Consider the following 72089-nt stretch of genomic DNA (forward strand, 5'->3'; position numbering starts at 1 on the left):
CGAATCTGCAGAATTTCCAAAATTAAAAATTACGTTGATCACTTTCTAACGTTAAAAAAGGGAAGATTAAAAAGATTAAGTTTATTAATAGATAAAGATAGATACATAAATAAAGAAAAATAATAGAAAGATAAATAAAGTTAATTAACCCAACATTAAGGATCAACAAATTTATGGCAATTTGTTGAACTTTCGTGAAATTGTAGAAGTGCAAGAAAATAGCAGTGAAAGGAAAAAGAATGTTAAACGATTCGAGCGAAATTTAATGATAAAATCGTCCTTGATGGACGATCCTTAATAAAATAATACACGATGTCCTGATTTGACACGTCTTCGTTCGGCTGAACGTCTTTCGAGCTTCAATATTTTTTACACTCTTGCTTTTAGAGGAATGAAAGTCCACCAGGAGCGACGAGCGGATTAAACAAAATTAACATGTTTGTTTGCAAACGGAAGGTACGTGCACGGATTTGTTCAGATTTGCAGAAAGTTCTTCCGAAAAAGAAATTTTTTTTCTTTTTCCCCGACGTTACGATGCTTCTTTGATTTTCGGTGTTTAACTCTCTGAAACACTGATTCACATCAGCATGATTTATTCAACAAAATCAGTTCTACCAACGGGACAACGAAAACTAAAGCTGTCGGTAGCTGTTGGTATCCAGCGTACGCTGGAAACTACTAATCGCCTATCTAGCTTGACGAATCCGTTCGTTGTGTACGATCAGCATGAAAATGTCGATAAAACTCGCTTACTTCAGTGTCGTCTAACCGTTGTGATACGTGAATCGATGTGTTATGACAGGTCAACTGTGCAGTTTTGTTACGTTAATTCCTCCACAGAACGACGAAACCGTTCGTCCCAAATACGATGCAATCGTTTGTCTCGATATACATATACACAGCTCTCGATTCGAGAAGGTTTTGGCTACTAGATATGTTCTCTCTCTCTCTCTCTCTCTCTGTCTCTGTCTCTGTCTATGTCTATGTCTATAGCCTCAGACTCTCGTAGCCTGTCTTGTCCACCATCGTAATGGAATTTCTGTAGAGGAATTAACGTCAACTGCAACAGCACACAGGCGATATCGAAGTGTCACTCCGTAATCGAGTGTCTTGCCGTTTTCAGAGGAAGAGAGGAGGGTGGAACGAGTGGCGGTCACCGTGAACCCCGATCGACGCCCGACTGGGGCCCCGGCGCGATTAATGGAGAACATCTTTGGGTGCCGACGTCAGCTTCCGGTGACTTTTGCTACGTCAACGACTGCTCGGTAAGTGTCACGTACGAACGACTCACCGAGAACATTCTTTTCGGCGAAGAGAAAGAGGATTTTCGATTTCTGGTTAGGCAGTGGTTAGGTCGTCTGACAATTTTTTTTTCTTTTTTTTTTTTTTTTCGATCGAAAACTCGCTGGTTTGACTTTGAATATAACGAGTGTAAATTGAAATATTTCGAATTCGTTAGGAATTCGTTAGGAATATAAATGTTCAATGATTCAGCGATTGTTAATAATTTACTATGCAAGTAAATAATGTATTCATTGTTGGAAGTGATTTGGCTATGAATATTGTTAATTCTTTACTGTCGACGAGGTATCGTTTCTGGGATGCAATGGTTTACCAGAGTCTGCGAGACTCCTGAAATTTTAGTTAATTTTCAGAACTTTTGCTTCTATTATTTTTGATAATTCTTTATTATTAATTACGATTTACTTATTGTTATTGATTATAATTGGCGAATACCTTCATTATTTCTGATAATTCTTCATTGCCCTTTGTAATTTTACTTATTTGAACTCCTCTCTGTTACACGTTTTCTTAATAAACATATGATTAAAATAATAGTATAAAATAAGCAATTAAAATAATAGTATAAATAATAGTAATAATAATATAAATAATAAACAACAAAATAGACCATTAAAATAATAGTAATAATAATATAAATAATAAACAATAATAGGGGTATTCATAAGTAAGTGTCGATTTTTTTCAATTTTTCAACTTAATAAACATCATAGATTAAAACTGTATTAATTCTCAACTAAAATAACATTTTGTACAATATCAAAAAAGGGTACCCATAATAGAACATTGGTTATATTAATTCCATTTCAAATTACACGAACAAATCCCGTGTGCCTTTACGTGTATGTGATAAATCAGAGGAGTCCCTGAGATTTCTCCTTGGCAGTAGAGGATTAAGTTTGACAATGAGAGGGCGAGAGTTTCCTTGCAGAATAATTTACTTGGTGTAATATTAGTGAATTCGTGAGTCCAGTGCAAAGGAGCAACCAGCCTATATATAATAGCAGTGTCACAAGATATATTCTTCAGCCTGTATGAAAAGTAGAATTACAATTTTCATAAAATTGCTATCTTCTTATTTTGACATAAATTTCTATTTAAAAATTATGAAGATAATTTATCAAGAAATGCCAGAATTGATACAAAGAAAAAGAAATATTCAAAATTTTCTGGCACAGCTTCTTCTTGCATGAGAAACAATACGGAAGATCATCTATAGGATTTGTTCGTTGATAAATTTATTACATAAGCTACTACGTAAGAGGATTCATTGATATTAATTGCTTACTAATTGAACTGACGTTCGTTACTGAAATTTTGCTAGTTACAAGTCGTACGGTTGTAAAGCTCCTTTTTACAAATATTTCTTCGAAATTGGAATGTTACGAGTTCTACGTTTGTTATGTTTTATATAGTATTCGTTAGCCATCAATGGCGAGGATCTTCGATACCCATTACGAGGGAATGGATCTGTTGTAGCTCAATTTTGTCGATCAATTATCCGGAAAATTGAATCGCCGGCAATTCGAAATATTATATTTCCCTGCACACGTGTACGTTGTTCCCGAACTGGAATACGCGGAGTCGTTTTCATTTGGAAACGTCGATATCGTAATACGACGATAAAACTATTTAATTGAAACGATGCATAACAGACAATTCGTAAAAGTACTGTCAACCGAACTGTATGTCGGCATTTTGTATCGCCGATTGTTTCGACGAATGAAGGTTGGAAGTCGATTCATTTCTTAGGTAAAATTTTTACCTATAATACAGCACGATTTTATGCAATGTAATACGATTAAGTGCTGGAACGTTTGCAACGTTCGTAGCACAAACGTCCGCGAATAAAGTAGAGACGTCTCAATTATCCTTCGTGACAAATTGTTTTCTTTACGGGCGAACAAGCGTCCGTGAATTTAGTTGTAACAGCACGCCGGGGAAGATCGTGGCGCACGAGGGTACTTGTTTTTGACGTGCGACATTTTTAAAAAAAAGCATTTCTCGAGTGTTTGCTGGAAACTTTCTCGGAATGCCGCAAAAACCCGGGATTGTTATATTTCGCACCGGACGCGTCGGGGAAGTTTCACGCGAATCGTCTTATCTCGTTAAAGTAGATACTTGCCTCGGGGTATTCAGAATTTTTTAGAATTTTTCTTGTACTGAGAAATGTAATGAACGTCATGATAAATCAGAGGACAAATACGTTGGAGAAAAATTTCATTTGAAGGTAATTATTGAAATTTCTTAGTTAGCAGTTTTAGGAACATTGCAAGTTATTGGTGACGTAGAGATAATTGATGAAACAACGAGTGACATGAAACTTCTCTTTCAGATTAGGAATATATAGAGTAGTTAGTGTTCGAAAGGAATCTCTGTTTTAAGAAAAGACGAATTTCTACTAAAAATAAAATCTTTAAAAAGACAAATTTCCATTAAGAATTAAGGCGTTTAAAAATATTAAAAATCAGTAGAAATTCGTTTTTGAAATTCGTAAAAATTAATTTCTAGAACGGCGAGTTTCTACTAACAATAACAAAAGGCTCTCAAAAAGGCTACTAAAAAATTAGATCCCAACAAACGGTATTCTACTATATAATAATATATAGCTGATACATTATAAAATTATATATACTATGCAATAACAATACAATTCTACTGTACAATACAAAATAACATTTTCTGCTAATATAAAATATTTAGTTAAAATTGAAATATTTAAAATATAAAATATTAAAAAATAGTGTTCTCCGTCAAAATTAACTTTTGTAAAATACCAATAAATAACCCTTTCTCTCTCTTTCTCTCTCTCTCTCTCTCTCCGTCTTTCTTTTCGTTTTGAAAGCCAATAATTGAAAAAGAAGAAAACAGAAAGGAAATTGTATTTATTAATTCAAGTGAAAGAATCATAACAGCGAGGGATATTGTGGGTGTAGGCGAATGGAGAAATACATGGGCGTGTAACGTGATATATTTCCGTCAAATTAACGAAACCATGAATAGTTGGAAACTTTTCAGAAGCCACGGTAGAATCGTTTCAATGGCAACCATAGGAAAATGCAGCTTTTCAGTTGTGCTACCATCTTTTCGTTTTGTGTTAATTGAAGCATCTTTCGAAACCTCTGTCATTGTTAACAATCACGTGAAATATTTATTGTTCTTCCTTTTCGACTGGGCGAAGAGGGGACATGTATCTTGTTGAGAAGAATTCTAATTCATTAAATTACAGTTGTCAGGGTTTGACAATCTTTATTTTGGCAGTAGACGTCGTATAATTTCTATTCTACGTTGTCTCGGCCGATTGTCGAACTGATTTCTAATTTCTCATTGAAGAAATCCATCTCTCGATTTCAATTTTCGTTTGCTTAATTGCAAGCTGATTTGTTTGATCTCGATTGGAATTAAGTGACGGAATGGAGAAGGGAAACGAAATAGGAAAAATGGGAGAGAGAGAAAAAAAGAAAAGGAGAGAGAATAGGAAAAGAAAAGAGACAGCTGGATTTAAAGAATTAAAGAGTAAAAAAGAAGAGAAAGATTGGAAAAGGAATAAAATATGTATAATACAAGATACTAAGTTAGGAAGGTACAAGGTGGAAAGGAAAGAATGGAAGAATAAAAGGAATGAAATGGATCTCTGTACATTTAATATGTTAGTGGCATTTTTTATAAATATGTTATGCACGTTGTATAATTTCAAAGATTAAGCGCTACGTCATGTATTAAGGTCTTCAGAGATGAATTTAAAGTCAGAAATTATTTTTCTGAAATGCATGATTTATTCGTCTGTGGTTATTAATGAAATATTTGAGGAACGATTATAGTTACTCTTGCAAGTACTTCGACGTAATTTGTCAAATTATTTATTTATAACAATTGGATATTCACGTTAGCTATTCCTGAAAGATTTTTACACGATCAAAATTATTTATTCATATTCATCGTCATCATTTTGGATATATATGTAACTTCGTAAGGAAAAGATCATATAACCTGATCTTTCTATTTGTAAGCATTTGAAGCTTTTATTTTGACTTATACTTTTCTCATCGGAAATTATAAAAATTTAAATATTAAAAAATGTTTTTCATGACTAAATTTGTTATATTCTTGAAGGTTATATGTCATCATTTTATTGAACGTGGAACGTTAGAGTTAAATATTAGGATTTCTTGAATTTTAAACCCTGATATTCAACGTTCAATAAAATGGTGAAAAATGATCGCACACAAATCCGGCTTGAACATTCGAAACGATAGTGGATCTAGTTACGAAACAGATTTTTCAGTGTTTCAAACACGCATGAATGAATTTTTACAATTTTCGAGGGAAATGTATCCTCACTTTTTCACTCCGTTACGTGATGTAAAGTCTTCTTCGACAAAAAAAGAAAAAAAAAAAAAAAAAAGAAGGAACTCACGACAGTAAAAGTAAAAGCTTTAAAACGAGATTTAAATGGGTCATTGTACGATTTTCGTCTTCTTCTTTTTTTCACGAATTTTTCATTTTTCATACCTTGTTCGAACTGAAAAAGGAAAATCGAATACCGACGTGCCTCGCAAGTTAAATTTCACCAAGCTAATATTAGAATCTCATAACGTCCCGCAACCTGACAGGTGAAATGTCAAATCGTAAATAGCTTATCCATAAGAAAATTGCCGGAACGAAATATCGCGAGTAACGATCCCCGAGGCACGTGAGAGATTCGATCGTTTCAATTTTCAACGTGTTCCTGGGAATTCTGTATCGCCTGTGCGGCGCGAACACGCCTGCACGACGACGTCGACGAATCGATAGAAGTCGGCCACCGTGACGAAACGATCGACATGTCCACTTGAAACGGCGGCAACTTGAAAAAAAGAAGAAAAAAAAAAAGAAGAAGAAAAAGAAGAAACTAAAAACTAAACGAATCGTGACGAGACGTTGTACTTTTCCTATATTCTTCCGTAGGTCACGCGCGTGCCTCGCGAAGAACGTAAACTTCGACCTGTTTCAATACGCGTTTCACGCGTTTGCTTCATTTCGCTTCGTACGATCCACCCGAGGCAGCCATAAATTTCATCTGGCGCGACGAACGTCGCACCGCTGGACCTCGATTTAACCGTCGATGATTTACGTTCTTTTCGCGTGAAGGGAACAACGTGTACGAGGTTTCAACAGCGCCGGTATTCGGTGAAATCGAATCGGCGTGTCGCCGAAACGGGAAATTAAGTGGCGATGGTAAACGCGCTTTCGCGCAATTTTGCTTCGCCTGTTCGCTCGCCACTCGGCCCGCATTTCCGAAATTGTAAAAGTGAAACAACCGTGGACGTTCACACGTTCTTTTTTTCTTTTTTTTTCGTGTCGGTGCGCTCGCGCTTAGCGAAAGGCTCGTGTAATCACGTTATTTAATTAGGTTATGGAATCACTCGCTGATGCGTGCGCGTAAATTGCGTTGCCGAAATTGGTTTTTCGTTTCTCTCTTTTTCTGTTGGCTGCGATTATACGAGCCTTCACGCTTCGACGCGATGTCTTTGAATAATTTGGATAATTTCACACTTTTTTTTCTGTTTCTCTTTCTCGTTTCACTTTGATTTTTCGTCGCTTATTTTTTTTTGTTTTTGTTTTTTTTTTTTATTGAATTTTTTCGTGATTTAATATCTGGGTCATTGAAGCAACGTGTTTTGAGCGAAGTATAATCGTGAATTTACATAAAAATCTGCAGACTATTGGAATACAGTAAATTCATGTTTTTGAAAATACAGTTAAATAAACAGAATGGCAACAGAAATATTACAGAAAACGCTGTACTTTCGGTATTTTATATATTTTTTCATATGTATGACCGTCATGTGCTGTGTAAATGCCCTTGTATTTATTTGAACTAATTGTAAGAATGACGCGTAAAAACAAAAATTCATAACGATAATCGTAAAAGAAAGAAAATCAATCAGAATAATTAGTTCTTTCTAAATTAAGGTATAATTATGTAGACTGTATAATTGTTGCAATAATTACAATCATGTTACGTAGACTGTATAATTATGGCCGATTATCAATAATTAAGACAAGAAGAAACGAATAACACAGATACGATATTTCAAATTCGTCTCCTCATTTTAATTGCAAAGAACTCGTAATCGTCCACTTTACTGTGTTATAAAATATTCAATTTCATTATATTCTTTTTTTTTTCAACTAACGTCACGCGTATTTTGCATATTTGGAGCGTAAACAGAGTCATAACAATATTTCTAATGACACAAGTGTAATTTCTGTAATATAATGCAGCCATAAATGACGACAGGAAAAAGATGAGATCAATTCTAAATGAACTTTTTCTTTTTTTCTTTTATTGAAGTAAACAAAGAAATAAGAGTACACGTAACAGTTTCTAATTGGCAGGGTGTTAATAGGCGATTGAAAACGAAATGGGATAAAGTCGAAAAACATGGTGCATGGCATGGTAGAGAACGATCCATCATATCGGTCCATACTGCATCTATACACACGTATTATATATAATCACTGCAAGAGGTACAATAATCTCGCGCGATTGTTATCGAAAATACGCGATTTCACGCGTTAAATCACAACGCGAATCGATCAAACGTTCCTGTAATCGTTTTCTCGTTTTCTCGCGCGTTAAATAATCATTGGCTGAATAACGAGTAAATAATTATCGCTTAGCAGCTGCCCGATAATATATACGCTTATCGTTCTCACGTCATTTTCTCGTTTTACATTGCGTTGCCAGGTCCTCGTTACAAAGGGTGTGTTATAAAACGTTCAACACCGGATTTAATATTGAATCATGTGATAGGAGAAAAGTCAAAAATTCTTGACGCATGTCGTTTGGATATTCACAGTGTTCCATGTTGTATATTAATAATATCCTAGAATCATATTCTAATATTATTCTAGAATTATATTCTAATATTATTCTCGAATTATTTTCTAATATTTTTCTGGAATTGTATTCTAATATTGTTCTAGAATTGTAGTCTAATATTATTCTAGAATTGTATTCTAATATTATTCTAGAATTCTATTCTAATATTATTCTAGAATTGTATTCTAACATTATCTTAGAATTCTATTCTAATATTATTCTAGAATTATATTTTAATATTATTCTAGAATTGTATTCTAACATTATCCTAGAATTCTATTCTAATATTATTCTAGAATTATATTTTAATATTATTCTAGAATTGTATTCTAATATTATTCTAGAATTGTATTCTCACATTATTCTAGAATTGTATTTTAACATTATTCTAGAATTATATTCTAACATTATTCTAGAATTGTATTCTAACATTATTCTAGAATTATATTCTAACATTATTCTAAACTTGTGAATTGACAAAAATTTTTTAATCCTTAAACGTTTTCGCGATTCGTTATTTCGTGTTATTTCGAACATGCTACGTAAATGGAATAAAAAGGGAAAAGAAAGAATAAAATTCTAATTGTAAGTGTTATTCCAAATTATAATTTAATTCTAAATTCTTGACTTTTAGCTCTTATTTTAATTACATGAATATTCCTGGAAATTTGCAACGTTCTAATTCTACATTATTAATCCCAAATTTATGAGTTGAGTAGAATTCTTAATTTTCTTAACTTTTCACTTTTATTCCATCATATTAATTACTTGCACATCGTCAGAAATTTACGACGTTTCAAGCTACTAATTCTAAATGTGAGAAATATAAAAAAAAATTCTCCATACATTTCACGGTTCATGATTTCACATTGTACTTTTAGATAAGGTCTATTTATGCTAGACGAAACACGTGTTGATAATGTTTTATTATTGTTTTGTTCGTTAGTATATGTAATATCGTTCATCATAGCGAAAGGATACAAGCGTTCAGCATGTCGAATTTTTCCTTTTTTTAAATTTAACTCCGATAGTTATTGCATTAGAGGAAGAGGATCGTACGAAGAAGATGGAATGTCCATCCAATATGGACCAGTCACGAAACCTTTTATACCACCAATTATTGGATCACGATACAAACTTTTTGTCCTTTTAATTCTCACTTTTTCAGTTGTGTGAACGTCGGACGACTTTTTTTTTTTTTTGAAACTTCGTTGCCAATAAACCAAACATGAATCTCGTGCAAGCCTGGTTGACATGGCTGCGGAGTTCATTTTTCTCTTTTCAAACGATCCGCGTTCGCTCATTGGACTTTGCCCCGTGTAAATGAATGATTAGAAATAACGACAAACTACTATCGACACGCGACATGCGATTTCGACGATTCTGTTCGCGGCTCGTCGATAGCGCGAATGGTTCATCGAATGGTGCCATGAAAACGATACAGAGAAAGAACGAAAAGAAAAATCTAACAGACGAAATAAGAAAAATGAAACGAAGAAGTAAAGGTGACGAAATTCATCACTTTTAAACATCAGTTTAAGCACATCCATTCTGCGGCAATTCGTTCGCAGCTTGGAAATTCGGCCGTAAGAGAGAGAGAGAGAGAGAGAGAGAGAGAGAGAGAGAGAGAGACAGAGAGAGATAGAGAGAGAGAAAAAAGAAAAGTAAGGCGTTAAAACGGTTTTTAATTACTTTTCCGACACTCTATTTTTAGCGGACCGAGTCGCGCTCGCTTTGTCTCTACGTGGACGACGAGCAAAACTGTTTTATCAGGCTTTCTCTCCCCTTTCACCCCGTTTACCGCCGCGATTCCTTCATATTTGTTGAACTTTTAATTACTGTTTAATTCAGAAGCGCAGGAGACCCAGTCGAGTGAAACTCCCATTGCTAATTGCTTCCTGCTGCATCCTCCGTTCTGTTCGTTCGTCTTTCATCTCAGCCTTCTCCGTTGCGCGGGCTTCCTCCGTTTTATGGCTGTTCGCGTTTCCCACTTTGACTGCGCGAAATTCCTCTAATATCGCGCTCCTTCACCTGTGCTTCTCCTGTGTTTCATTGTTCCATTTCGTTGAATAACTTTGGATGGTGTCTGAGAGGAGATCCTCGAGAAGTTGATATTTTTCCACACTCAAACACACAATCCCCGATATACGTGGATTGAGTGTACATTGAAAATACACGTGCACACTTGGTTGAAAACATACAGATGAAAATTGTATTACGGGGACTTAAGGACTCGTATTCTGAATATACGCGTTTCGATGTAGGAGAACCCGAAATATCGGGTCGGGTCGGGAACACGAAATTTTTTCGGGATCGAAACGGGTACCACAAAATTTCGAGATTCTCGAAAGATTCGGGATTCTCGAAAGTGCCGGAATTTTTGAAAGAATCGGGATTTCCGAAAGAGCTGGGATTTGGAAAAGGATTGGCAACAAGCTTAAATAATTCGTTAAAGCCTACGCCTTCAACGAATTATCGAAAGATCGCAGATCTAGAACCATCATTCGAGCAATTCCTACTGTTACATCTTTTGGTTTAACAATCTTCCACGTATCATTTTGTACATGCGACAAATTTTATATCGATTCAGTTTCTTCTCTAGTACATCTACTAATGTTTGAATGCATATGCTTCAAATGGCGTAATAAACCAGTAGTATTTGCATACCTAGTTTTAAATTCATGGTGACGATGCGTGCATTCCGCCTTTGTATCATCTTTTTCTTGAAAATGTTTCCAAACAGAGTTCCTCTTTACCTTCTTCCTTTGCACGATATCTTCTGCACTATTTCCTGCTACCACAACTTTAGTCTCACTATCACTCGACATTTTTTTTAAAGATTTTTAATATTAAATTCACACAGGTTTTGAAATATACGTCTGATCTTCTCGAATGTCTCAGCGATACAGCGTACATAATGTCCAAGTACTAAGCGCGTAGTCACAGGTTCGTTTACATCAGGTCACACGATTCTTAGAATCCGTGTTTCCAATAATTTCACTGGCAGAAGAAATTGAACTGTGTATTTACATATTTTGTAGGCAGCTACAGCATTATAGAGCAGTTCGAGAAATGGTAGTCGGGTTCTCGAAATTTTCGGGAATCTCGACTTTTTCGGGAAACTCGATCCCTTCGGGAATCTCGAAATTTTCAGGAACCCGACTCGACCCGACTCGATCTCTTCCCGATTCGTCCCGACTATCGGGTTCTGATATTTTCGGGTTCTCGCACACCCTCTAATGTTGAACAACGAATGAAAGACGAGCGGAGAGAAAATCCCTAATTTTATTTCAAGTTAAATAAACGTGTCTTTGTACAGAATGCGAAGTGAATTTACAAATACTAACTACTTTACAATTAACTAAAACTAAATGCACGCAACTTAAAACTAAACGCACGCAACTTAAAATTAACACGCACGCATCCCACGATGTCCCTGCGAGATGTCCCTCGTCGTCCATCGGTGACCCGCTGGGGACCCAATAGTTTACTTATCAACTAATTGTACCTACAGTTCAGTTTACATCGTAAAATAAAGAATGAACAGAAATTTTCATGATCTAAACTGAACTGTAGATTGCGTAGTTCTTAGCTTGATATCGTTTCACAAATATTAAAGTTTATCGTTTTACAATTTAGCTTGATAACGTTTTACAAACTTTAATTTTGTAAAACGATATCAATTACCAAGACCCACCACGTGGAAGTGACTACGCACGGGTCTCATTATAATGTATTATATATCAGTACTGTTTCATGTATTTCTCACACAGGTTTCAACTTGTATTGAATTTAAGTAATTTGGTAGGAATGATATTCATAAAATAAGGCATAATTGTTTGATTGATCTGATGACTAATTTGAGATATTGAAGAAATATTCTTGTTTGACTAATTAATAGTAAAGGACTAAATTATTTTCAAGTTATAGATTCAAAGAGAAATTCTGAATTGCAGTATTATTGTTAGACTAATATTATTTATGTATATGCAAAAATATAACGTAATTTTTTTTCAAACTTTCTAAATTTGGTCGATGTGTCCACGACAAAAATTCAATTCGTAATGAGTTCATGTCTCCGTATCGATTGATATTAATCTGATCTTTCGTCGTTAATGATGCGATGCAGATAATCAAAAATTTTTTAGAAATGTATCAGTGACTCAATTACTACAAATGATTAATTAAAAATTTTAAATAGTACTTAGAAATGTTATAGAAGAGAATTTATTGTTCAATTGTTACAAATAAATTATTAGAAATATTAGATAATGTTTAAACAAGTAGAATATTCAGAAATATTATTTAAAAACTCACTCCTAAATTTTGGTCGATGTGCACACAACGGAAGTTTAATTGATAATAAGCTTCCGTACCGCTTAAGGTTAATATATACAAATTTTGGTCGTCAGCAATCCAGAACTGTTGATAATTTTTTCTCAAACTTTCTAAAATTTGATCGACGTGCACACGATGGTTTTTCAATTGGTAATGAGCCTTCATACCGTTCAAGGTTAATATATATCTCGGTGGTCAGTGATCCAGAACAGTTGATAATCTTTTTCAAACTTCTAAAATTTGATCGATGTACACACGATGAAAGTTAAATTCGTAATGAGCTCTTGTCTCCGTTTGATCGATTGACATTAATCTGATCTTTCGGTCGTTAATAATGCGATACAGATAATAAAAATTTTTTAGAAATGTATTAGTGACGCGATTATTACAAAAAATGGATTAAAAATTTTAAATAGTATTTAGAAATGTTATAGAAGTGAATTTATTGTTTATTTGTTACAAATAAATTATTATAAATATTGGATAATATTTAAATAATCAGAATATTCAGAAATATTTAAAAACTCACTCGTAAATTTTGGTCGATCTGCACACGACGGAAGTTCAATTGGAAATGAGTCTCCGTACCGCTGAAGGTTAATTTAATATTCCGATTGTCAGCGACCCGGAAGTATTGACAATTTTTTTCAAACTTCTAAAATTTGGTCGATGTGCGCACGACAGAAATTTAATTGTTAATGATTCTCCGCTCAAGGTTAATATATATTTCGGTCGTCGGTGATTCAGGACAGTTGATAATTTTTTTCAAACATCTAAAATTTGGTCGATGTGTCCACGACAAAAATTCAATTCGTAATGAGCTTTTGTCTGCGTATCGATTGACATTAATCTGATCTTTCGGTCGTTAATAATGCGATACAGATAATAAAAATTTCTTGAAAATGTATTAGTGACGCGATTATTACAAAAAATGGATTAAAAATTTTAAATAGTATTTAGAAATGTTATAGAAGTGAATTTATTGTTTATTTGTTACAAATAAATTATTATAAATATTGGATAATATTTAAATAATCAGAATATTCAGAAATATTTAAAAACTCACTCGTAAATTTTGGTCGATCTGCACACGACGGAAGTTCAATTGGAAATGAGTCTCCGTACCGCTGAAGGTTAATTTAATATTCCGATTGTCAGCGACCCGGAACTGTTGATAATTTTTTTTTAATTTTTCGAAAGTATTTGTCTATTACACTAATCAATTGTTTTTAGATTTCTATCGCAAGGTTACACTTTCATAAATATGTTATAATGTCAAATGTATAAATTTTTTTATCTATGGCTAAAAGTGAATTTACACTTTCATGATATTAATTTAACTAAGTTATAACTGCATTGATGTATACTGAATAGAAATTTATGTAGAGAAAATGTAGTCAAAAATCGCGTTGAACAGTGGTCGTCGCTTCAGAATAACATATAAGCGCAACATATAAAAATTTTCGCTCTTTTATTGTCAAAGAGCAAGAAATATATGTATTATGTAACTATCTTTTCCGTTATTGTAAATAAAATAATTCAATTATTATAAATGAATTATTGAAACTATGAAATAATGCTTGGGAATTCAATCACTGATTCAATTGTTATAAATAATTCGTTAAAATTGTTAATATACAAAAATATCATCGAGATGCATTATTTTACAGTTTGAATAATTCATTTGAAACAATTAAATTACTTCCACAATATTTCTAGTCATTATTTAATAATTTTTACAACTTTTATATTACGATTAAACAATTAAATTAAATTAATCATTTCAATAAGTCAGAGTCATTTCTCTTAAGTACATTTTGTTCAAGATTCTTATAAATTATTAGTTAAAAATTTTAAATAGCAACGTTAGAAACATTACAGATGAGAATTTATTGTTTAATTGTTACAAATAAATCATTAGAAATATTAGATAATATTTAAACAATTAGAATATTCAGAAATATTATTTAAAACTCACTCCTAAATTTTGGTCGATGTGTACACATCGGAAGTTCAATTGGTAATGAACCTCCGTACCGCTTAAGGTTAATGTTTCGATCGTCAATGTCCCGGAACTGTTGATAATTTTTTTTTAGTACTTCAGAACAATTTTTCTATTATACTAATCAATGTGGTTTTTAGATTTCTATCGCAAGGTTATACTTTCTTAAATATGTTACAATATCAAATGTAATAATTTATTAATTTTTTTATCTATAACTGGCTAGAACTAAATTTACACTTTCATGATATTAATTTCTAAGTTATAATTGCATTCATGTATATTAAATAGAAATTTATCTAAAGAAAAGTTATGTAGTCAAAAATCGAGTTAAGCAGTGATCGTTGCTTGAGAGTAATCGTGCAACGTATAAAAATTTTCACTAGTTTATTGTTTCAAATTGCAAGAAATGTATGTATTATGTAACTATCTTTTCCGTTATTGTAAATAATATAATTTAATTATTATAAAAGAATTGTTCAAACTATGAAATAATGTTTGGAAGTTCAATCACTGATTGAATTGCTATAAATAAATAGTTAAATTTGTTAAATAATATACAAAAGTATCATCGAAATGCATTATTTTACAATTTGAATAATTCATTTGAAACAATTAAATTTTTAATGATTAAATTATTTTATTTCTACAATATTTCTAGACACTATTTTATAATTTTCACAATTTTTATATTACGATTAAACAATTAAATTAATTATTTCATTCAGTAAGTCGGCGTCATTTCTCTCAAGTACACTGTTCAAGATTCTTATAAATGATTAATTAAATATTTTAAATAACACTTAGAAATATTACAGAAGAGAATTTATTGTTTAATTCTTGCAAATAAATTATTGGAAATATTAGATAATGCCTAAACAATTAGAATATTCAGAAATATTATTTAAAAATTCACTTCGAAATGTTTAATCGATGTACACACGATGAAGGTTCAACTTATAATGACCTTTTTCGTTGCTCAACCGTCAGATAAAGGTGAAGTCAGCGATGCACAACAGGTGGTAATTTTTGTCAATACTTCCAAAAACACTATTTCTGTTACAGTAATCAATAGTTTTACAGTTTTTATGTTTTATTTAGTTAAAATTTTTCAATTTTACAGTTTTATTGTTTTATAGCCACTATTGATCTTAGGCAACAATACTGTAATTTTAAGGGTGTGCGAGAACGCAAAAATATCGGGAACCTGACGGTCGGGAAGAGGTCAAGTCGGGTTGGGTGGGGTTCTCGAGAATTTCGAGATTCCCGAGGGAATCGGGTTTTCCAAAAAAGTCGAGATTCCCGAAAATTTCGAGGACCCGGCTACTGTATCTCGAACTACTCTACAATGCTATATAGCAGCCTATAAAATATGTAAATACACAGTTCAATTTCTTCTGCCAGTGAAATTATTGGAAACACGGATTCTAAGAATCGTGTGACCTGATGTAAACGAACGTGTGACTGCGCGCTTAGTACTTGGATATTATATACGCATATTATGTACGCTGTTGAGCAGTATCGCTCGTACAGACATTCGAGAAGATCAGACGTATATTTCAAAACCTGTGTGAATTTAATAAATATTAAAAATCTTTGAAAAAAATGTCGAGTGATAGTGAGAGTAAAGTTGTGGTAGCAGGAAGTAGTGGAGAAGATATCGTGCAAAGGAAGAAGGTAAAGAGAAGCTCTGTTTGGCAACATTTTCAAGAAAATGATGATACAAAGGCGGAATGCACGCATCGTCACCATGAATTTAAAACTAGGTATGCAAATACTACTGGTTTATTACGCCATTTGAAGCATATGCATTCAAACATTAGTAGATGTACTAGAAAAGAAACTGAATCGGTATAAAATTTGTCGTATGTACAAAATGATACGCGGAAGATTGTTAAACCAAAAGATTTAACAGTAGGAATTGCTTGAATGATGGTTCTAGATCTGCTACCTTTCGATATAGTTGAAGTCGTGGGCTTTAACGAATTATTTATTCTTATCAATCCTTTCCCGAATCTCGATTCTTTCGAGCATCCCCTTAAATTCGAGACTCTCGAAATTTTCGGAGTCCCGACCCGATATTTCGGGTTTTTGCACACTTCTAAAAAACATGTCGTCTTGTAGTAGTATAGTCTTGTAGTTCAAGGAATTAATCCTAAACGATATTCAATTCTTGTTATGCATCAGAGATTTCTGAAGTAAGGAATTAAAGATTTATGTTTTGAATACACGTCTTTAATATTAGACCTCTTTCTGTGTATATTACACGCGTCCTTAAATATTATGCATTTTTACATTATACACTTTTTTATTATTATACGTGTCCTGTAGTCTGTAGTATATTCTTTTAGTTCAGGGAATTTCCGACTGTTACGATTTTCAATGTGCATCCGAGATTTCTGCAGTTTTTTTAATTTGAATTCGAGTTCGCGACATTCTACTTGAATTCCAAATTTTGGAAAAGAAAGGCGAAATTTCTAAATTCGCAAATTTGCGACAGCCTGTGTTAATTTTAACTCTGAAACTATCGAGGACTAAAGTATAAAAATTGAGTCAAAAAAAAAAAAAAAAAAATTAGAATGCAAGGAATATGAAAATATTTATAATACAACAATAAACACGAACTTTTATTCATACATTTTACAAAAACCGCTCGAATTTCTAAAAAATTATACTCTAAAAAATTATAAATTGATCATTTTTACCGCTTCGGTAGTTCTAGTGTTAAATTTATAGAATGAAAAGATTCGCGAATTTGAGATTCAAGCTGCGTTCATATTTGCGCTTAGTACGTGTATTCTGTCAATTCGAAATTTACGAAATGGAAAAACGAAATTGCGAATTTAAGGATTGAGCGTGTTTGGCGCCAGTTAAACGCCTACAAATTGGAAAATACGATTTCAGTAGGAATTTAACAACGTCGAAGAAGTTCCCAACGTTTCAATAAAACATGAAGCAATTGTTACGATCTTCTATCTACTGCATTTGGTGCAAGTTCCAGCGACAGAAAAAGAGAGAGAGAGAGAAAGAGAGAGAAAGAGGGACGATTTCCAGTCTCGTTCATAGCTCTTGCGCGAGTAAAACAATTAATGGATAAAAGAACAATATTTAAGTTTAATTAATCGTTCTTTTTCACCTCCCCATTCCAATTCTCTGTTTGAATCTTCTTCAGGACACAACAAAATAACACACAGCATTTCGTTTGCGAAATTACGTTTCCCTTTGTTAATTAATCCCAGCGATTATCGTTCTTTATTCGCATTGAATTAATTTTACGAAACTAATTCGGGGGAGATAAAATTTCCATTAATTCGAGTCATATAAATTCAATCTCATTGTTGAATTGGAATTAACGGGAATTTTATTTCTGTCGGATTTAGTTTTGTGTTAATTAACTTAATAACAATATTATACAAATTATATTACATTAATATAATATTAATAATAATGTTATTAATTATATTATATTATAAATGTATATTATATTATACAATATTTGTACAAATTTATAAATATTGTATATTATATTATAAATATTGTATAAATATTATACAATAAATTTATTTATGATTTGCAATTGACAAATAACGATCGTACGGAGAGCTGAGAGTCATGGTTGTCTGTGCCAACTCTCATGCTCTTCGTAAAATTGTGTTTTGCTATCATTATCACTGCTACTCTTCGTCAGTTGTTAAAACGAAGTAAATTGTCATTTTTCATTAATAAATGGAGTTTCATAGCAACAGTTGGCCATGAATCTATAACACACACAAGTCTTCAACACTTAGAGAAAGGTGTCATCGACTCAAATTATTGAAAAGAAATGTCGGTTTATGTTACTGTGAATAATCTCGGCCCTTCGTTTAACTAACTTGACTTCATTAAAATAAACACGATACGAAAACTAATTGTCCGTATAAATCGTCGTCGTCGAGACGAAGACAAGGCGTGAAGCTTCAAGACGGTTGCAGCGAGCAAGATCAAAGAAAATGGTTTACGGTGGTAAATCACGTCGTTCTTCTCCTGGTTCTTCACTCTCGCCTTGGACAATGATTAGTTACAGCTAGTAATCTTCCGAAGCCGCGTTCGTTAAAGGCGGATGAAATTCGTTGCCCACGTTATTCCCCTTTTTGTCGTAAAAGCCTGGCGCTGCTTCTAACGTGTATCGGTGTGTATAACGCCGCAGGCGAATGATCGTAAAAACGAGAGCGTAAAAGCGCGAGGATGTTCGGTAAGTACGGAGCTCGTAAAGCTCGCGTTTTTCCGAAGCGTACGACTGTTTGGAGCGCGGAATAAAAAGTGCGACGTAGCTCGACGTGAGAAATAGCGTCTGCGATACCGATGATGAACAGCGGTAGTAGCTGCAAGAAAGAGAGAAACAGAGTGAAGGAATAAGGATACCGTAAGGAATAAGGATTGCCTAACTGATTCTTATTGGACTGAATTTCTGGACGCGGTTAAGCGGAAAGTATATTCCAACGATTATTTACAGATCATCATCGGCGAGAGTTATAAATTATTACCACATATTGCCATCTAGATTTAGGTCATTATTATTACGCATAGTTGTTTCAAAAATATTTCAAATGAAGTTGAATGGTTTCGAGAGGGGGAAGTATATCACATTTATCAGATTTGAATGAAATTATCACATTTTGATGATACTAGTTTTCTTGTAGGTGGACACGTAAAAGACGTATGAAGGTCATTAACGTTTTCTAAAATGGAATCGTATATTTTTTAATTGCATCAGTCTTTACAAAAAAGTATGAACCTATTTATGTTGAAAAATCATTGGTTTAGCAGATATTTCAATTTTAATTTTAATTTTATTTAAATTATCGTATGAAAGACACGGAAGAAGAAGGATAGTATTCTTATATTCATACTGTCTTTGTCTTTCACGCATTGATATGCATTACACGTGTGTAGATTAATTCTATACGAGTATTCGTTCATTTATCGCACTTGAATTTTATTGTCATATTGTAGAATAATTGTACAAAGTGTGTCTGGACGTGAAAAGAAAGAAAAAGAAAATTTTTTTCACCAAGGTCATCTCCGTTTTGAGAAGTTTGAAAATTTACCAATGATACTTGATTTTAGCTAATTCCGTATTGAACAGACGCGAATCATAGACACGATGATTCTACGTGCAATGATAAGAGTGAGAAAAACAAAATCTTTTTCGTTCAAAGTTCTCGTTTTCAAGAAGATAGACTTTGAATATATTTCGTTGAAAATTGCCTTAACACGCGTGTACTTGATAAATTTTCAAACTAGATTTTTCTCGAAAACGAAGGTTTTAATGAAAAAATTTCATTCTTCCCTTCCGAGATTTTATTAACACTGTTACGAAACTCGACTGCCGTGATTACAAACTTTGTGTTAAAGTTTCGAAACAAATACGAAAATATAAAATATTTAATATTAGTTAAAATATTTAATATTTAATATTTAAAAATTTAAATATTATAAATTACAAATTTAAATATTTAATATTTAAATATTATGAATTACAAATTTAAATATTATAAATTACAAATTTGTAATATTTAAATATAAATTACAAATTTAAATATTTAATATATTTAAATATTATAAATTACAAATTTAAATATTTAATATATTTAAATATTATAAATTACAAATTTAAATATTTAATATTTAATATTAGTTAAAATATTTAACTTAGATTAGTTTATATTAATCATACAGAAACCAGTCAATTGTTCTTTGTACCAACAGTGTAAGAACTGGTGACTGGTTATTGTCGTGTGATTCCCCTCCATTGCAACATGATAAAAAACTATGTTCAAAAGAACGTACGTTCGTAGAGACGTGCCGATAATTTTTCTGCTACTCGTTTGTCTTCGTGTCGGCGAAATTATGATTGATCGATGCAGCGCCAAATAACGAGCACCCATAGCGGTCGCCAGTGTCTGGAAATACATATGTGCCCGCGGCACACCGATTTCGATTGCTTGCATTTTTTATCGCTGGCATTATTTCTAGACGTTTATTACAAGGAGCAATCGTCACTCGCGTTCTAAAGCTGATTCGCCTCCGATCCGTGCGGTTATTTCAGAAGTTTAGAACGCGATTCGACGAAAGCGAAACGTATGAAACATTAATAGGGACGATTTTTCGTCAGGAGCAGAAGAAAAAAGAATTATATTTATGAGAAAGAAAGAAAGTTTATTTCGCGTGTTTCTTTTCAGCTTTTATGAGCGACGCTGCTCTTAGAGGCCCGATCGTGCGTCATTTTATCACACACACATATATACAGAGTGTCCCGGGTTTATCCCGCCAAACTGCGAGAGTTTATTCTAGGGGCTAAAAGAGGGAAAAAATGATTATGTGAAGTTTGCGAATTAACGCTTTGTTACAGAGACATAATCAAAAATAGATACCTATTGTCAGTATTTGTAACTTTTCTTTGCACGAGCCTGTTTCATAATTGGAAATGAGCGTTGATGAAACACAGATCTATCCGATATCCTTGTAACTACGTAAACCAATGGGATATTTTGAAACAAAAGTTCACTCGACCGAAGTGGCTTCGTATGAAGATCCTATGCAACGTATTAAAAATACAACAAGATACTGAGACACTGCACAGAGCAATAAATTCAGTTTTCCATCGATGTTAAGCTTGTATCCGAGCAGAAGGACATCATTTTGAAATGAGACTTTTAAAAACAGTGAGTAACTATTTATCACTGTTTGTTTATATTTCGTTAACAAAGCGTTAATTCGCAAACTTCGTGTAACATTTTAGAATGAGCTCTCGCAGTTTGGCGAGAAAAACTCGGACATTTTGTATATATGTACATATATCGTACTCTAGAATATTTTCTTCCTTCTCTCTCCTGATCTGAATCTGCAAGTTCAGCAAGAGAAATGAATTTTTTCTTTCTTTTTTAACCCGGCTGACATTTGATGCTGCTCTACGCTTGATATTTTCAGAAATTTTTGTAGGTCAAAGGTATAAAAAAAAAAAAAGGACGACGCGGTGCGTTTATCCAGTCGCGAGCCGTCATCTCTCGACGATGACGCCCCTCTCGACTAATTTGATCGACGTAACACATACACACACACATACACGAGGAAACATCGTAATTACGGATTTTTAATTAAATCCGAACTGAGAGCCGAAAACTGAGAGCGTGAACGGCTGCTTGAATTACGGTGCTAATTGCGTTGATTAACTAATTAATTCGGTTCTACGATTCGGAGTCGAATGTTTCTCGAGTGTGCCTAATTGCAAGTATCGCGATAATGTTGTAACGATTCACGTATAATTATAGAGACACTACGTGTCTGATCAATCCTTTTCGTATAATTGCTTCATTGTTATTCCTATTCCTAGTTATTGTACACTCTCACGATCGGTAAGGCGAAATTTCTCGCGACGATGAACGGATGCACGCGTGCACGTGCTTACTCTCGTCGAAAGTAATCAGAGATCGTTGTACAGTTATCGTTGCGTAATAATGCCACGATAAATGTTTGATGCGATTTAAAGTTTAATAAATTGTGTCCAATTGAGTCCTTTGACTCGCCCGTTCCATCGGAACCCCGCTATTTCATTAACGTAATCCGGTTCATTGATTTTACGCCTCTATCGAATCAATTATAGCGTACTAATTGATTTCTCGGAGTGTATATAACACGCGCGCGTAGTAGTGTCTATTTTAACGCATGTGCGGCCAACGAGAATAAACCGTTTGATGGTTAAGCAATCGTTTAACGATACGGAATTATATCGTTTGTTCTCGAGCGTTTTCATCTCGAACGTGATCAGTGATCTCGAAAAGTTTGCAACGGCTAAAACTTTAGGGATGAAAGTATTCTTTTCTAGAGTCAAATTTGCCCTCGAACAAACATTTTTTTCGTATTCACGAGGTATGACAATTTATTTACGAAACACTATCTTGTATCTTCAAATGGTATTTATTTTTCGGATCGTTTAAATTTGAAGCAATCGTCAATGTGCATGGTCTCCTAGAACAGGTATAATAAAAGACTATAATATATAAAAGAGTATAATTTCTGGAGAAATAACATCGTTCGTTGTTTTTCAAACTTTCGTAAGAAGCATTGAGAAGTCTCTAGTTTATGTGAATTATTGAGTATCAATCGACTCAGGAAACTTACCTTGAGAAATTTCTCCGTCTGAAATTCTTTTGTTCTTCTTACGTTGTCGTTATAGCTTTCGCTCTAGGCGTTCCGATATTATACTACACATCGTATCATACAATACCAAGTGTACACGTTCGTTATGTCAACACTAGAACTACCAAAATGATCAAAATGACCATTTGAATATTTTTGTTAAATATTTTATAGGTATGAAACAATATATTTTTGGAGACTTGAACGATCCTTCATAAAATACATAAATAAAAGTTTGTGTGTCCTGTTGTACTATAAAGATTTTCTCTTTCATTTATTTTAACGTCTCTGGTGGAAATTTTATGCTTTGATCGTCGGTAATTCTAGTGTTAATGTCACGTTTATATTTTCCATGCGAGAAATATTTTGGTTACGTTTTTTTGGCGAAAATACATCAATGAACATTTTTATAGGTAAAGTGGAAAAGTCACGATACTGATAAACACGTTAGTTTAGAAGTGAGAGAAGTTGAGAAAAATCAAGCGAGACTGTATGCGTGTTATTAATTAAATTGGTAAATTTACGAAAACGCTTTGTCGCGGTAAAAAAAAGAAAATGATCGCACGAGCCTCGATTATAAGTGAGATTGGCAGAGGGATGGCAAAGGGGGGTTGTAATTTTCCGCGCGGCACGGTGACTAGTATGGTAAATATTTTTGTAGCTAGTTTGCACGATACGGCGGCTGAAAATTTTTGCGTGTCACCTCGTGCGTGAATTTACGAAGAGCGTTCCAACATTTAGTCAGCTCGTCCCGTTCTAATTAAATTTCTGTCCAGAGATATGGATCAAAGCTAATTAGTTCAAGTCATTTTCTTAGTCATTTTCACTCTTAATAACTAATAACTATGAATTTCTACATTTCTGATGTCAGTTCGTTATATAACAGAATTGAAAGCTGTAATCTAGAAATATAATATACAAAATTGATGGAAATAACACGGCACGACAACGTCTATCCTGAAAGGGAAGTTTCCTTGAGAAAAAAATTCGCTTAAATCATTCCTTCGCTTGGAGCTGCTTGGATTGAAAGATTCGCAACGTGAAACCAACGTGGTGATAAATTAAACGAGAAGATTTGCAAGTTAGCAGCGTTCGCGCAATGGCGTTTGAAGCACTGGCTGGCGAACGATAATTTTCTCTGATCGTGTTTGACGGGATTGAGTTTCGCGATGGAAAGAAGATCCACGTCTTGCGTCATCTTTTAAAGAAAAAGGAAATAGCGCGTTACGTAAGAGAATTTGTAGAATGGGGGGAACGACGAGAAATGACGTTTCGTTCGTTTTTTCTTTTTGTCTTTTTTTTTTTTCTCGAGGCGAGCGCGACGACGAACAAAAGTTGTTGGAAAGTTGTGATCCATATTGGAAAGATGGAGACCCGTGCACTCTTGACCCAAGCGTCGTTTAAGCGTCAAGTTTGCACGAGGCACGAGAGTAATTTTCGACGCAACCCCGCAGAAAATAAACGCGTATCGATCTTCGAACGGCGAAAGAAAAAAGGAGAAAAAGGAGAAGATAAAGCTTTCGTCGAAGCTCGCGGCGACAACTTTCAACTGATGTATTTTACAGACATAACGCTTTAACCTTCGCGCTGTTAACAGCGAAGTTACTGACAGTCCAAGTGTAAAACTTTGGCCATAGATCGAGTAAGTTTGGTTTATCTGTCAACACTTGCAATTGAGTTACAGAATTTCGAGAGAAATGATCTGTGCGGGAGAGTTGAGAAGATTTAGGGGAAGATTGTAACTGAAAATTGTGACGGGTGAAGTGTTATTTGTACTAAAATTGTCTTCTCTCGAATCTGCTATAATAGTTTTAGCACATACTCTTATCTAGAATAGATCAAAGATACTAATCGAACTAGAAACCACCGATAGCTAAAATATTAAATTAATTTAAAATGTATCATATGTATTGATGTATTATAAATTATAAATAATATACGTATAATACTGTAAATAATAAATAATAATAAATACTATATATAATACTATAATTAATAATTAATAATATATATATAAGTCTATAAATAATAATAACAAATACTATAAATTATAAATAATATACGTATATTACAGTTATAACATTATAATTTATAATATAAACGAACAGTACAAAATAGAATAGTACATGCTTATAACAAATACAAACTTTTATTGATTCATTTTAGAAAAAAAAAAGTCATTCCGACAGTAAGCCATTGTTAGTTCTTATGGAAAATGATGTCAGTTATTTTCTACTATTCTGGTGGTGTTTCAACGTAAAAATATTTTTCGGAATATGAATTGCTAATATTTCGTGGCCGTTTTTTTATATTTGGAAAATCAATGCAGCCAAGAAGATACATTTATTTATCAATTTCAATAAAAATGCAGGCAACTCTCGCCGCACACAACTCGTTCTAACGGTGAAAAATGTTCGTACGTAAAGAGTTCGACCTGAAAACGCTTTTATTTTGAAATACTGTCAATATTTTTTCATCGACGATGGAAATTTTCAAGTTCTACAACGTAAGTGGAAGTTATATGGGCATAGACTACGATGGTTTACGCAGAATCATACTTTTTTACGAGAAAAAATTGAAATCAACGTGATGGCGATTTATTTGAATAAATTGATAAATATTATAAATAACAACGAATTGTTCATAAAACGATTGTAATGATACTCGTGCATTTCCTTTTCTTCAAAAACTTTCAACGAAGCTTACATCTCGTTCAAATATTTCGTCAATTTTTTTTCATAAAATTTATAACAATTATTTTTATGTTTGTATTAAATTTGAAAAATATTTTCCAATGGCATTGCAGAATGCAGGTCGCATTGTTGCATAGAATAATTAATTATATACAATATATATTTTAAAACATAAAAAAACGCTCTTTTTTAAAGAGCTACACTCCTTTTCGAGTGACTTCATAGTGAAGTCAAATTTAAATTCAACAATCTCCAGTAGTAGCTACAGTTAATCGTAGATTAATACAAAGACGTAGAAAACTTACAGAGACATTGGGAATTTTATATTTCGGAAAGGAAAGCATTGTCGCGATGGTACATACATACATATGTGATGAGTCGAAAAGTGTCAGGAACGCTTTGATAAATTTTAAAATACAACCTTGCGAAATTTGGGGTGCGCGTTTCTGTCTCGCGAGAGTTGGATTTCTCTGATTTGCGTCGGCGCGGTCTTTTGTGCCGTTCCCCCGCGCATTTCTCAAGCGTTTATGAAATATGTAACTTTCTGATTTTGCCCGCTATTCTTATTTCCTTGCTGTTTATACCTTCCTCGCGTCTTCTCTTCTCACCGTTTCCTCGACTACCGTCCGCGCTTTCACAAAGCGAATTTCATTGTCTCTTGTTTTCTCCCGCTTGCCACTTCAACAACAACACCGGGCTGAATATAACATCCGTCGAAATTCTATCATCCACTTTATCATTATTTCCATAACAGCCGCCCGGATAAGATTAAAGCTTCGGCTCCTCGAATACAACTCGGATGTGATTTATTACTTTCTAGTTTACCTCTCATTATTATCGACGTGTTGAATTTTTAACAACAGGCTTGACAAAATCGCGGTCGACGATTTGGCGATGATGATAGGTGAAGAATTCACCGTGAAAATTTAGGAGAAATGGTAGCTATTAATTTTTTTTTATTTATTTTTTGTGTACTTTTATGGAGACAGGAAGATGATCGTACTTAATTATCTCGTTAATTAATTATATCATGGGAGTTGAGTCTCTGACGAAAGTGGTAATTTAACACAGCCACTAGAAATTAGAAAATATTCGAGATAGTTTAGATGCTTCCGCTTCTAACGATTACATTCTGCATCACATTCTACGTCCTCCTTATAATTTGTTATTCGATATAATTGTAATTCATTCACTAAAACCTGTTGATTGGATTTTCATCATCCATATTAGTTACATACTGTTAGATAATATTTACGAAAAATTTATTTATATTTTTATTATATATATTTATTTATATTTCTATTTATTTTACAATTCATTTGTTATTACTATATTTGTATTATAATTTGTAATTTACTTTTAAAATAACTATAAAATCCAGATAGGTGTGAATTGCACTTTATGAATGATGACTTTTTTCGAAATTTTGTGATAACCACTTAAGATTAACCGACCGACACGGATTTGAAAATAATACTAAAATGGTGTTCGATATGTGATAAGTTAGATTGTGATTAATTTCAAAGAAATCAGTTTACTTCGATTCACTGTAATATCCAAATGATTAATTAATTACACATTTGTGTTATATCTTTCTCGACACAATTTTTGAGAAAATTAATTTCTATGATTTCTCTTCTCTTTCAAACGACTCCCGTAAAAGCAACTGGAACTCTTTCTTTTCAAAGAGAAAGCTAAACGGAAAATATCTAATAAATTTCGTTATCATCCTCCCTATTTATCATCTGTAAGTGAAAATGAAATCAAGTTTCATAGAGCACCGGTGTTCGTCACTTTTCAACAAGAATTTCAAAATCAATTTCTGGTCGTAAAGGCATGCGAACGAGGCGCATGGTGTTCTGTTAGGGGGCTAAATGGACGCATCCCCCTTAACTACACAAACAAACGCTATTTGTGTTAAATTAGATCCAACGTGGCTCAAAATGCATTTAAACTTGTCGCGTGGCATGATATTTATCGGTGCTGAGATTGCAGCGATCGATACGCGTTACGCGCGAGCATACTTCCGGCGGGTAACGAGCCACTTCCTTCTTCATCCCTTGAAATCAATCATTCAATTCTTCAAAGCTCCCTCTTCTTTTATTCATCGCGGCGGAATCGCGTCTCTGTTTTCACTTATTTACCATCGGATTTCATTTTCGTATCGTATCTACAGAGAGAAGAATAAAAATTTCTTAATTTGTCCATTCGACGCGAAATCATCATTTATTTACTTTTTGAAACATTTTGTTTCTTGAATCGTACGATTCGAATTTAACGAGTGACGATGCTTTTATTTCTCACAGTAATTCTAAATCTATTCTGCAGCTATTGCTGAATTATCATTGGTACATTAAAGCGTACAAAATTCATTCGTATTATTATTATTAGAAATTTTAAAATACAAAATTTCAGGCAATGCATATTGAAATATATTAAAGGGTACAATATATCAAACGTCCAAAGAAGTGTACAGATTTCAACAATGGAAATGTTTCATTTCTATTTTCTAAATTACGTTTCCGTTTAAATTTGCCCAAAAATCCGTAATTTAATCATTACGACAAATAAGATGTTTTTGATTCGTTCATACGTTTATTCGTTGTTAGATCAAAAACAAAGAAAAATTTACTACGTCGGTGACATGAAACATCTCGCGAATTTAATCGCGGTAACGAGAGTAGCTTATGTGCAATTCGCGAGCATCATTTATTTAAAACGTCTGGAACAGCGTGCTAAAATAAAATCGGCGAGAAGTTCCCTCGTGATATATTTAATTCACGTAGTTCGATTGGAAGCGGGGACGATTGTTACGAGCAATTATTTCATTTTCGTTTTAATCGATTCCAAAGGGGACGCGTTATTTCGAATGTACCGGCCGAACGTTTGCTTTCCGCAATTGAAATTTCGTATAGAAGGAAAGAAGAAAATGAAGAGAAAGAAAAGAAAATATTCGTCGAAATGTATTCGCTATATCGGTATCAAGGTAATCAAAACTTGTCCCATTTCGTCGTGTTCGTTGAACCAAAAAAATTATTCTTCATCGCCGAAGAAACATAGTATTCAAAGGAAACATGTTATTCCGTGTCGCGAATGATTTTTTCTTCATTTCCGAACGAGAGGAGAGCCGTTCCGATAACGGAAATATCATAACATGCTATTTTAATTAACATAGAAATTTGAAGAGATAAATTAATAACAGACCTGTTGAATATTGAGAATTTTTAATACGTGCAGCACGGAATTTATAATAATTTTAAATTATTTTAGGGAAACGTAATGTCATTCAATTATTATGTATTCGAAAATTCTTTTCGTAGAAAGAGATGAAATACGAAATAAATAGAAATATTTAAGAAATAAAATATTTAAGATATTTAAATATTTAGAATATAAATATTTAAAATATTTAAATATTTAGAATAGAAATGTTTAAAATATTTAAATATTTTTTATAGAATAGAAATATTTAGAATAGAAATATTTAAAATATTGAAATTTAAAACATTGAATATTTAGAATAGAAATATTTAAAATATTGAAATATTTAGAAACTACTTTGAAAAACTCGTTGCTGAAAAAGACGGGAAATTTTTGGTAGGACAAATCAAATATATAGGTATATCGATTTAATGGCATCGGATCTTACTTACAAAACCATTAAGCGACTCAGTGGCTGTTGTCAGAGCCAGGTGCTCGAATATCATGTCCAATGCAGAGAATTGCATGGCATTAAAGGATAATGGTAATCTGAAAATTTATAACTCAATAATTATCTCTTGTCGAAGTGTCCCTTAGTAAATCATCTTTGAATCTCTAGAAGCTCGCTAATTGCAATATCTAGTGTCTGATAAACACGAAGCGAACAATAATCCTCTGGCATAAACCAAATATTCACATCCGCCAAATACAGTCGAATTTTATCGATCGTTGCTCGATCGTGGAATCGTTCACTTGCAGCTGTTCTCTCGTCTGCAGTATCAATTTGTTCCGCAAATTCTAAGTTCAATCGCGTAAAATCTCTCCCTCTCCCCATCCTGTGTCTATTAAACGTATGAAATGTACGGGAATTAAAAGGAAGGAGAAAATGGATGAATAAATCAAGTGCAAAGCTATATGTCGATTACAGCGTCGAGTCTCAACTTTTCTCGCGAATGCGCGCTGTCAAAGCCAAACATTAAAAATTTCACTACGTGGCATGAAAATAAAAAGAAAGTATATACACACATATACTATATATACGAGCTTGTTCGTTACAGTTTGAGACGATACATTTATAGTGAAAATTATTTTTTATAGAAGAGTAATTGGGCTTCGACATTTTGAAATTGAATTTTGTACTTGTAGAATAATCAAGCTTAGATAACATATTTTTTATAGTTCTTAATATAACAACTAATGACCAAATACTTGCTTGGTACTTTAATATAACAATTAATATGAGTAATGAATCGTGTGTTGTAGGTTTCAATAAGAAGGAAGAATATTAAAAATTAGAATATACACATATATGATATATTTATGTTGTGACAAGTTTATTTTAAAGTTCCACGTTAACTAGTACTATCTGAGAGCTAATGAAGTTTATTTTAAAGGTCCACGTTAACTAGTACTATCTAAGAGCTAATGAAATTTTCAGTTGAACAAACTGAATATATACATATATGATATATTTATGTTGTGACAAGTTTATTTTAGAATTTCATGTTAACTGGTACTATCTGAGAGCTAATGAAATTTTCAGTTGAACAAACTGAATATATACATATATGATATATTTATGTTGTGACAAGTTTATTTTAAAATTTCATGTTAACTGGTACTATCTGAGAGCTAATGAAATTTTCAGTTGAACAAATTGAATATATACATATATGATATATTTATGTTGTGACAAGTTTATTTCAAGGTTTCATGTTAACTAGTATTGTCTGAAAGCTAATGAAATTTTCAGTTTCTATTACTTGATTTCATCAGAAAAAAATATGTATGTTTTAAAAAAATATGTTTTATTACATAATTCCGATTTGCAAATTCAGCTACATTCCTCGACTATCGTTATTTGATCTATTAAATTGCAATTTTATTTCCAAGATGAATATTTCTCATTTCACATGCACATGGAGTAATTGTTTGATCTCATTTATCGTTTCACGTGAAACGATCACTTTATCTTATCTGTTATTTCACGCTTGAATACAATACGTTCCATTTTCTCTGAAACAACAAATATACATATATTTTATACATATCTTACAAATGACAAATTTATACATATTTCACTTCACTTCACACATATTACAGTACATTTTATAAATTAGAAATTTATACACATTTCAGTTAAAATTCGATCCTTTCTTTTGCTCAAAACTCGGTCCACTGTTCTCGCGACAGTGACCAACATTCACCTGGGTTGAGAACCGCCGATCCACCACCAATTTCCGCTCGTCACGGAAAATCGAGTATGAGATCTCGTTTAACTGCGATTTTCTGCAGTTGGATCGCGGCAGCCGGCAACTTCGACGCGATAAATAAATCTCGCGGGCCGTCAGCGTTCTCCAAGAGGAATCCGGAGCATCAGCCACCGCGTATATAGTATACCGGTAACGAAGATTGATTCTGTCGGTGGTCCCAGACTTTGATGAATCGGCCTTCGTTCATCCGCCGGAGTTTTCCATTTAAGTTTCACTTTACTCGTCTCCTCGTTCGGCCTACTCCTTTCGTTGCTTTTTCTGCGCGTCGCGAGGACTCTCGAGCCGATAACGTGCGCGATCTTTCACACGCTGTTAAGATGATCGATCGCCAACGATGTCGACGTTCTCGTCCACTCTGCTGAGTAATACTCGTTTAGCGTAGACTGCTCGTGCTCCTACTTGTTTTACGGGCCGCGATCCGGACGAGGGGGCGAGGAAAGGGTTGAAACGAGAGAAAGAGGGTGAAAGAAAATTCGTGAAATTTCAAGTTGTCAACAGATTGCAGATTTTGTAATTTTATTAAAATTATTATTATTTCTTTTTTTCGTCGCGTCTGTGGAAATTGGAAGGTACGAGAGTGCAATTCGTAATTGACGAAGTAAATTTTTTATTTAGGTTTCTCCTTTTAATCACGTTCGTGAAGATTTCTTTTCTTAAATTGGAAGGTATAGATATGCAAATTTCATGAAAATCAGAAATATAAAAGTCAATTGATTATGCTACCTTTGTACAGTCAGTTGTACTGACTTGAAATTATTTTCAATAAGACATGCTTTTGATAAACAGGTGAATATATTTATTTTGCCTAATTCTTTATATATATACACACATACGTATTTAATTATTAATATATTATACATAATTGACGAAGTAAATTTTTATTTAGGTTTCTCCTTTTAATTACGTTCGTGAAGATTTTAACATGCATGAAAATTCATGTTTGTTTCTTTACTAACACTATGATGTTCCACAGATTACTGCTTTGTCATGAAATTGATTATTTTTTAATAGAACTTCCACGTTCATTCAAGTTAACAGAAACGTAAATTATAGTGTACTTGGATTTCTTAAGATCTTTTTAGAAGTCGTGTGATTAGGGGGATGAGATAAAAAAGGGGTTGAAACGCGGATTCGTGAAATTTGAAAAGCATCTCAGTTCACAGCCGAGTCCATCGACTCTTATTAATAAAATGCAGATCTAATTTATGCAAATTCAAACGTCCGCGAAGATAAAAAAAGATATGAAAAAAAGACAAGAATAAGAAATTCTTTTGCATACTAAATATTATAACGAGTATCACACTTTGGATATTAAGCACTCTGTGCACTGTTTCTGAATTTCATCCCCTCGGGCATGTCACTATTATTTGATACTATCGTGGCTCTATATGTTATTTTACATTTATATTTAACATTGTTAAATTAATTGTTTCTTAATACATCAGAACGCTCATTATTTTTCATAGAAATACAAATTTTATCCACATCGCGCACAGGATTGATCAAAGGGTGCAAACGCGCACGTTGATTGATTAAAATCTTGATGAAAAGCAACAATTGATATAAAGAAGCTGTTCTAAAACCACCGCTATCAAGTGTCTGTACGTGCTCCCGCAATTAACGCTATTGATTTAGCGATTAGATCAACAACGCTGTATTTAGCAGCGCGCAGAACGAATCCTTTCTGCGAAACGCAACGTTTCAATTTGACTTTTCATCTTTGCTTCTTTCTCTCTCTCTCTTTTTTTTTATTGTTATTGTCAAAGCAGCCCTTTGCTTTTCTTTTTATCGCAGCCTTTCAGTTTTTTACGCTCGTGACAATAAAGCGAGCGGGAGCCGGGTTGAAAAAACTTCCTCTGAAGAGAGAGATGCGGATGGATTCCTTTTTTTTTTCTCGCGAGACACAACGCACAAGTCCCGAAGAAATTGAATTTGTTATTTGCTTTGTAACTCTATCGATTTGCATCACGCGTTTGAAAAGTAGCCAGCAGGTTGATCTGTTTCACTCCGCTCTGTTGAAAATCCAGTTGCCTGAAACTTCGTTTGTTATTTACGTTTGCGTGTCCGTAAAATTGGATCGGGGCAAGCATTTTAAAACGTAACGTTCCATTTCACCTGCCTCGCTGAGCTTTTATCTTGCGCGAGACCCGTCGTATTAATATCCGTTTGAGCGATTTTTTCGCTGGAAAAAAAAAAAAAAAAAAGAAACGATTCGTAACAATTCGATTTTGCAGTTCCTTGCACGTCAACGTTGAACGTTGATGTATTCTTCGCGGATGAATGAAAGATAGATTCTGGAGTTGAAAACGGAATTTCGGTCGTTGAACAGATTTCGTTCTTGACAGGGTACGATCCTCGATTTTTGCAAAATTATCGGAAAAATGAAAACCACGTCTATAGTAAAAATGAAAACCACGATGACGTTAACGGGGTATTCTGGTAATCCGGCTTATAAGAATCGACTTTTTTGGAATTTTTTTCTAAGGAAACCATGATACGTTTTGGTTTTGCAAATTTCGCGCACAGATTTATTCATACTTAAAGAGCAATTGCAATTTTTTCTTTTTAACGAAATTAATGAAAGTTTGTGGAAATTATATGGCCTTAGGTAAAGCATGTTTTTAAAAACGGATTCGAAGACGTGATTCCGGTCCACCTGTTTATTTGAATCTAAAAAACCAAAATGCATTTTAATTAGTATAAATATGGCTATAGCATGAACCACAGAAACAGTGAAATTTCGAAAATTAAAAAAAATGGCAGCATTTTGAAGTTTAAATATCGATTTTCCTTGTACTTTTAGTCTTTTGGGTTGTAAAAAAAAATAGGAAAAAAATCAGATTTTTAAATCCGTGGTTCATGCGATGAAGGTACATCCGGCGAAGATCTCCTCCAAATTTCAAGTCAATCGGTCAACTAAAACGTGAGATATCCCGTCAGCCAGTTTAAAAAATATGGATTTGAGAAAAACACATTTGAAGTTCTTGTTATCCGTTGTACAAAGATATTCATACTTACAATCAATCGAGCAGTACAAAAAATAAAGTATTATAAAATAATAATAATACAAAGATAAATAATAATATTATAAAATATTTTTTGAGAAAAACACACTTGAAGTTTTTGTTACCCGTTGTTGTACAAAAATATTCGTACTTACGTTGCGAGCAGTACACCGTTTTCCTTTAAACATCTATAACTTTGCTAATTTTACGAATTCAAACAAATTCTTTTACATAGATATTTTCGAAAGCATGTAAAAAAAAAAAAATTAATTTTTTTCAAGCCGAATTACCAGAATACTCCCTTAAATCTGCGCTTTGTAGGTGCAATCGATAGAGATGAGTCGCGGCACAGGGAGGCGATCTGGTGAGATTTATCCTACCGTGAATGGTCTCGATCGATCAATCCAATTTGACCGAAGAATAGTCTTCGAAAGGTGTCTGTGCCATCCGAGTAATCTGAACCTGAAAATCTCTCTCTCTCTCTCTCTTCTTTTGATAAAATTACGTTTCTGAAGAAGCAATTAACCAATACTATATAAAAAAGGAAGAAAAAGAAGAAGAAAATATCGTGTTCTCCGATCGTACAGAAAGGAACGCATGGACTCATCCTCTCCTACGTCTCTCTCTCTCTCTCTCTCTTTCTCTACGTTTCTGGACAAATTGCTCGATTCACAGAGTGGATCGAGGCACGTTTCGGGTGACTCATGTAGGTCAGTATAAACCGCGACGGCTGAGCAATATCGGTAGGGAAAAAAAGCTTTTCTTTGAGAGGAACAGAAACGACGGAGAAGAGGTTCGAGAGTCTGTCGACCAGCCTTGACCCTCTACAACCCTCTACCCGGCGTTCCTCTACTCGACCGCGTTTCACATTCCTCTCAAGAATCGTCGCAATTTTAGACCGTTGCTCGTCGTACAGCCAGAGTACGTACACAATTTATCCACGTCTATTCCCTAACGCTGAAATCCATCAGTTTTCTTTCTCTCTTCCTCTCTCTCTATCTTTTTTCTTTTTTTTTCTGGCCTCGATGATCATCGTTTTATTGCTTTGATCATAGTTGGTAGACAATGGCAACCGACGGAGCTTTGAAATCGTTTGAAAACGTGGCGAACAGGATGACGACGGTTTACACGTGTACCATCAATTTCACGAATCCACCTTTTGCTTTTTCACACACGTTCTACAAATTTTTCCCCTTCGTACCCCTCACTTAGTTTCTCTTTATATTTTCCATGTTTCTGCCGTTTCGTTCAGTCTCATTTTCTTTTCGTCTTCGGCAGTTTTCTTTTTTTTTTTAATTGTCGTGTAATGACGTGCGAATTCTGTTAGTTTCTTCAATTGATAGAGAGAGAATTTTCGTACAAAAAGCTTCCGATTCTTAGGACGTTCTCGTTGCATTCATTACATCGTTCTCGTGTTTTTGTAATCAGCGAACGTGTTTTTGTTACGGTGCAGCGTGCATGCGCATTTCCGCAAGAGCGACCAAAAAACTATGCGAGATTCAAATGTTACAAATTGTAACTTTTCATGGACGTTTTTGAACATATTTCCACGAGTAATTATCGTAAGTGAGGATACTTCTGTTCACAGAAATTGTTAAACTTTTTTCAATGATCTTAAAAGTTGAAATTCTTCTTTATTATTATCTGAACGTTGATCATTAGGGGTTAAACGAGAAAAATTCCAGAGACTTGGTAAATCTAAAATTCATTTAACCCTGTTCATAGTTCGATAAAATGGCGAAAGAAGATCGTGCAGCAAATTTTAAAATGTCGTTCTGAAGATCGCGGTGAATCCAGCCATGGAAAAGAATGTTCCCACGTTTTCAGAAACGTTTCAGTTCGTTCAATCTTCGAGAATAAAAGCATCCTTATTTTGACATCCGCTATACGATATAGAAATATCTTTGAGAGAAATAAACTCAGGACTGTCAAAGTGGAAGCTTTACGCTTTAAAATGCAACTAAGCGGATTATTGTACGATTCTTTTTTTTTTTTTTTTGCACAAAGTTATAACAGTTCCAAGTTATTCCGCGTGGTTAGACAGTTTGTGATTAGCATTCATTAATTTATGAACTTTTGTTGGCCAGTGCTTTGGAATTTATGATCGTGCATGTTGAATTCTAATTTAACGTCGCGTGTTTTTAAACCGTCGTTGTGAAAGTTTTCCTTTTTTAGGAGATAGAAGCAAAATACACTGCTGCAGAGAGCAACAAAATTTTCAGGACCGATCCTGGATGCTGTGGGTTATATATTCAGGGAATGGATGTTTTTCCTAGCTATCCTATCTTCTTTTTTAACGCTAGAAATATCGACGACTAGAAGAATAAAAAATTGTACCAGAGACATCGGAGTGCAAGGAATAGGAAAAAATTTATCATATAATTTATAATACAATAAACTTTGTAATATTATAAAAATTTATAATATAATTTATAATACAATAAACTTTATAATATTATAAAAATTTATAATATAATTTATAATACAATAAACTTTATAATATTAAAAAAATTTATAATATAATTTATAATACAATAAACTTTATAATATTATAAAAATTTATAATATAATTTATAATACAATAAACTTTATAATATTAAAAAAATTTATAATATAATTTATAATACAATAAACTTTATAATATTATAAAAATTTATAATATAATTTATAATACAATAAACTTTCGTATATTTTAAAAATAATAATAGTAATAGTCCATATTTGATATATAATAAATAATCATATACATACGTACACACACATATATATATAAGAATTCAAAAGTCTTGTATTTTAAAAAGAATTTAAATCTCTAAAAATATAACGCTGTAACTCTGTAAAACTACAGATTGGTTGTTTAAGCCGATTTGGTAGTTCCAGCGTGAATTTCGTACTTGTTTCTTTCCTACCCTAGGAAGGAAATTTCTGAAGATATTGAATAAAAATGAGAGCAAAGCGAAGAGAAACGATTAGCTCACGGTATTCTTGGCCGTATTTTTTTTTATCGATTGTGCCATTAAAGCACCGTTAACGAGGTTCCGCCAGTTTTCGAAAGCCATTAAACCGATTTCGCGAGCGTTGCGGTTTCTTTCGAGCAGCCGCCGCGGACTAAGAGGATTTTACAACTCTTGTTTTTTTTTCTTGCATGCTATTTTCTTCCTAATTTCAACAGTTTCCTTTTCCCCTTCTCTGTCGTGACGTTCAGATCGATATTCCCTGTGAATAATGCAAATGGGTTCATATTTTTGATGGGAATTATTTATTTGTAAGTTTGGTAGAAATCCTTCTATATTAACTTAATTATTTATTAATTATTGTTAATTATTGTTAATACTTGTCTTGAAATTCATGCTTCACGATTAAGAGCAGTGACAATTTCAAATTTCACAAATGAAACATTTCTTTAAAGGGATATTATTATTATTATAGATATGATTAATTCTATTTTCGAATTGGAAAACGAACGATGTTACACAAATCTGACATTAATGATATATAATATAATTATTTAATTAATAATTATATAATTTATAAATAATGTAATTCTTCGATGAGTATAAATTGATTGAAAAGATTCTCAATGAAACGTTCCTATTTCCCTTATTTGCCATTACTTTTTTTCAATCTTCCTAGGTAAACATTGGTTACTGTGATTCGCTAAATCAATACTGTATGTGTAATTCACTACATCGTGTTGGATGTAAAATATTGAAGTTGTATATAATTTCAATATAATATATTTATATTCAGTATTAATATAATATTATTATTAATATTGTTAATATAATATAATATTATTCGCAATATTAATATAATATTTATAATATATATATTAATATATATATAAAATATAATATAATAATTTCTCAATATAAAACATTTATAATATAATTATCTGTATTTATCAGTCTCCAGTTTAAAGACTCGAAATTTTTCAAACGTGAATCTGTTTCGTTATTCAGATCGGTTGCCAGAGGTTTAATCCAGTCATCGATGACATCACTAACGTACGTACCGACATGTGTTCTCGAATTTTCAGAAACACGGGCCCCGGATGAAATGCGCAGCCTGCCGAGTGGTGGCTCACGCGGTGTGCGCGGTGAGCCTGAATTTCGCCTGTAAGTCGGGTTTCCGGGACGTCGGTGTCCGCCAGTACCGGGAACAGACGAACACTCATCATCACTGGGTACATCGGCGCTCGCAGAAAGGGAAGTGCGCCAATTGCGGCAAGTCGTTCCAGTCGAAGCTGAGCTTCAGCTCCAAGGAGATCGTCGCGGTGAGCTGCAGCTGGTGCAAGCTCGCCTACCACAACAAAGAGGCGTGCTTCAACGTGCAGAAGATCGGCGAGAATTGCGAGCTGGGTATCCACGCGTCCATCATCGTGCCGCCATCTTGGATCGTGAAGCTGCCGCGGAAGGGCAGCTTCAAGAGCAGTTTGAGGAAATCGCCGAGGAAGAAGAAGTCTGGGAGCGGTGCCGGCACCAGCAGGAAGAAATCGAAGGAGAAGGAGAAGGACAAGGAGCAGGAGAAGGATCAGGGAAGGCTGTGGGTGGTGAAGCCGATACCAACGCCATCGGTGAAGCCGGTGCTGGTTTTCATTAATCCGAAATCGGGCGGCAATCAGGGAGCCAAGCTTCTCCAGAAGTTTCAATGGCTGTTGAATCCGCGGCAGGTGTTCGATTTGACCCAGGGTGGGCCCAAGATGGGGTAAGTCTTGGTGGATAAACGGGAATTTCATTGTGGCTCGAATCTCGTAGTTTCGTGAGTGTGCCGTTGGAGAGATGCAATTCGCGTTGAGATTTGTTTCGAGTATCGTGCGAACCCCTGTTTTTCAAATATCAAGATTGACGAATTGTTGTATTAATACTCGTATGTAAGTTATAATATTGATCTGGGAACATGATGCAAACGTTGTATCATCTGGGTGGAACGTCTGTCAGTAACAGGTGATCTTTAAATTACTGACAGACGTGACACTCGAGTATCAAGATATTCGAGAAATAGGGAGAGAGAGAGAGAGACTCTAACGTAGGCTTTTGACTGTAAAAATCATTTCTACTGATTTCTGGTTGAATTGAAAGTGTTGTCAGACAAAATTTGAAACTGATTGAAAAATAGTACGATTTACTGCAACGGGACAGAATATGCATCGAACTTTTCTTTTTTTTTTTCATTTTAATCCCAACGCGGTGAAAGTTAAACAGCAATTACAACTTGGGCGTTCTGAAATTTCAAGATTATTTAGAAATGTTGTCACGCGTCTACATTTACTTTATACTTGTGTACAAGTATATGTATATATATAATATATATATATACGCGTTTGCCTCGCCATTGTGTACAAACGAAAACGCTGTCACACATGCAGGTTTGTTTCATGTTTGTTTGTGGAGCAAACACGAAGTTTTAACATTAACGTTGTTTGCGAATTAATATGAAATCGGAGAGAGCATTTCCTTGTACTCGTCGACGACGCGGCCGTCGTTGCATTTGCATAATTAAAAAAATTACAAATATTTGCCGCGAGCAGCGAAAAAACAAACGAAGTGGCTCGTTGCGAAAAACACAGAGAAACTCATCGGATATGACCCGGAGGAAAACTTTTATCACCGTGCAGTGTACGCACATACGTATACGGGAACGATGTTGTTTGTTCTGTCATCGTGAATGCGAGCGGATGAAATGAAATCAACTTTCGTAGGAAGTTTCGATAGTACCGTAACGACAGCTTTTATTCCGAAAGGTTCACCTTTATCCGGCTATTTCCTGGCTACCAGCCAGCCCGTGCAACTTTAATTAAATCTCTTGTCCATTTGTCATATTTTCCAATATCCTCCCCTCTCCCCACTTTTCCGCTAATCCGCTACTGAACTAATTTGAGTCAATTTTCCCATTTAGCTAACCTAATTCCGCGCTAGAACGTTCCGGACTCTCGGGATTAAAAATGTAATATAATATGCTGATTATTTCGCTTTCTTCCCTTTGAAAACGGATCCTTCAAAAGGGTAGGAGCAAGAGATATTAATGAAATTAGTGTTCCATTCACGTTTGACATCGTAGACTCTTCGAGAATTCGCCGGGTTTCAGAAAAGTCCCGAGGAAACATTCGTTTTCATTTTGTAGTTTTATTCGTGTGCATGAAATGTATATAAACTTGATAAACGACTTGTAAATATTGGTATTTCTTGAAGAAGAACTGTAATAAAATCCAGCTGTGATATTACGTAGAGGTCGGACAAGGTATGTTAATGTTTTTTTTTTAAACTGTCAAATTCATTGGATATTTTCACACGCGAACTCTCTCCTCGTTAGAGACTTTTCTTCTTCCTTTTTCATTTCATTTTCCTGGCGCGAGTTTTGTATTTTTAACTGCATTTTAAGCAGTTTCTCGAACTAAACGAACGAATGCCCATCTCTGTTGCTGTACGACGTATTGCAAACTTTGAATTATTATATCATCTCGAAAAATTGTTAAACTATTTAAAATATTAAATTTCCGATTGATATTATGAATTGTAAATTCTTGAGTCGGGAAGTTGTTTCATTTGAACGCGTCACTGTACAAAAATACAAAGAACGAAACTAAAAGGAGAATGAAAAAAATAGAAAACTAAAAAATAGAAAGAGATAGAAAAGACACTTACTAGAAAGTTATTTTCATTCGAACGCATCACTGTACAAAGTAGAAACAACAAAAATACAAAGAACGGAACTAAAAAATAAAAATAAAGAAAAAAATAGAAAACTAAAAGATAGGAAGAGATAGGAAAAAGATACTTGTTAGAAAGTTATTTTCATTCGAACGCATCACTGTACAAACTCCAGACGACAAAAAATACAAAGAACGAAACTAAAATAAAAATAAAGAAAAAAAAATAGAAAACTAAAAAATAGGAAGAGATAGGAAAAAGACACTTATTAGAAAATTATTTTCATTCGCACGCATCACTGTACAAAGTCCAAACAACAAAAATACAAAGAACGAAACTAAAAAAAAAAAAAAAATAAAGAAGAAAAATAGAAAACTAAAAAATAGGAAGAGATAGTAAAAAGACACTTATTAGAAAGTTATTTTCATTCGAACGTATCACTGTACAAAGTCCAGACAACAAAAATACAAAGAACGAAACTAAAAAATAAAAATAAAGAAAAAAAATAGAAAACTAAAAAAAAAAGTAGAAATCATAGAAAAAAGATACTTCGTCACTTCCAGGTCTTAAATTACCAAAGAATATTTCGTCTGTGAAAACGAATGAAACAGAGCTGAAGAAAAGAATGGTTTTCCCTCTCGCTTGCAGGCTAGAGCTGTTCAAAAAAGTTCCTAATCTACGAGTTCTGGCATGCGGCGGCGACGGTACGGTCGGTTGGGTGTTATCAATTTTGGATCAGATCGGCGCGTCTCCGCCACCGGCGGTGGGCGTCCTCCCCCTGGGAACTGGAAACGATCTGGCCAGGGCTCTGGGATGGGGTGGCGGTTACACGGACGAGCCGATTGGAAAGATCCTGACGAATATCGGCGACAGCGACACAACTCTGTTGGACAGATGGCAGCTGGTGGTGGAGAGGAACCCCGACGCGCAGGGCGACGACGACAATGGCAAAGGCAAAGAGAATCTACCTCTGAACGTCGTTAATAATTATTTCTCCCTCGGTGTGGATGCTCATATCGCCCTTGAGTTCCACGAAGCTCGAGGTGAGTCTCCAAGGTATCGTACACAATATCAACCCTCTCGAAACTCGAGCTTTTCCCAAATGGGCGTGCAACAGTTTGTTATTTGGTAACGGGCACGGGTTATCGTTATCGTTGAGCCGTCGAACAACCTTAACGTGAAGTAGTTGGCAAACCTGTTGCCACATCTCATGCAAATGTCTTTGGCGAAACGCGAAATGCTTTTGGGATCGCCGAGCGGACGCGTGTTCTCTCTATATGGATGGAAATTTGCGGTGAATGGCGCGGAAGGGAGAGGGTGGTGAACTCGAGGGTGAGGTTGGTTCGACGGTCGAGGGATTCGACGAAGAGCTTCGCGAAAGAGAAAACGCGACAAAATTCTTTGGAAGGTTTTATCCTGTTATTTGGGTTATCGCGTGGGTGGAATTACGTGGTAGGGGGAATTTTAATTTTTTCGAACAGCGTGAGAGTGATATTATATCGTCTTAACCACGTTGCGTCGGCAGCTGATTGCGGACCATAACGAGTGACCAAACCGTGTATAATTCGTCGCTTTTTTTTTGAACTCGTTGGTACATCACTGGATAGCAATTATTGACAAGTAATAAATTTATTCTTCGCTTTGCCTGGATTGTACTTAAATATACTTAAAAACTGAGGGAAATGTTGCAATTTTGAGGCAAAAAATTCTCGACGTGCGTGGCAGTTAACCACTTGCGCTGGCAGCTGATTGCGGACCATAACGAGTGACCAAACCGTGTATAATTGGTCGCTTTCTTTTTGAACTCGTCGGTACATCACTGGATAGCAATTATTGACAAGTAATAAATTTATTCTTCGCTTTGCCTGGGTTATACCTAAATATACCATATAAACTGAGAAAATATTGCAATTTTGGGGCAACAAATTCTCGACGTGCATGGCACGTCATTCCAGCGCAAGTGGTTAAACGCAAGTGGATACACGAAGAAAAAAAATTGACTTACACGACTTAATTCTTTAGTATTTTCTCAATTTACAATCTGTTAAAGTGAATTTTGTATTTTGCGATGTAATTGTTAGTCGAAATCGTTGAAATCGTTTTATGAATTTGACAAGAGTCGAACGAGTTTTGTTCTCGAGTATAAATTCAGTCCTTCACGCGGCCACCAAATAACAATTCTCCCACCGACGTGAAACGTTTTGAACGTCTGAATTCCCGAATTGAATTTATCCCAACCGTGTCTCAAAATATGGAATTTTCCCCGTTGGGAATGATAAAGCTATCCGAAGAGGACGCTTTACATATTCCGAACAATACGGGTCGTAAATATCCCGCTCGTAGCTCATGAATGTTACAATGTTTTGAAGATACATGGCGACGAGAGGTACGAATAAAAATTGCCACTCGATTGAATTGCAGAGGCGCATCCAGAGAGGTTCAATTCGCGGTTACGGAACAAGATGTTTTACGGCCAGATGGGTGGTAAGGATCTCGTGCGACGAAAGTGGAAGGATCTCTCGGAATTCGTCACGTTGGATTGCGACGGCCAGGACATGACGCCCAAGTTGAAGGAACACCGCGTTCACGCCATTGTTTTCTTGAACATCGCCTCGTACGGCGGTGGAACGCATCCTTGGGGTGCTGCCAGTGGAACCAAGGAGCCATCGACCGAAGATGGGCTGATCGAGGTCGTTGGTTTAACGACGTATCAACTTCCGCTTCTTCAAGCAGGTGGACACGGCACCTGCATCGCTCAGTGCAGCACGGCTAAGTTGGTTACCACGAGGACCATTCCAATGCAGGTAAATTTCCTTCGTGCGAGTTTTATATTTTTATATTTTATATTTTATATTTTATATTTTATAATTTTATATTTTATATTTTATATTTTATATTTTATATTTTATATTTTTATATTTTATATTTTATATTTTATATTTTATATTTTATATTTTATATTTTATATTTTATATTTTTATATTTTATATTTTTATATTTTTATATTTTATATTTTTTTAACTGCATTTTAAGCAGTTTCTCAAACTAAACGAACGAATGCCCATCTCTGTCGCACTTGCAGTACGACGTATTGCAAACTTTGAATTATTATATCATCTCGAAAAATTGTTAAACTATTTAAATTATAAAATTTCCAATTGATATTATGAATTATAAATATTTGAGTCGGGAAGTTGTTTCATTCAAACTTATCACTGTACAAAAATACAAAGAACGAAACTAAAAAAAGAATGAAAAAAATAGAAAACTAAAAAATAGGAAGAAACTCTAATAAGAAAAAGACACTTATTAGAAAGTTATTTCATTCGAACGCATCACTGTACAAAGTAGAGACAACAAAAATACAAAGAACGGAACTAAAAAATAAAAATAAAGAAAAAAAATAGAAAACTAAAAAAAAAAAATTCAATTTCATTCTTAAACCCATGTTTGCTTTGTATTTGCCAAACCAATTTATCCAGTAATTGTTAATACAGAGTGGTCACTGAAACACTGAATGATGATAAAACAAAAATAACTTTTACAAACACGTTTTTAAAATTTTTTATTTTATTTGGAGATATAATTAATGGATTTTTTTCAGTTATTATTAAACCTACAGGAAAAAAAAAAATAAAAAAGATTGAAAATGAACAAGTTGTGACTTTTTCATCGCTTTAGTTTTTCAGTGGCCACCCTGTACTTGGGTTTTATATTTATTTTATATTTGTTGACGTTGTAACGAGTGACTGCTGTAGTTATGTCACTTGCCGTTATCACAGCCATAGGTCATAATATGAAAATTACTGTCACGTCGCCAATTACTAATTACTAAAATTCGTACAGTAGTAAATATCTCAATTATAGAAGAGATTATGAATAATTCGATGTACAACATAATTTAATTAGGTAGATGGAAAATAACACGATACACTTTAACGAGTTTTGAGGAAGTAGGTGCCAAAAGTTTCGTAAAAAGATTAAAACAGATAATCAAAGGAAAATCTATAAATCGCATAAAAATACTAATTAGAATTCCAATAAAAATTTTCGATTATTTTTCGCAACAAACCTGTGACTCCAATCAGATCTTATTCGCTCGATTTTCTGAAAGCATCAGAAGATTATTGAAGTAATTCCTCAGACTAGAAATAATTGTTTCATCTCTATTCATTCGATTTCACGGAAGCTATTCACTTATGTACGTACAATTGTATACGAGAAGAACTATCATCCGTGTCTCTTAGGTCGATGGCGAGGCTTGTCGGCTGTTGCCATCCATTATAAATCTGAAACTACTAAACAAAGCGACGATGCTGGCGAAACGAAGAAACGCGAGCAAACCGCAACAGGACGTCAAACTAGACAGATTAAAACTGCCGGTGATGAAGATCAAGATGATGGATTACGAGAGGTATCATCACGACAAAGATATGTTGAAGAAGGCCGCGATCACATGGATTGCGGATCCACTCGATCTTGACGCCACCACCGACCTAGAATCCTTGAGGAAGATCCTGGCGAAAGATCACAACATGGACACTTGTTGCTTCCTCGACTGTAAGTAGACACCGTACTCTTACAGGTTGTTCATTTTCCAGCGACTTTTTACCCTTTGTTTGCATTAATTTTAATTTTAGATTTCTTGACAAGCATTTGACTTGCGATAATTTTAGAGATTTGTGCACTAAGGATACATAAAAATTCGCATGGCTAGTTCAACGTGACTTCAATGTTTTTAGAAAAATCTTCGAAATATTTACTGCAATTTTTCATTATCTTCTCCGTACAAGTAACAAATAACAACAATAATAAACAATCGTTGTATAAATTTATTGCAATAATATAACGAATAAATAAAGAATTGGATAAATAACAATGATAAGAGGTAAACTGTACATTTGTCTAGAATCCTTTCTAGAATCTGGAAGTTACAGTAACAAGTGAGCAAATCTAGAGACATTTTACAGATCTTACGGTTGATGTTAATATTCGTTAACACGTTGACTTGTAATTTAAACTGCTGCCGTGTCAAGTCAGATCAATTTTCAGCGTGTACCGCCGAGCGATTCTTCAGGATTGACAGAGCTCAGGAGCAACTCCATTACGTAACCGACGTGGCTGTCGAAGCGGTGTATGTTCTCGAAGAGAATGCGACCAATCAAACGAGCGAATCCGATGGGACAAAGATGTCTGCGAGGCAAGAACCGGAAACCGCTCAACCCTCGCCAAGGTATTTCTTTTCATATATTCGATTGGAAATTCTTTCTTTCGATCATCTTCAGTAGAGTTTTTGTTACGACGGGCTCTGTCACAGTATAGTATGTTATATTTCTGCTGTAATCAATATTGTACTATATCTTTTGTTTGTTGTATAAATAATATTAAAAGTTGTTGATTGAATTTTAATGTTGTTCTTTGCTCAACGTAGAGAATTCTCGTCAAACAATCTGGAATTGTCGTTTTAAATAAATTATCTGAAAAATTCTTAAAAAGGCTTAAATGAATTCAGATAGTTCTAGAATTAGATTTGCATAATCGGTTTCTGTGATTGAAATGAATTGACAATTGAGTTTTGAATATTAATAATCGAAATATTAAATATCGAAGTGAAAGAACCGAACGAGTATCGGAGTATCGGTGAAATGGCTCGAGGCAATCGATTTACATTAAACAGAGAACGACATTCATTCGTATATTGTGTAGTGGTATTACTCATTTGTCTTTTATCTATGTTGTCCACAGAGAGATAATTAAATAGTCGCGCATGCAATAACAGTGAATCAAGAGCTACGCAATTATGACTCGTAGCTTCGAAAAATAAAAAAAAGAAAGTCGTGCCTTTGTCGAAAAAAAACCTTTCGTTGCCACTATTATACACATCCGTTCGTGTGTCCATGATATCTGTAATGGTAATGAAATCGTATCATTAGATTAATAGAAAGAACGTGTAATATAGCGAAGAACGACCAAAGTCAAACGCAGCCATGACAAAAGAGAAGCCTGACGAAGTGCCAATGGCGCAGCCAGTTACGGAATCGCAGAACGCGGCGCCTGAAACACCACCGAAAACACAGGACGAGGCTCAAAATTCTGCGAAACCTTCTGAATCGATGAGCCGAGAAACGCCAAAGGACGAACCTCCGACTGTGAAAAAGGAGGAGAGGTTGCCTGAAGACGCGACCAAGCAGAGCAGTTCCTCAAAATCGATCTCTGCGACGATTGTCACACAGTCGCAGCATCAAACAACACCCACTTTCATTAGGTAAGTTCTAGGTCGTTCTCTTTTCTTTTCCTTTTCATTTCTCTTTTTTTCTTTTTTTTTTTTTTTTGGAATCTTTGCCCAGCCAACGCAACGCGCTGATGTAAAACAATATAATCTGGCGCAGTGTAATTACAAAATATTCATACCTTTGTCATACTGTGCTACAATCAATATTAAACGACGTTTCCTACTTGAGAACTAATTTTAAAGGTATAACGAGATATTTTTATTACGGGTCTGAAGCAGCTCGGCTCGCTAGTTGAGTTAGTTTAATGTCGCCAGCACATGATGAATTGTAATTTGAATTTTATGGAAGTTGTAACAGGGAGATTGGATTATTTAAACTTGCAGTTAAGCACTCGGGATTCAAGAATGAAGTTAAATTTCGTTGTCTCGCGTCGTTCAGTTTTTAAAGTCGTTCGTTTCTAACTTGACGTTTAAATGGTAGTTTAGTTGCGAAATCATCGAAGCAGGGTTACGCAAGATCAGTCTACGAAATTATTTCTGTGATATCGTGAAAGATGAAAGTCATACGTTCGTATGTTCAAATTTTATTTTTCATTTATATATATACTTCGGCACTGTCGCGAAAATATCAAACGAATTATTAGTTCTCAAATTCTTTTCTGACAAGTAATATGAAATTTTAGATATAAAAGCTTAACAAATGACTTTCAGAAGAAGAAAGTTTGTAAAAAGATAAAATGTGTTTTTAGTGGCTTCGCTTTAGTATAAAAAACAGATATAAAACATCCGTAACTTTGAAATGCTGTTTCTCTATGTTGAAATCTCTATCTTGAATAATAATAATACGACCACTCGTGCCGCTCTTTGAAAGTAAATCCGCGCTCATTCACTCTCAAACCAGTCTTTCTAGAAACGCTCTAATTTCGTTTCAGAGTTTAGGATGTTCCTTTCACTTGGTTTTCGTTAGTATCGCAAAGGAATGCCAGTTAATGCACAGCATATACAGTAACGAACATCAGAATCTCGTCTCTTTCTAAGAGTTCAATGAGATGGAAGTGCTTTTCATGAATGTTTAATTTCTTCTTTCTCTCTATCTTTTCATTTCTTTCCTTTTTGGTTAACGGCTCCTTTAATTACCAACTCCTTTCGCATCTTTCTCTCCTTAGAAAGGAATTTTTATAAAGAATTAAATTCGTAATTAATTTCATCGTTGTTCTGATGACTTTTTTTTTATGAAATGCAGAAAGAAACAATGCAATGAAAGTTGAATATTACAAGTATTCTAAAATTCTGGCATTCTAATACCCGAAAAATCCGAAACTCCAATATTCTGAAATCCCAAGGTTCTAAAATTCTAAAATTTTCAAATTCTGACATTCTATTCTAAAATTTCAAAATCCTAGAAATCTAAAATTCTCAAAACCTAACACTTTTAAATTCTGATACTTTGATATTCTAAAATTCCAAGACTCCAAGGAAAGTCCAATGTCCTGAAACTTCAAGATTCTAAAATCCTAAAATCTTGAAATTCCAAAATTCTGAGTGTCCTAAATATTCTGAAACTGTAACCTTGGAGAACCGTGTTCAGTTTTACTTAAACCCGATTTTACTCGATTTACTCGAATTTGTGTTAATTCACACTCTCGTAGAAAAAGTAATAAGCTGAGATCAGATCCAAGAAGATCAGTATGAAATTATAAAGTAATGAACAGCAGAAAAATATGAAATAATGATTGGAAAATAAAGAAAGGCTTAAGTTCATTGACTGATCGAACGAAAGGTATAAAGAGAAGGAAACGAATTCTGTTACAGCCCACGAGATAGACTTTTCGGCCTGAGTTCTGAGGTGCATACGTTTAATACCGGATTACTAGAGAAAGCCAGTGATGGTATTTTGAAAGCAGCGAAAATCGGCGATCTACAGGCTTTGAAAGAACTTCACGAGAAGGGCTACTCCCTTTTGTCCATCGATTCCTCTGGACAAACTGCTCTTCATCTAGCATCGAGATATGGTCACAAAGATATTGTCAGATATCTCATCGCTTGCGCACCATCGACTATCCTCAATATGATCGACAATGACAAGTAAGTTAAAAAAAAAAGACTTAAAACAAATTCAGAAACAATTAAAAAAAGAACGAACAAAGGATGTTCACCGAACGAGAGAAAGATAAGACTCGGTATAGATGATTGTAATTCACAAATGAAAGCAAATTTCTGAGAATATAATTAAATCTCAAAAAATTGTTTTACGTACTAAATATTGTATAATATACATATATAAATGTTACAGTAGAATTCCGTGCAATTTCTTATTTTGAAATTTTCAATAAATCTGTAGAAACTCGCAGTCTAGTTATTGCGTTCCTCGTGCTCGGCATTCATTTGTACCAGCGAATAATTTATCAAGCATCGAACGAGTTGAAATTTGATCACAATGGAAGAAAGACGAACGAGCGTTTGTCCAAACGCGACCTGGAACGCAATGGCTGGTATTACAATTAATTGATTGTCTAGGAAAATTTTTGGCAAAAGCAGACGAAAGCAAAAGAATCCCATTGTCGCGAAATGGCTGAAAGAAGGTTCTCAGGATTTTTGTAAAGCCTTCATGACCTATTTGCGCTTGATCTTTAGCAGAAATGGCAGCATCATGAGCCAGCGTAAATTGAACAATTTTTTTTTTTTTGTCCATATTTCAAACTCTGTTTACTACGAGCCATGATGGCGATCAAAGAAGTGGTTTATTCCTGGCGCTGTTAAATAGAGAGCAAACAAAAAGGAAAGGAAGGGAAAAAGAAGAAGTCTGTACTTTCTAATTGCAGAGGTCAGACCGCTTTGCACAAAGCGGCTCAATATAAGCGTCGTTCAATTTGCTGCATGTTAGTGGCTGGCGGTGCTACTTTAATCATCAAGGATCGACACGGCAACACACCTCGCGATCTAGCTCTGCAAGCGGAGGACCGTGACCTCGCAGCGTATTTATGCAGTGAGTGTTTTCGTCTTTCTCTCGTTGCAAAAGGAGATATTCTGTGCGAATATGTTCGCGACGTAGCGAAGTGTAGAATGATGAAAGAAGAAAGAAAAAAAAGAAAGAAATTAGGGTCAGTCGGGAGAAATGGAAAAATGTACGTTGATAGCTTTATTATTATAGATAACGGGGAAGGAAACGTTCTCTCTTTCGTATTATATTATTTTATGAAGTCAGAATGTTATTTTTAATTCCTCTTTCCAAAGGTTATATCAATATGAACTCTACCTCTTGATAATTAAATTCTCTCCCTCTTTTTTTTTCGGTATTATTTCGATTAAAGGAAGGAGAATATTATTAATCCATGTAGTTTATTAATCCATGTAGCGTGTAGAACGCAGGAAGAAAGGATTTTCAATAAGCAAAGGAGAGAAATATGAATCCGACACTCTGAGTTTTAAATTAATTTTGGATCGCATTACACCATGTTTTATTGGTTTCTGTTAATAAACCAGCGTTATGTATCCTTTCTTAGGACAACGTTACAGATTTTCATAGAATCTACTGGGTCATTCTATAAGTATCGTATACTAGATGAATAATAAGAAATTACCTGTTACTTAATTTTCCTATATTTAATTTCTTCATTTCTCCTATATTTGCTCTCATATTAAATTTTCAATTTTATAAAACTCCCAAATCCCTCCATTATTATATAACTTTCAAATACTATCGTTGGAGTGTAGGCGACTGTACTAATTTCACTTTACGTTTTTCCCTGATAAAAACTAAGATCAAAATCAAATGTTCAAAAGTACTATGAAAGTCTAAATTACAATGTCCAATGGTACCAGTTAACCACGATGATTACTGAACGTTGTGTAAAAATTTTTGAACGCTTTAGATTAAATTAAACGATTTAAATTAAAAAAATAAACATTACAGTTTATATTTCAATCTATCGTAACTATGGATTAAATATAACATATAAAACGCGTTAAGGATTAAACATAACTCTGATAGAATGATCCAACACAAATATCTTTCTTATTTCTTTCTTCTCTATAACTAGTCACGTTGTAGATACACATCTACCCAGAAAGTCTATTCGCTTTAACTTCAAACAAATTATTTGCCCGCTTCATCTGTCATAATTTACTCTCTGCACAAACCGTCTGGCAGTATGAAAGACCGCCGATAAGAATATGCAATGAAGAACCATTCTGTCACTGTTCTCTATTGGAAAGAAAGAGTTCTCTCCTTTGAGAGAAAGAGAGAGAGAGAGAGAGAGACTCTTTATTCATTCAAACGTCCTATCAAACTGAAATCCTTTTCGCCAACGTGACGCTTCCGGTGGATCGTTAAATCGGCTTTGTTCGCTGATATATAGGTCAAGAGCAGTTCCAGCTGACAACAGAAGAAATGGAGAACGCCCTCTGACCTCCGGCCGTGATTGGTAGAGCCTGAACTGATCCCTAGTAAAAGATCTCGCTCTTCAATGGGACATCCAGAGAAAGAACATCCTGGGGCGAACGGACGGCCAACTCGTCGTCACCACACGACGTCATCAAGACGAGAGACGAGCACGTTCGTTTTAACCCTCTTTCTCTTCGTGTTGCGTAAGTCGTATGTGATAAATCGATAGTTCTTTTTATCAGACTGGCAGAATAACGCTTCTGTCGAGTCGCGTAACTCACCGAAGGTTGAACTCACCAACCTCGAGATCCCTTTTCACCGGCGTGTGTAAACTGATCACACTGATTCGCGCTGATGAATCGCGCGTTATAAAGATTAGAGAAAATTTTTTCGATCGATTAAGAAACCTCTACAATAATAATAATACACGCGTAACATATTTTTAATTTTTATTATATCGTACTCTCTCGTACGATCGAGCAGAGGAAGCTTGCCTCCCCTCGTCTCACGGGGAAAACCATTCGCGCGCCGATCGTTCGCGAATTCTTCTCGAAGAACAGGTCGCGCGATGGGACGAAACGAGAAGATCGGGAGATCTTTTTGCTCATTCTGCAAACTGTTAATAACGTATCGGCGAGTTTTACGGGGCCAGACCCCCGGGGGGAGGGAATGAAACCGAATTAGTGAGAGACTAGGATCAAAAGAGAGTCATGATGAACGAGGAAATTGAATCTAGTAGCTGATATATATATATATATATCGTAAAGACTAATCTTCACTTTATCATTCGCATTCGTTTGTATGATTTTTTATTTTATATTTTTCTACGTTCCATTTTAACTAGGTAGTTACGAGTTGGCTGAGTACGAAATAAACGCTGTCCCCTTATCGATTCTAGCGCCTGTCGTTATCACGTAGACGTGATATTTACATTTATCGCGCGACTCGGCGCGTCTCTAATTCGCCTACGTTCGATTAAAGCGGAGCGCGCGGAAAACTTTTTAACGATTTGAGCGTTCACGCAGAGTTCGGACGCAATTCTTTCCGTTCCCGAATTGAAGTTAGAGTCGTTCGAAGTTAGTTCGTTTGATCATCGGCGAGCCGTATAAGCTGCGTTTGCGTTGGACAACTTGCAGGACAAGTTGTTTCGTTCGATTAAAAAGTTCACATCATTATCCGAGAGTTTGGCTGTTCGACCATGGCCAGTACGTGTATCGTAGAGAAGAAGTAATCGTTCGATAGAGAATATTGTTGATGAGATTAGGCAAAGGCAAATCGATTGTCGATTCCTTAGTGCGATTTTGATCACTTCGCTGATTTGTCGTTTGACGAACGAGCCTATAATATTCCAGCTGCGTTTGCATTACAATTACAATTGAAACGATCAGGTTCGTTCTTGATCGAGCGATTGAAAGTTGTTTGATGCTAAAATTTGGTATTTATAGTGATTGTGAACAGCTTGAGGTCGACTCGGTTCCCCGAAAAATTGTTTAATGTAAACGCAGCTTTACATGGGCACTGTTGGTCGAAACGAGCAGGTCGTTTCGACTTGGACGGCACTGCGTTTACACAGGCGATTTTGAATAATTGAAAGTGGATCGATCGGGCCAGGTTGCACAGAAACCTGCCGTGCCTCGAAATGACAAAAAAAAAAAAAAAAAGTTGATTAAACGCTATATGAGTTCAATAATCGTACAATTTTTATTACTTAAAAATTATTATTCTTACAGTTCTTGTTGTTCCATCAAACCATAGTTTCATTTCTACAACTTTTTTTAGACTGTTCTACACTCACTATACTACTTATTGTTCGACAAATCATTAAAAAATACTCGATAGAGGTAAGACGCCTTTTTTCAAAATAATAATCTTCAAGCTAAATTTATTCAATTTCGGGCAGCTTCCTGTGTAACTTGGCCCAATTAGTCGTTTCGACGGGAACACGTCTAACGTGAGCGTAGCTTTAGAACCGTCGATTCACGTTTTACGAAGTTTCCTTTGTACGTTTCTCTCTTCTGTTGTTTTTCTGATTCGATCGTTCGAACTGGACGTGATTCGAGGGAGCAGAACGCGATCGCCGAGATCACTCGTCGTTACGATTATCTCGAATGAATTTTTCGCCAAGGCGAAATGAAATTTTCTATCCGACTCTGCTGATGTCCGAGCGTCCACATTTTCGAAAACCAATTCTTGTTGAATTGTTCTCTTCGCTTGTTCTAGGATACACATATCTTTTTCTATAAGGAGAAGAAAAAAGAAGAGAGAGAGAGAGAGAGAGAGAGAGAAAAGAAACGAATCTCGCGTTAGTATAATATATTATACATATACATATATTTTCTACACACATTAAAAGATATACCGATATAAAATATTTATCGCCCTTAAGATATATAACAGACGTTTCTTCGCGATGCTGGGCTCTTTTTTCCTCTTGTTCGTGAACATTCGTCGAACTTCTTCGCACTGCTGGACACACATACACACACGCGGAACGTATGCACACGTACGCGTATGTACTATGGTTACACAATTATTAAAAATGAAACAATGGAACAATTTACTCTTCTTGCGAATGAAAGACAAATGGATTCAATAGAGTGATCGGTGAGTAATATTTAAATCGTTGGACACGTGTAACTTATTTCTGAAGGCTTCGTAATACGGGATCGGCGTGACATCATCGATTTAACGTGGTTGCGTGAACGTCGGAAATTTAATCGAAGTGTTTCCTACCTTGTTGTATATAATATCGAGATACAGTCGGATGTTTCGTGGTGGCGGGAGTGGGGAGGCACCGATTTAAACGAAATTGTGCCAATCGATGAATCGATGGAATCTTCGATTTTGTTTCCGCGTAGAATTTCATAGTGGGACTAGTATTTTTCAGTATAAAGGAAACACTTTTACAACCATGGATTACAGGACAATTTTTTAATATTTTTTTCATTACAATAAATATTATTTTAGTTTTCTCATATATATGTATGTATGTATATATATTATTTTATAATTATATATATATATATATATACATATATAATTCTGTGAAATTATATATGTATATTATTATAATATATATATATTATAATTAACAATATATATTATTCTCTGAAATCTAATCAGCTTTCGATATTTCATTTTTACAAGTTCAAATTACGTACATTTTTATAATTGACCAATGATCATTCCCCATTCCGTTCGATCGATATCTGTTCGAAGAAACCGAAGTATTTATAATATTACGATGAATCAGTTTCCCTCAGACACGTCGAAATACTTCCTCCGTGGAGATCTTCTCCAATGAATTCGCGTGCGCGCGATTCGAATCTATCGTCGAAATGAGATTCCATCGTGTCGCGCCGATCTCGAAAGGTGATCTAATTGTAAGATAACAAAGTCCTCGGGTAAACGTACCAAGCAGCCAGTGTTCACCGATGTGAAAATCGTTTGAGAAAAGGGAAAGCAAGCAGAGATCGTATGAAAATTGGTGTAACGACAGACGGAGCGGGACAAGCGATCGAGGTGAAGAATTATCATAAATCGGTACCAAAATGAAAAAGGGGATCAACGTACGAACACCAATTAGCTCTTAAAAAATGACGGTCTATCGTCGTTTATTATTATACTATATTACTAGACTATTCTAACTTTACTTTACGATATTACATCGTATAACGTATACACACACGATACTTCTCCGAGCATTGTTCGTCCGAACGGACACGTGAGATTGTTTGTCGAGCATAATGGAGCCACTATATGATATATATCATATATATATATATATACACACCTGTAGACGTCTACGAGGTAAATTATATCCATTTTTGGACACCCGCGAACACGTTCACGAGTATTTATTAATATCAAAAATATTCTTCCCTTCTCCCTCTCTCGATTTCGCGATTAGGGTTAAACAAACGTTTCGAGGTACATACACACACACACACACACACATATATATATATATAATAGAGGATAAAATAGTTTCTTGTGTCGTGTGTCATCGATTCCATCGATCTTACGTACGTTTATTATCGTTAAATACGACGAGATCCAAGAGATTTCTCAACGATTCGACGATTTTCGTTGCCAGCAGCACACGATAATAATTGACAATCGACGAGCGAGATCGATATTCGGCGACGCGTGCGAAATTGTGCTCCCGCTGGAGTTCATCCGGGGATTCCTCGACTCGAATTTACTCGAAGCTGAAGTTAACACGCGTAACACGACCGGTTAGGTTTTCGGTGTAACTTTCACCGGTGGGAGGGCAAGTTCTCGAATTCCGTCGAACGGTCCACGATCGTGATGTCGCAGCTGCGTCGTTGGTTATTAATTGCGGAAGTTGCACGACGTGACTGTGGTGGCGAACAATCGTCGAGAATTACACGCGACGCCCCACAGTCGCATCACTGTGGTTGCCTAACTATTGAGAATCACTCGACGCCCTCATAGCCACGTCGTCGATTATTAACTGTGAATGTCGGACGATGTTTCTACCGATCGTCCGGCGGATACGAGCGACGTTGCAATCGTTAAGAAACGTTAAGAAACAAAAAAAGGAACTTAAGGAATATTCAGGACAGATCGAGAGAAATCGTATTCGCGCGTGTCCGCCCCTCGTGTGTCTCTTATGCCCCCCTCCCTGTAATTAGAAACCGAGTACACACATATTTTTAAGCGAGAGATCGAGATTAGAGAAACTTTCGCGCGTCAAGTGCATAATCGTAATCGTGGGTACCGTCAGTAGAGAGTACAACAACGGTGTAATCGATTCTAGAAATGCCTTCGAGCGTAAGACACAAGTTGTTCTGATTATTATTTTTTTATATGTAGTAGTATATCGCGATGCCTTCGTAATTCTATCTGACAATGAGAGATACTCTCGCAGCGACGTTCGTCGAACGAACGATCCGATTCCAACCCTCCCGTTGTATTTTAATGTCCCTGTTATCCGACGAGGAACGAAGAACGCGATGGTCCTACGTTCGATGAATGTCTCGATGATTTAGAGGAGCGCGGAGAAAGCCGAGGAAGCTAGTGCCACTAGTGCTGAGTGCGTGAAAGCAGCTTTTTAAGTTTCGTCCCGTTTCGTAGGAAGATGTTCCTGACGTCAGTCGTTTAGGTCGTCAAGCACGAAGTTTTCAACGTAAAGTGAAATTCTCTCCCGTTGAAGCGTTTGCTGTGAGTTCAATTTGAACTCACACGAACTTCGTGGGCATTTCGATTAAATTGATTCGTTCAGCATTGTTGCAATTCGTTCTTTCTTTCTCGTTTTCATTACCCCGCGTTTAGCTTCTGTTATCCTTGGTCGGGGTACAGCCACGCTTTGGTCTCCCCTTCGTCCAGTGTCGAGTTTTGTTCCTCTGGAAACTTTCGACCCCTAGGATTTATCTTTGTTATCGTCCATCGTGACTGCAGCAACCAAGTGTGAAGTTTTCATTCGTTGTTTTGTCGTTAGGCACTGAAGGACTCGCGGCGAGAAGGAGAGTACCTCCACTTTTGTGCACGTTGTTTCATTGAAAGAAATTGTGATCTTCCACTTGGCGTGAAATGAGAGTTAACTCTAAGTTGAGACGAATAATATATAATAATAATGATAATAATAATAATAATAATAATAATAATAATAATATATACAATATTATATATATAAATTTTTATTTATTATATATATATATATTATTATATGTGTAATAATAATAATAATATGAATACATATAATATTGTATATATATATAAATTTTTATTTATTATATATATTATATGTATATTATATATAAATTTTTATTTATTACATATATTATATGTGTAATAATAATAATATTAATATATAATATTGTATATATATAAATTTTTATTTATTATATATATTATTATCTACCTATAATAATAATAATATTAATACATATAATATTATATATATAAATTTTTATTTATTATATATAATAATAATAATATATATATATAGTAATAACAATATTGCTCGATCGTGAATTCAATAGCACAGTTTAACACAGTTGAACGCCCCCTAGGTATTTTCTTCGCTCTGTTGTGTAGCATTTTACAAGTAACTTACACTGTCTGACAAACATTTCGAGGATAAAAAAAAAAATTACAGACATATTTATACGATGTCAATGACTTTGGAAAGCAGAACGAAACTGACGAACCAAATCGAACGGACCGGGTGGTTTGACAAGTGTGACATTCACTCGATTCTCACTGGGCGTCCAACGTGTTAAAACCTTGTTGGGCTTGTTTTCTGATCAGTCGATCAATTTTACGTTGATTGACTAAAATTACTCAAAAGCGGAGGCGTTTCCTTATTGCAGCGATCTCCTTCGATTCGATCCATGAACAAGATGCTTCCTCCTCTTTCCTTCGAACGAAGATTCCTCGATTTATCGCCTGTCGAAGTGTGTAAAAATCGAAAACTGAGAGATTCAAACGACTTGACGTTTAGTCGCGTCAAGTCGTGTTAAGTGTATTTAAATTATACGAGAGAGGATCTTTTTCTTTTCTTTTTTTCTCCATCTCTTTTTTTCTCACTTGTCTATCTGTCTAGCGCGATCGCGACGCGTTTCAATTACTCGGGTATTTTTCGACGCGTGTTCTATGTAACTTGCTTTATGCCGATTGAGATTTTAGACACACACCGGCGACACTACACAATATAATACGAACTTTTGCACTTTTTAAATCGTTAACAGTACGCAGAGCTGCGGTGTAAATATTTCAAAGAATATTTTGCTAGATCTTAAGGGAGAGGGACTTGTACAGAACGATATAGTAACAATATCACGACGAGAGTTTTCCCATGGTTAACTGTGTCTTGGATCGCGATTGAGGCAAGAGCGAACGAACGAACAACGTTGTCAATGTTAAAGTTCAATTTCATTGTTCAGCAGAAGTCCCGAGTTCACTTCGGGAGATCGTTGTTGCAACGTTCGCGCGGAATGGATGGTTTTTCGAAACACTGCGAGAAGATGAAGCAACGCTGTGGTTTGTTTGAAATTAATCCGCGAAAGAGCGGATGTAAAGCAGAAGAGGTAACTTAAATCGTAGGATAACGCGGTATTATTCTTAACGTATCTGCAGAAACGATGGGAACGCGAAGGTGTATCACACGGGAGGTTATTCAAATTTCGCGCCACTGTCGATCGACTGGTGCTTCGCTCGATCCGCGATGTAGTAAAGTTTTCTGTTTCTTCCCGAGAATATAGCGGAAGAAAATTATCTCGTGACGCACGTATATACAAATGTATTTTTACCAAGCTATCGCAGGATCAATCGAGGCAAGCCTTTGTCGCATTAAAGTTCTCAGGAGCGAATTTCAATTTTCTAATCTCGAAATTGTAAACGAATTTCATCGCGTACGTTTCCAATGGTTTCCCATCGTTAGGATAAAACACTTTGTGATTTACTCCTTTGAACTCTCACGAGTCGATCGTAGAGACTCCTCCAAGCTTCGTCGACATTCGATAAAACTCGCGTTCACTAACTGAACTTTCTTTTCACTCTGTGTTTCTTTCGCTTTTCCACGTGCGCGCGTGCGTTTCTTGCCTTCTCCCTCTCCTTTTCTGATTGTGATTTCCACGATGATTCGATCAACGAGGAAACGGCTCGTCGCGTCACAGTGTTTCTCGGCGATTCGACGCGTGCTGTTTTTTGGTCGAACAAATCTCAGCCATTAGGATTCGAACGTGAAAGGATAGTGTTTGTAACGCGGATTGTGGAACACTGAAAAGTATATGAATATTAATGTCTGGTCGATGCATTTCGAAAAACGAGGGATTTTAATAACAACACGCCGATCCTTCGTTGATCTGACGAACGAATGGCGAATTTCTTTTTAGCAACAATTTTTGTGAATGTCAGAGCTGATTCGTCTAACACGACATTTGAAGTTTACACGCAAGAAACATATAGGAAGGAAACTTCCGAGTAATTTCGAGAGACGATCGCGTGGAATTACCTTCGTTCACGAGGTTCGCAGCTTCTCTGAATTTTTCCAAACGAAACTGTATCCTCTCGTCATAATTGTAACAATATTCGAAATATTCAAAATATATATTAGGATTTGAATTCCTCTTCTTCTTCTTCTTCTTCTTTCTATTTTTTCTCCCAAACGGTCACTGTGTAATCGTAGGATTTAAGAAATATTCTAGCATAATTTGTACAATATACATATATATATATATATACAATTCCAAGTTAATTGATATTCTGGAGCTAGTCTTTAACAGAAATAAGAATTGCATCGAACGACCAGAAATCAAGCTTACATCGTGCGAACGAAAATATTCTTCCTTTTTTTTTTTCAGCGTGATTTCAGATCGAGAATTCAGATCTAACTAGCTATTTTGTGCTAAATATATATTTTGATTTTAAAGTCACAGCTTTATTTTTAATCCTCGTAATGTGCGTTTTCACGTAACACGGGGGAGTATATTAATCTTATTCATAGTCGCTGACAAGAATCTCGAGAAACAGTGTAACGCGGCGATTAAACTTCATCATCGAGTTTATATATATATATATCAACGATGTATGTAAAAATAAAAAGGAACATTAATGCATACACCTGTGAATTTCGCAAGATGTATATTATAATATATGGTCTGTTACGGAAATAAAAAGATTGCTTCTTTTATTAAATCGTAGGAGTAGTTTTAATAAAAATGAATCAATGATTACATCGTTCTTTCAGAAGGACGATTGTAAGATAATTTTATTTCCAACGTTTGAAAGTTATTCTCGTAATTACGCTTATGACATGTGATTAGAAATATATAAATAATTCGAGCGATAGTTAGTTTTAAAAGTAACTGACGTATTTAGATAAATTTAGTTTCAGGAGGGACTGTTTTGAAATATTTTTAAGTATTTGAAATAATTAGGTAAATTCTATATAATAATAACAACGCTGTTTTGCAAATTTTTGTTTGCAAAGAATTGTAGTAACTCCAGATTGTGATTAAAAATAATTATCTTGAGATGATTCAGAATATCATCGAACGATTGTGAGTGAATTTTTTAAAGGACAAGTGCTTTTAATATTGTTTCAAGGAGAAAGAAATGAAAGAAAAGAAAGAGAGAATTTGTTTAAAAAATCACTTTTAACTTGGTTAGTCTCTCTAGTTTTCGAACAGATCACATATTTGTAATATACGCGAACTACCAGATCAACTGATAAATAGTACGAGTGTTTAAAAAAAAAAGAAATGAAATGTAAAATAAGAGAATTTGTTAAAAAAGAATCTTTAGAGAAGAACGTCAAAAGAATATAAGAAACAAAGGAATATGCGCTAACTCGTCAGTTCGTCACTGATATTCCAATCTTTCTCTATTTGCAGATTTTTATAATTTTCGAGACATCGTTCTCATTTAAAATAAATTATACAAAGACCAAAATTAATCACACAAATGTCAATTTGTCTCCATTAATTGTTAATCCCACAATTATAAAAATCCTTGATTAAAGAAATAATCGAATCAACAAATTAATAATTTTAAGAATCACACAATGTCCTATTTTTTTGAACGAAAAAAAAAAAAACAAAAAAAAGAAAGCAACATTCGTGTTACTTGTGGAACGATCTGACGTGTTTGTCAATTTTTTGCGAAGAGAAGAAAATGAAAGGAAGAAAAAAGAAGTCAACGCTTTTTGGGGACTTGTTAAAAGTCGACTTGTTAATCGACAAACATTTTCATTGGTCAAAATGAAAGGTAATCTCTCCTTCGTCGTCGATCACAGAACCGTGCATTTATCACTCGGTTTAGTATCAATCGTTAGGCGGATATCCGACGATTAGAGTAAAATTTTAGCGTCAGATCTGCCATTCTGAATGAAATTTACATACATTGCGAGTCATCGGCTTTTTTTCGAACATCTCGATTGTTGCATTGCACTCAACAATGACTGATCGAGCATTGGAATCAATGGTTTGGATAAAAAGTGGCGATTTAAATTCTCTAGCGATTGGCGATCGACATTTAACGCGCAGTTTCTGGAAAACATTGAAAAGATTTTGATGAAATGGTTCCTTGGCTGGATTTTAAACCTCGAAGGCCATCGTGAATTAAAGTTCACATGGAATTAGATGAGATTTTAATTTAACAAATGGAATTCTAGTTTAATGTACATCGTCGTTTTACAGTGATAAAAGTAATTTTATTTTTAGCTAGTTGTTTCTATATTCTCGCTTGATTAATGTGGATATTTATGCAGATTATTCTGATGCTTGTAAATATAATTAAAAAATTGTTCCCTCTACGTTTCAAATATTTTTAAATCTTCGTAAAAATTCGCGGTCTACTAATTGCATTTATTCAACCTCGTTTTTTTTAAAATAAAAAATATTCACCAGAGTGAATAACGACGGAATAAACGGTGATAGCAACCAAGAGTTAAAATAAAATCTAATCTTCGCCAAAAGTAAAAAAATTTCACTTTTCGCAAAGGCACGAATTTGTAGTTTCCTCCCGATCAGTATTTAAATCTTTGAGCGAAACATGTCACATCGAAATAAATAATAAGAAAAGACGTTCGAGGTATTTTATCCGATGATCAGTGACAAAAATAAACGAGCCATGATATGTTATACTTTACTTAGGATTACTTATCCTGCGCGTAGGGTATATTACTTTTTAAAAGTGTTGTCTTACTTTAGGTAGATATCGAAAACAATGTCCATTTGTAAATATTGAGAAAAAACAGGTACATATTCAACTGTCTCGTTCAAAACACCATACGGATGAAAGTTTCACTCGTAAAGTAAAAAGTTGAACAAAAAGGTTGAAAATATTTTTCTGAATCACGTACGTCAGAGACAGCGTGTGATTTTCCCTCGTGTGTTGTGCAATGCATTTCGAACGTTTAATTATTCCAGGTTGTACTTGAGATATGAACATCGTTGGAGAAAATTAATATCAAGAAACGAACATCGATAGTCGTGTAAAATAATAAAATTGCTCCACTATAATAGTGTAATTTGTAACTTGTTTGTCGCTAAAGTATCGTGCAAGAGGATCCTAGTTATTTAATTAGAAACAATAATTTAATTTCTTTATCATTTAATTTAATTTAAAATAAATTTATTTCTATTTTATTTTTATTTTTATTTTTATTTTAAATTTAATTTAAAATAAATTAAATTTAATGATTTAAATTTTTTTATAATTTAATTCAATTTAATTTTTCTCGTCGATTTTTTAGATGAAAGATATATGATCTTCAGATGGTAGTGAAAAATCGTGTCAATCGTTTGCCACTTTACTCTGCTATACCATATATCCTCTTAACTCTGATGCCTCGATATTTTACACGACATGTTTACGATCAGTATCGTATCTGATTATCGTTCTCGTAATCGTATCAAATAATCAGGCCTGCGATCAAATTGAAGTCGCGTCAGGCAAAGCTTTCACGCTATGTCGATCACGTAGAATGGCAAAGAAAGACACTGAACGAGCCATTACTAGTTAATGCATATGAAATGTCGTTTCTGCGTACCGAAGTTTCAATTTTACGGCCATGAATGAATTATTCATCAAATTTCCTTCTATCTGTCATTTCTTCGTCAAAGGACAGGAAATTCACTTAGATCACGTGAATATTCAAAATTCTGGTATTAAAATTTTAAAGAATGCCGATAATTATGTTTCGTGTGTTTTTAATCCACGACTTTGCAAATTTATCGTCTGCAGACAAAATATTTTTCACTTTGTCCAAAAAATATTAAACAGGACTAGGGATTCTTCAGGATTCCGGGACTGGTTCTCACGAAATTTGAAAAAGTAACGAATTGGAGAAATGCAGTGTCGAGCCACAGAGCGGGAACAGCTTTGATTCAAAAGTAAAAGAAACACGCCGATGAAAGATGAATTTAAAAACACGCAGACAAACATCTCTCGAAACGTAATTTAGAAACAGCGTTGTTAACCCGACGTAATGGATAATTCCGCGTAACAAACGAGCCACGAACGAGCCGCGAGTGAAGCGAATAGGCAACGAGGAGTAGCGAAAATTTAACAAAAAAAAAAAAAAAAAAAAAAAAAAGAAGAAAATAGAGAGTGCGTGAGAGTGCGAGAGAATGAGCGTCATGTTCAAAATGGCGCGGAAAATTTCCCAGCGAGGAAAATGAAGGAACACACACAGTATTGCCTTTCGCAGGGACGCGCACTCGGCCCGTCCGAGTTTCATCTTAAGTTCTTAGAGCAATAAATCACGGTGACAATCACGGCGTTCCCGGGCCGAGTTCGCGTCGCTGAAACAACGTCTTCTTCTCTGTCCCGTGTATGCGCGTTTCTCCGCTCCTTTCCTCTACGCTTAGGATACGTCGACGTCGACGAAACCACGCGATCCACGCGCGTACACAATCTATAATACGTATGTATGTACTTCGCGCGCTCTACTTGACGCTAGAACTACCAGAACGTGTCGGTGTGAACGGTCCTTAATTTTAGTTTTTAACCTCTTGCGCTGGAATGACGTGCCACGCACGTCGACAATTTTTTGTCCCAAAATTGTAATATTTTTTCAGTTTTAAGTAGAACAAAATAGGCAGAACAAATAAATAAATTTTGTCCCAAAAATTATAATATTTTCTCAGTTTTAAGTAAAACGTAACAGGCAAAAAAAATAAATAAATTTTGTTCCAAAAGTTGTAATATTTTCTCAGTTTTAAGTATATCTAAGTAAAACGAAATAGGCGAAACAAATAAATAAATTTTGTTCCAAAGATTATAATATTTTCTCAGTTTTAAGTATATCTAAGTAAAACGAAATAGGCAAAATAATAAATTTATTACTTCTCAATAATTTCTATCCAGTGATATCATATCGTCGAGTTCAAAAGGAAAAGAAAGCGACAAATTATTGTATACGGTTCGGTCACTCGTTACGGTCCGCGAACCAGTTGCCAGCGCAAGGGGTTTAGATTCGACATTTCGGAACCTCTCGTGGATTCGTGTAGAGGATCACTTGAGGAACTTTAGAGTTTTTAGGGAACGTAGGCTAAAATTCGAGTTTAAGGGATTTAGAATTAAATGGAAACCTCGATGATAACGAATGATATCAAAATGATATCTTTCGTCGATACGTGTTGCGAAACGTTGAGCGAAATCTTGTGTGAATGGACACCTCTGCCAATGGTTGATTTCGTTTTTATTCAAATGCGAGGTTAGAGGTGACAGGGAGAACGAGTAGACTCTTGTAACGTGAATTCTGATCATGGCGAATTCATTGGCCAGGTGATAAGGTCGTGTAGTTCTTCTTCGTTTTCCCGATGCAAGTTTGTTATTTCAGTCGTCGGTAGTTCTAGTGTTAATACGTAACAGCGTCCAGTTAACTGTCGCAAGTTAGAAATTGAAGAACTCGTAAATAAACTTTCCGAATTTGCCGGGGAAAATATTTTTTCGAGCGACTATCCACGTTGATATGAAAATCAATTTATTCTAGTCTACAGACGAAGGTTTTAACGAATTATCGAAGACGAAACGTATTATTTTTCTTATCGCTCTTTCGATGTTACTTTAGTGTATTAATCATATTTACATTCTCATTACATTTTTACTCCTCGATATTATCGATAAATAAAATATATGAGTAGAACTATCGAACCCTGTTATCGTTACAACAGATTTAATTTTTAACGTAAGCCTTCGTTGACGTAATTGTATCTTTTAATCAGCTCTCGTTAGATTAACAATTCCAGCGTCAAATTGGAATTAACAATTAACAATTCCAATAATGGTTAAGTACCAATCGACCATTTTCAAATGGACGATTAAACAAGATGAAAAGAATTTTCACTATTGGGAGTGGAATTGTAGAATATTAAAGATATAACTCTATCTCGTTTATTTTCAATTTTCCTCATAATTATTTATTATTATCCAGGTCACAGGGTTGGTAATATTCTAATATTAACGTACGTTACGTTCGTCGTCACGTGCACTATCATTTCCAAGAATCTCCACAATTCTACGTTCTAAGAAACTCTAAATAAATTCCAACACGGTTACAAAGCCGTACAAACGAGAATAGCCTCAAACAGACTGTTCCTAGAACTTCTATAATTCAACTATAATTTCATCCGAACAGACACATTTCCTGGAACTTCTTTTATTTCGTCGGAAGCAATATCTATCGAAATGCAAGTGACAACGATGTCATTGTCGTCGATTATCGAGGCAGCATAACGCGCGATAGTTGAACATGGTTGCACTACTTTAGGCCTACGTTCACAATGCGTTCGTCGACTATCGATTAAGGATCAATCCACATTGTGCGAGCAGGCACGTTCACTCGCGTGAGTGAAGTTTTTTTTCTTTTCCTCGTTCGCGTTTCAGAATCCGCAGCGCGGAAGAGCTCGCGAGCGGTGAGCTTCTCGCGTGTCGCCGAAGCGTTCGACATTTAGGCGAACGACGAGGCTTTTTAGTCGCGTGAAACTTCGCGTTTAATGCTTCGTTAACTCTTCCAGTTGCTGAAGGTAACTATAATCAAGGCAACGTTGAACTCCGTTGTAATAAAAGGTGACTCTAATCAGCAATCAGCCAACATTGTGCGCTCATGTGCCACCCGGTGGATGATTACAATCGTTCGAGGAAAAATATTTCGCGCCGGCGGTGAACCGCGATCGATAAATTGAATATTTCTCTTGTTTTAATATGGTTGAGATTCGTGTTTAATTGATTTCGTATTACGACTATGATTATTCACTTGCTGTTTGATTAAAATATCGAATTATATTACATTTTTATAATCGAACGAAACGAATGAAATAAATTATATAAGCTTAATGTTTTATTGTGTTAGCATTAATATTCATTTAATTCATTTTGCTTCGTATTGGTGGTTATTTGTAAAAATTTCGAATTATCACAGCCGATAAGAAATTATATTTGGTTAACAATTTGTCATTATTGTTGAGCAAAACATAGTCCGATGGCTTTAGATTCACGTGTCGTATTAATAGAATAATTTAGAGTAACAAACAAAGGTTAATATCTGATCCATAGATAGATCGTTTTTATTTCGGTGGCAGGGAACGTATTAACATCTGATCGAATTTTGTAGTCGTAGTGTTTCGTTGAAGTATAAAATTATTGAAGCAGCTTCAGTTTAATCCATTCGAAGCAGCTAGAAATTTATTTTCGGTGTTAATTAATTATCACCATTTAATTTAAATACTCTAATTAATTCCCGTGACAACGTATTAATCTCGTACGACCTGAAATGAAAGACAAAATTGACATTGTTAGTAATTTATGATCTACGTAAAGTACAATCTCATGGTTACACACCATCGTGCAACGTGTATCGTGTTATAATAATCATGATTCGTCAAATTTAGCAAATTTCAAAGACACGATCATCATAATTTTATTAGCAAATATTATTCGATTCGCTGAATTCACTTCTTTTTATTTTATTTTATTTTATTTTATTTTTTTTTAACGTGGATCATGGTTTTTCTTTCTTTGACATGAATCTAGTCCATGCATTTGTCAAAAATTTCCAGAACGCGTCTAACGTACGGGAAATGTTAAAAAGAATAGTATTCCAAAATGATATCCCAATTTCTTTATTTTCTAAAGCAATATTTTCCTTTCCAATGTCTCAATCTCCTTGCATCATTTCATTTATAAATCAATAATCGTAAGAACATACCAAGGATCTTGCGGTCAGTTCGGCTGACCATCGCGAAGAGACGAATCCAAGTGTTCTTTCGACGAAAATTCCTCCACAATATTCACCATTACATCGGTGATATCGGCTGAAATATTTGCTACAACCTCTTCGGGGACATTTTATATTTTTCTGCTGTTTTGCAATCGTTTTCACCCGCGAGGACGTGACGAAAGAGAAAAAGGCGAGGAGCAAAGAGGAAAGAAATACGCGACTAGGATTCTGAGAGGCGAGTAAACGAAACGAAGTCACGGATGGAACGTTTAAATCGACTCGCGCGACTCGATTCTAGCCGCGCGGGTTAGGTTTAAACCGTGCGCCACTAATTTAGACTGCAGCTGGTCTCTGTTTTGACTGCGGCAGAACGAGGAAACAATAGGGCCGCTGTTGTAGCTCGCCACGCATTGTGAACGCCGACCTAAATACTACGATTCTTCCCCTCGGTAACGAGCCGAGCTTAGCCCATTCGTATTTCATTGTCGCGAAAGTTGGGTGGTCTGTTCTCTATTCCTACATTCTGCCCTCGCGAAGTTGTGAAAATTTCTTTCTGTTATAAAAAGACGATCTATATATACATACATATATATATTTCTATGAAGAATATTCATAGAAAAATCGCGGAAGGATATTTATTTCATCGTTCGTGGTTGATTATGACGCTGGTTAATCGTCAGACAGTGGATAGCTTTGTATTCGCGTACACCTGGCCAGGTTAACGTTGCATGTTTTTATTTAGTTAGTATCGTTTAGAGTGCTAGTTGGTAGTTTAATTTCTCCGGTAACTATTGCGAAAGTATCCTCTCTTCTACGATTTTAGCGAGCTTGAAACGTGTTGGTAAGGGCTTGAAACGATTTGGATTATAAATATTAAACATATTTTTCGACACTGTGTACTTCAATGGCTCTGTGCCTCTGCTTCTGAAGCTTTGACGTGTGTTTCGATTGTATTTCAATCTGGCAATGTATTAAATGAAAATTGGAATTTGTAACGATCAAGTCGCAATAATTTCAGACTGGCTGTACATTGTACGAAGCTTTGATCAAACGATTCAAGCGACCAATTTGATTTTTAATTGAAGAAAGTTGCCAGCGAGATTCAAGAAATCGAAAAAAAGAAGGGAAAGCCAATAACTCAAATTCAACTTGAACTTGGGCAAAAACTAAAATCTTCTAATTGGAAAGCGTCAAAAATATTTTTGCAGGTATCTCCGAATCTAAGAGCGATATATAGGGAAGAAATACTCAGAATTGAAACCCACTTTCGCAATAATCACTTCTTCTTCTGTGACTAGGGAAACGTTTGTGTCGGATTTTTATTTCAGCTTTGCAATCTCTTAGAACGCGATAACGAAACATCTTGTTTTACCCGGTTAAATACGTTTCTCGAATATGTAATAATCATTTGAGTGGTATTTTTGGAAGCACGACGAAATTATTTTGTTATATCCAGTTGCGAAATGAAATTGTTCTAGCGTCCGATAATTGGGCTGCGAGTTTTCACGCAATTTTCGTATTTTTACGAAATAATTAAAACAGTGGATCCCAGGTTTGTTTCGCTTGTTAGACTAAGTGTTACATTTTGGATATTTAATTAAATTTAAAATTTCCCAGAAATGCAACGAAAATTCGCGGTCCACTGATAATTAAAGGGGAAAATATTGTGGGAAAATGTTACGTTCATATAATCATTGACGTATTTATTTCGTTAAAACGACTCCATCGTCGCCGTCCGAGGATTAATCGCTGGATGATGATTTATTCAACAGTACTGACGATTTATCATTTCCATTTATGGAAAACTAGAAAGTCATTGAGACGAAGAACAAGTTATTATTATCTCACACGAGTCTCATCGATTGTGTATAATAAAATTGAACATCCTTCTCTCTGTATTCGTCAGACCTCTTTGCCTTTCTTTCCATCGACTTTATTATTTATATCATTACTGGTAGACTGCGAATATTTATGCCAGTTTCGTATTTTTACGAAGATAGTCGAAACAGCTTGCTTCACGAACGACAATTAAATATTACACTTACTATATTTTGGATATTATTCGTAAAATTCCCTGCGAGCGCATAAATCATTCGCAGCCTGATCATCAGGTTGTCTATTTGCAATGCGAGAATTCTCGTAACGTGCTGTTTAATTTGTCCCGAGATTTTCTACAATTTACATCGGACTATAATTATAGATTATCCTCTACGAATGAAAACAATTCACTTTGGTAATCCGATTCGATACGTCACACGTCGTAACAGATCAGTAAGTGTCCTGATACTTATATATGAAACAAGAGTGTACATATAATAATAAGTAGATAACTTCTTAGGTTTTATTAAGTATTATTACTGATAGACATACATGATTGATTTACCATTATTGTGATAAGCTACGTGGGTGATGAATGAATTTGTAAATGGTGAAGGTTGAAGGGTCGAGTACACAACTTCGAGTCAAGTGTGAAATTGTTTGGCAATAGGCAGCGTTTCGTACCAAAAAGAAAAAAAAGAAAAAAAAAAAACAAAAATGGTGATTACAGGAACGAAAACTCGTGTAATTGCAATGACTTCTCTAACTTTACTCGCTCGCTATTTTCTGAGTCTAATGTAACTCGTACGAGTAACTTCTGATTAGAAGGATGTATCAAGCGATTACTTTATAAGTAATAAAAAGATTTCTGATTCTCGAACCTGTGGATTTTCTTTGTTCTCCCTTGCTCCTGTAACTATAACACACACACACACACAAACATACATATCTGCTCGAAGATTTTAGGATTTCCATCTATTTCTGTTCGTTTCAAAATTGAAAAGCAAAATAACACTTTGTAGAGAGAACACTTTCTAGATTTTACATGTAAGATTTTTATACAACTTGATTTTCAGTTAATTCTTATAATCGTGTACAAAAATATTATGCTGCAAAATATTAATTATTCGTGTAGACCGTGTTACAGAAACAAAGTAACATATTAACGATACTGTGAAAACATGAATGTAGAATCTGTTTCAACATCGCGGATTTTTTCCTGATATTCTACACAACCGAGGTATATTATTCTCACGATAAAATTAATTTGTAATGTTTCATACATATATACTGGTAACAAAATTAATTTATAATATTCCACGTGCACGTACTCGCAACGAAATTAATTTTTAATCAACGACCGTGATAGTATTGTGCGCAATACGTAGAAGTAGCGTGTTTCACTTGTCTGACGAAGGACGGCATATTTCACTGTAGTGTGTAAAGAATACACGTTCAGGAAGCTACTATGTCTGACCTTTCGTCGCAGAAATTAATATATTACCAATGTTTTGCCATGAAGAAGAGTATATTTTGAGTGTTCGTATTGAGTCAAATATTAAAATATGTTAAGCGTGTTTGTTGACGAGAAACGAAACATCGAATGAATATATTTATAAAAATCTTTTGAAACAAATGTTCAAATATTCTCGCGCGTCAAAAGGATTTATTAAATATTTCGATAACCTCGTCTCGTAAAACACCGCGCTAATTTGCATTTATTAATTAACAGGCATTGATCGGCTAATCCCATTTCGAACTGAAAGTAGATTAACGGGAAAGTTTCGCAAGAGTCGATATTGATCCCAGAGAAGTTGCCAGATTATCCACTTGTTTTTCCCATCGGCGAGAGCTTTCCAACTACTTTCCGAAATTAACTTCACGTTGTGACTTCCGTTCGGCCGATCCGAACTCTACGAAGATTTTCTACGAAGACGAACTTTCTCAACTACTATCGGATCGAATCATCGACGTCGTCTAATTACCCACGGGCATCGAGATTTTACCAAAAACATTATTTCTTACAATAAAACGATTTTAAAGTTTGATCGGTTTTATTTTCACGAAATCTGTGATTTTATCTGGATTTGGAGACAAATACGTGTATATGTTTTTTTATTCGGTTTGTTAAAAATTTAATAAATTTAATTTATTGAATTTCATTACTTACTATACCGCGAATAAACCTTTTGGGATTGCATTTTCGATTTCATCGAAACTTCGGAAATAAAATGTGAAATTTTGTGTACAGCTTATTAAAAATTTAATCTAATCATTAGATTGCGAACGTTAATAAATTTTGAGGAAATTTCAGATTTGACTAAAAAAAAGGTGGTTTTATTTAGCTTTGGAATTAAAAATCTAATTGAAAATGGAGATTTGTGTACTTTGAGATAATTTGAGACTGCTGAAATTATTTTACCAAAAGTTGTGAGTCTATTTGAGTTTAGACACAAATCTGTATTTGCAATTTAATCAAAATTGAACGCCGTTATTACGACTTTGACGTCGTCCATATATTTTTGCAAAAAAATTCCATTTTACCAACGCTGGACACCTCATTCAAATAACTGTTTCTTAAATGGTTTTAAAATGATTTTCCACGTCTTGACATTCAAAAAATATATTTCTTGTTCCCTCGTGATACGAGAGATAAATATACTTGTTTACAAAGGCCTCGATAGATCGTTAGTTAGTTGAGAATCGTTTGCATAATGAATGCTAACGATTGTTCAATTAACTTCGAAGAAACGAAATTCTTCAATTTGTACACTAATGAGATTTAGAGTTAGCCGTGTTCTTTCTTCTATGCAAATGAAATGCAACAAGTTACGGAAGAAGAACCCTCTCTAATTAACGTCCGTTTGTTCTCCTTTGTGTCCTCCTCTTTTTAGAAAACTTTTGTTCCTTACACATTTAATGGGAAGAGCCTTCGTTTGGTTTCATTGTCCTCCTATTATGTCGCGAGCCAAACTTAAAATTACACAGAAATCCATTATCTTGATAATAACATCTTAATAATATTATAATTCCAAGATGACACAATAGGAATGATATTAATTTTCGAACAATTGTCTATTTTTAACGTACAAATAAATATTTAAATATCTAAGTTATCAATAATATCTGAAAGCTATTGATATTTTGTACTTAATTTCGAATAGTATAATTTATTTTGAACACGGTCCAATCTAAGCAATAATTTATTGAACTTTTATAAATATCCACACTCAACAGTCGGATAATTATAATTATTTATCGGGGAATAAAAGAAATTTTTTCTTTAACACTGGGACTGCCGACATAAAACGCGAAAACAAAATTTTCCACCTGCATTAAAGTAAAAAATATAGGAAAGCTTCATAGTGCAAGAAACTGCGCAAGCTTCGATCTGTGTATTTCACAAAAAAAAAAATCATTTAAATCTCTGAAAAAAAGATAGAGTTTCGCC

The 72089-nt window shown here is 34.7% G+C and overlaps 1 protein-coding gene across 1 annotated transcript; it reads left to right on the forward strand.

Moving 5' to 3' along the window:
* Positions 1–1037: 1037 nt before the first annotated feature.
* On the forward strand, positions 1038–53647 carry LOC122527438 (eye-specific diacylglycerol kinase; the record flags this gene model as incomplete). Its single annotated transcript, XM_043651640.1, has 10 exons — positions 1038–1265; positions 37900–38567; positions 41159–41553; positions 42932–43314; positions 44758–45070; positions 45563–45743; positions 46470–46775; positions 48555–48827; positions 49565–49728; positions 51101–53647. Coding segments are annotated over 10 exons (2961 nt in total), but the record flags the coding sequence as incomplete, so codon positions are not given.
* Positions 53648–72089: the final 18442 nt, after the last annotated feature.

This window comes from Frieseomelitta varia, unplaced genomic scaffold, assembly GCF_011392965.1.
Source record: "Frieseomelitta varia isolate USP_RPSP 00005682 unplaced genomic scaffold, Fvar_1.2 scaffold_217, whole genome shotgun sequence".
Taxonomy (NCBI): domain Eukaryota; kingdom Metazoa; phylum Arthropoda; class Insecta; order Hymenoptera; family Apidae; genus Frieseomelitta; species Frieseomelitta varia.